The sequence below is a fragment of the Scyliorhinus torazame genome, unplaced genomic scaffold (genome assembly GCF_047496885.1).
Source record: "Scyliorhinus torazame isolate Kashiwa2021f unplaced genomic scaffold, sScyTor2.1 scaffold_1116, whole genome shotgun sequence".
Taxonomy (NCBI): Eukaryota; Metazoa; Chordata; class Chondrichthyes; order Carcharhiniformes; family Scyliorhinidae; genus Scyliorhinus; species Scyliorhinus torazame.
Window position 1 is genome coordinate 1 of NW_027308843.1, and position 66077 is coordinate 66077.

A 66077-nucleotide genomic window follows, 5' to 3' on the forward strand; every position below is an offset into this window, starting at 1 on the left:
CGTCTCCCTCCCTCCCTCCCCGTCTCCCTCCCTCCCTCCCCGTCTCCCTCCCTCCCTCCCCGTCTCCCTCCCTCCCCGTCTCCCTCCCTCCCTCCCCGTCTCCCTCCCTCCCTCCCTCCCCGTCTCCCTCCCTCCCTCCCCGTCTCCCTCCCTCCCTCCCCGTCTCCCTCCCTCCCCGTCTCCCTCCCTCCCCGTCTCTCTCCCTCCCCGTCTCTCTCCCTCCCCGTCTCTCTCCCTCCCCGTCTCTCTCCCTCCCCGTCTCTCTCCCTCCCCGTCTCTCTCCCTCCCCGTCTCTCTCCCTCCCCGTCTCTCTCCCTCCCCGTCTCCCTCCCTCCCTCCCCGTCTCCCTCCCTCCCTCCCCGTCTCCCTCCCTCCCTCCCCGTCTCCCTCCCTCCCTCCCCGTCTCCCTCCCTCCCTCCCCGTCTCCCTCCCTCCCTCCCCGTCTCCCTCCCTCCCCGTCTCCCTCGCTCCCTCCCCGTCTCCCTCCCTCCCTCCCCGTCTCCCTCCCTCCCTCCCTCCCCGTCTCCCTCCCTCCCTCCCCGTCTCCCTCCCTCCCTCCCTCCCCGTCTCCCTCCCTCCCTCCCTCCCCGTCTCCCTCCCTCCCTCCCTCCCCGTCTCCCTCCCTCCCTCCCCGTCTCCCTCCCTCCCTCCCCGTCTCCCTCCCTCCCTCCCCGTCTCCCTCCCTCCCTCCCCGACTCCCTCCCTCCCTCCCCGTCTCCCTCCCTCCCTCCCCGTCTCCCTCCCTCCCTCCCCGTCTCCCTCCCTCCCTCCCCGTCTCCCTCCCTCCCTCCCCGTCTCCCTCCCTCCCTCCCCGTCTCCCTCCCTCCCTCCCCGTCTCCCTCCCTCCCTCCCCGTCTCCCTCCCTCCCTCCCCGTCTCCCTCCCTCCCTCCCCGTCTCCCTCCCTCCCTCCCCGTCTCCCTCCCTCCCTCCCCGTCTCCCTCCCTCCCTCCCCGTCTCCCTCCCTCCCTCCCCGTCTCCCTCCCTCCCTCCCCGTCTCCCTCCCTCCCTCCCCGTCTCCCTCCCTCCCTCCCCGTCTCCCTCCCTCCCTCCCCGTCTCCCTCCCTCCCTCCCCGTCTCCCTCCCTCCCTCCCCGTCTCCCTCCCTCCCTCCCCGTCTCCCTCCCTCCCTCCCCGTCTCCCTCCCTCCCTGTCTCCCTCCCTCCCTCCCCGTCCTCCCTCCCTCCCCGTCTCCCTCCCTCCCTCCCCGTCTCCCTCCCTCCCTCCCCGTCTCCCTCCCTCCCTCCCCGTCTCCCTCCCTCCCTCCCCGTCTCCCTCCCTCCCTCCCCGTCTCCCTCCCTCCCTCCCCGTCTCCCTCCCTCCCTCCCCGTCTCCCTCCCTCCCTCCCCGTCTCCCTCCCGCCCTCCCCGTCTCCCTCCCTCCCCGTCTCCCTCCCTCCCCGTCTCCCTCCCTCCCTCCCTCCCCGTCACCCTCCCTCCCTCCCCGTCATCCTCCCTCCCTCCCTCCCCGTCTCCCTCCCTCCCTCCCCGTCTCCCTCCCTCCCCGTCTCCCTCCCTCCCCGTCTCCCTCCCTCCCCGTCTCCCTCCCTCCCCGTCTCCCTCCCTCCCCGTCTCCCTCCCTCCCCGTCTCCCTCCCTCCCTCCCTCCCCGTCACCCTCCCTCCCTCCCTCCCCGTCATACTCCCTCCCTCCCTCCCCGTCACCCTCCCTCCCTCCCCGTCACCCTCCCTCCCTCCCTCCCCGTCACCCTCCCTCCCTCCCTCCCCGTCACCCTCCCTCCCTCCCTCCCCGTCACCCTCCCTCCCTCCCTCCCCGTCTCCCTCCCTCCCTCCCTCCCCGTCTCTCTCCCTCCCCGTCTCTCTCCCTCCCTCCCTCCCTCCCCGTCTCCCTCCCTCCCTCCCTCCCCGTCTCCCTCCCTCCCCGTCTCCCTCCCTCCCCGTCTCCCTCCCTCCCTCCCTCCCCGTCTCCCTCCCTCCCTCCCTCCCCGTCTCCCTCCCTCCCTCCCTCCCTGTCTCCCTCCCTCCCTCCCTCCCTCCCCGTCTCCCTCCCTCCCTCCCTCCCCGTCTCCCTCCCTCCCTCCCTCCCTCCCCGTCTCCCTCCCTCCCTCCCTCCCCGTCTCCCTCCCTCCCCGTCTCCCTCCCTCCCCGTCTCCCTCCCTCCCTCCCTCCCTCCCCCCCTCCCTCCCCCCCTCCCTCCCTCCCTCCCTCCCTCCCTCCCTCCCTCCCCCCCTCCCTCCCTCCCTCCCCCCCCCCCCTCCCTCCCCCCCTCCCTTCCCCCCTCCCTTCCCCCCTCCCTTCCCCCCTCCCTCCCCCCCTCCCTCCCCCCCTCCCTCCCTCCCCCCCTCCCTCCCCCCCCTCCCCCCCTCCCTCCCCCCCTCCCCCCCTCCCTCCCTCCCCCCCTCGCTCCCCCCCTCCCCCCCTCCCTCCCCCCTCCCCCCCTCCCCCCCTCCCCCCCCTCCCCCCCTCCCCCCCTCCCCCCCTCCCTCCCTCCCTCCCTCCCCCCCCCCTCCCTCCCTCCCTCCCTCCCCCCTCCCCCCCCTCCCTCCCCCCCCCCCCCTCCCCCCCCCTCCCCCCCTCCCTCCCCCCCCTCCCTCCCCCCCCTCCCTCCCCCCCTCCCCCCCTCCCCCCCTCCCCCCCTCCCCCCCCTCCCTCCCTCCCCTCCCTCCCTCCCTCCCTCCCTCCCTCCCTCCCCGTCTCCCTCCCTCCCTCCCCGTCTCCCTCCCTCCCCGTCTCCCTCCCTCCCTCCCCGTCTCCCTCCCTCCCTCCCCGTCTCCCTCCCTCCCCGTCTCCCTCCCTCCCCGTCTCCCTCCCTCCCTCCCCGTCTCCCTCCCTCCCTCCCCGTCTCCCTCCCTCCCTCCCCGTCTCCCTCCCTCCCTCCCCGTCTCCCTCCCTCCCCGTCTCCCTCCCTCCCCGTCTCCCTCCCTCCCCGTCTCCCTCCCTCCCCGTCTCCCTCCCTCCCTCCCCGTCTCCCTCCCTCCCTCCCCGTCTCCCTCCCTCCCCGTCTTCCTCCCTCCCTCCCCGTCTCCCACCCTCCCTCCCCGTCTCCCACCCTCCCTCCCTCCCCGTCTCCCACCCTCCCTCCCTCCCTCCCCATCTCCCACCCTCCCTCCCTCCCTCCCCGTCTCCCACCCTCCCTCCCCGTCTCCCACCCTCCCTCCCTCCCCGTCTCCCACCCTCCCTCCCTCCCCGTCTCCCACCCTCCCTCCCTCCCCGTCTCCCTCCCTCCCTCCCCGTCTCCCTCCCTCCCTCCCCGTCTCCCTCCCTCCCTCCCCGTCTCCCTCCCTCCCTCCCCGTCTCCCTCCCTCCCTCCCTCCCCGTCTCCCTCCCTCCCTCCCTCCCCGTCTCCCTCCCTCCCTCCCTCCCTCCCCGTCTCCCTCCCTCCCTCCCTCCCTCCCCGTCTCCCTCCCTCCCTCCCTCCCTCCCCGTCTCCCTCCCTCCCTCCCTGTCTCCCTCCCTCCCTCCCTCCCCATCTCCCTCCCTCCCTCCCCGTCTCCCTCCCTCCCTCCCCGTCTCCCTCCCTCCCTCCCCGTCTCCCTCCCTCCCTCCCCGTCTCCCTCCCTCCCCGTCTCCCTCCCTCCCTCCCCGTCTCCCTCCCTCCCTCCCCGTCTCCCTCCCTCCCCGTCTCCCTCCCTTCCCGTCTCCCTCCCTCCCTCCCTCCCCGTCTCCCTCCCTCCCTCCCTCCCCGTCTCCCTCCCTCCCTCCCTCCCCGTCTCCCTCCCTCCCCGTCTCCCTCCCTCCCTCCCTCCCCGTCTCCCTCCCTCCCCGTCTCCCTCCCTCCCTCCCTCCCCGTCTCCCTCCCTCCCTCCCTCCCCGTCTCCCTCCCTCCCCGTCTCCCTCCCTCCCTCCCTCCCCCCTCTCCCTCCCTCCCTCCCTCCCCGTCTCCCTCCCTCCCCGTCTCCCTCCCTCCCCGTCTCCCTCCCTCCCTCCCTCCCCGTCTCCCTCCCTCCCTCCCTCCCCGTCTCCCTCCCTCCCTCCCTGTCTCCCTCCCTCCCTCCCTGTCTCCCTCCCTCCCTCCCTGTCTCCCTCCCTCCCTCCCTCCCTGTCTCCCTCCCTCCCTGTCTCCCTCCCTCCCTCCCCGTCTCCCTCCCTCCCTCCCCGTCTCCCTCCCTCCCTCCCCGTCTCCCTCCCTCCCTCCCCGTCTCCCTCCCTCCCTCCCCGTCTCCCTCCCTCCCCGTCTCCCTCCCTCCCTCCCCGTCTCCCTCCCTCCCTCCCCGTCTCCCTCCCTCCCTCCCCGTCTCCCTCCCTCCCTCCCCGTCTCCCTCCCTCCCTCCCCGTCTCCCTCCCTCCCTCCCCGTCTCCCTCCCTCCCCGTCTCCCTCCCTCCCTCCCCGTCTCCCTCCCTCCCTCCCCGTCTCCCTCCCTCCCTCCCCGTCTCCCTCCCTCCCTCCCCGTCTCCCTCCCTCCCTCCCCGTCTCCCTCCCCGTCTCCCTCCCTCCCTCCCCGTCTCCCTCCCTCCCTCCCTCCCCGTCTCCCTCCCTCCCTCCCTCCCCGTCTCCCTCCCTCCCTCCCTCCCCGTCTCCCTCCCTCCCTCCCTCCCCGTCTCCCTCCCTCCCTCCCTCCCCGTCTCCCTCCCTCCCTCCCTCCCCGTCTCCCTCCCTCCCTCCCTCCCCGTCTCCCTCCCTCCCTCCCTCCCCGTCTCCCTCCCTCCCTCCCTCCCCGTCTCCCTCCCTCCCTCCCTCCCCGTCTCCCTCCCTCCCTCCCCGTCTCCCTCCCTCCCTCCCCGTCTCCCTCCCTCCCTCCCCGTCTCCCTCCCTCCCTCCCCGTCTCCCTCCCTCCCTCCCCGTCTCCCTCCCTCCCTCCCTCCCCGTCTCCCTCCCTCCCTCCCTCCCCGTCTCCCTCCCTCCCTCCCCGTCTCCCTCCCTCCCTCCCCGTCTCCCTCCCCGTCTCCCTCCCTCCCTCCCTCCCCGTCTCCCTCCCTCCCTCCCCGTCTCCCTCCCTCCCTCCCTCCCCGTCTCCCTCCCTCCCTCCCCGTCTCCCTCCCTCCCTCCCCGTCTCCCTCCCTCCCTCCCCGTCTCCCTCCCTCCCTCCCCGTCTCCCTCCCTCCCTCCCCGTCTCCCTCCCTCCCTCCCTCCCCGTCTCCCTCCCTCCCTCCCTCCCCGTCTCCCTCCCTCCCTCCCTCCCCGTCTCCCTCCCTCCCTCCCCGTCTCCCTCCCTCCCTCCCCGTCTCCCTCCCTCCCTCCCCGTCTCCCTCCCTCCCTCCCCGTCTCCCTCCCTCCCTCCCCGTCTCCCTCCCTCCCTCCCCGTCTCCCTCCCTCCCTCCCTCCCCCCCCTCCCCCCCCCTCCCCCCCCCCCTCCCCCCCTCCCCCCCCCTCCCCCCCTCCCCCCCCCTCCCCCCCCTCCCCCCCTCCCCCCTCCCTCCCCCCCTCCCTCCCTCCCTCCCTCCCTCCCCCCCTCCCTCCCTCCCTCCCTCCCCCCCTCCCTCCCTCCCTCCCCCCCTCCCTCCCTCCCTCCCCCCCTCCCTCCCTCCCTCCCCCCCTCCCTCCCTCCCTCCCCCCCTCCCTCCCTCCCCCCTCCCTCCCTCCCCCCTCCCTCCCTCCCCCCCTCCCTCCCCCCTCCCTCCCCCCTCCCCCCCTCCCCCCCCTCCCTCCCTCCCTCCCTCCCCCTCCCTCCCTCCCTCCCTCCCCCCCCCCTCCCTCCCTCCCTCCCCCCCTCCCTCCCTCCCCCCTCCCTCCCTCCCCCCTCCCTCCCTCCCTCCCCCCTCCCTCACTCCCTCCCTCCCCCCCCTCCCTCCCTCCCTCCCCCCTCCCTCACTCCCTCCCTCCCCCCCCTCCCTCCCCCCCCTCCCCCCCCCCTCCCTCCCCCCCTCCCTCCCCCCCTCCCTCCCCCCCTCCCCCCCCTCCCCGTCTCCCTCCCTCCCTCCCCGTCTCCCTCCCTCCCCGTCTCCCTCCCTCCCCGTCTCCCTCCCTCCCCGTCTCCCTCCCTCCCTCCCCGTCTCCCTCCCTCCCCGTCTCCCTCCCTCCCCGTCTCCCTCCCTCCCTCCCCGTCTCCCTCCCTCCCTCCCCGTCTCCCACCCTCCCTCCCCGTCTCCCACCCTCCCTCCCTCCCCGTCTCCCACCCTCCCTCCCTCCCTCCCCGTCTCCCACCCTCCCTCCCTCCCTCCCCGTCTCCCACCCTCCCTCCCTCCCCGTCTCCCACCCTCCCTCCCTCCCTCCCCGTCTCCCACCCTCCCTCCCTCCCTCCCCGTCTCCCACCCTCCCTCCCTCCCTCCCCGTCTCCCACCCTCCCTCCCTCCCTCCCCGTCTCCCACCCTCCCTCCCCGTCTCCCACCCTCCCTCCCTCCCTCCCCGTCTCCCACCCTCCCTCCCTCCCTCCCCGTCTCCCACCCTCCCTCCCTCCCTCCCCGTCTCCCACCCTCCCTCCCCGTCTCCCACCCTCCCTCCCTCCCCGTCTCCCACCCTCCCTCCCTCCCCGTCTCCCACCCTCCCTCCCTCCCCGTCTCCCACCCTCCCTCCCCGTCTCCCACCCTCCCTCCCTCCCCGTCTCCCTCCCTCCCTCCCCGTCTCCCTCCCTCCCTCCCTCCCCGTCTCCCTCCCTCCCTCCCTCCCTCCCCGTCTCCCTCCCTCCCTCCCTCCCTCCCCGTCTCCCACCCTCCCTCCCTCCCCGTCTCCCACCCTCCCTCCCTCCCTCCCCGTCTCCCACCCTCCCTCCCTCCCTCCCCGTCTCCCACCCTCCCTCCCTCCCTCCCCGTCTCCCACCCTCCCTCCCCGTCTCCCACCCTCCCTCCCCGTCTCCCACCCTCCCTCCCTCCCTCCCCGTCTCCCACCCTCCCTCCCTCCCTCCCCGTCTCCCACCCTCCCTCCCCGTCTCCCACCCTCCCTCCCTCCCCGTCTCCCACCCTCCCTCCCTCCCCGTCTCCCACCCTCCCTCCCTCCCCGTCTCCCACCCTCCCTCCCTCCCTGTCTCCCTCCCTCCCTCCCCGTCTCCCTCCCTCCCTCCCCGTCTCCCTCCCTCCCTCCCCGTCTCCCTCCCTCCCTCCCCGTCTCCCTCCCTCCCTCCCTCCCTCCCCGTCTCCCTCCCTCCCTCCCTCCCTCCCCGTCTCCCTCCCTCCCTCCCTCCCCGTCTCCCTCCCTCCCTCCCTCCCTCCCCGTCTCCCTCCCTCCCTCCCTCCCTCCCCGTCTCCCTCCCCGTCTCCCTCCCTCCCTCCCTCCCCGTCTCCCTCCCTCCCTCCCTCCCCGTCTCCCTCCCTCCCTCCCTCCCCGTCTCCCTCCCTCCCTCCCCGTCTCCCTCCCTCCCTCCCCGTCTCCCTCCCTCCCTCCCCGTCTCCCTCCCTCCCTCCCCGTCTCCCTCCCTCCCTCCCCGTCTCCCTCCCTCCCTCCCCGTCTCCCTCCCTCCCCGTCTCCCTCCCTCCCTCCCCGTCTCCCTCCCTCCCTCCCCGTCTCCCTCCCTCCCTCCCCGTCTCCCTCCCTCCCTCCCCGTCTCCCTCCCTCCCTCCCCGTCTCCCTCCCTCCCTCCCCGTCTCCCTCCCTCCCCGTCTCCCTCCCTCCCTCCCCGTCTCCCTCCCTCCCTCCCCGTCTCCCTCCCTCCCCGTCTCCCTCCCTCCCCGTCTCCCTCCCTCCCCGTCTCCCTCCCTCCCCGTCTCCCTCCCTCCCCGTCTCCCTCCCTCCCCGTCTCCCTCCCTCCCTCCCCGTCTCCCTCCCTCCCCGTCTCCCTCCCTCCCTCCCCGTCTCCCTCCCTCCCTCCCCGTCTCCCACCCTCCCTCCCTCCCCGTCTCCCACCCTCCCTCCCTCCCCTCCCCGTCTCCCACCCTCCCTCCCCGTCTCCCACCCTCCCTCCCTCCCCGTCTCCCACCCTCCCTCCCTCCCCGTCTCCCACCCTCCCTCCCTCCCCGTCTCCCACCCTCCCTCCCCGTCTCCCACCCTCCCTCCCTCCCCGTCTCCCTCCCTCCCTCCCCGTCTCCCTCCCTCCCTCCCCGTCTCCCTCCCTCCCTCCCCGTCTCCCTCCCTCCCTCCCCGTCTCCCTCCCTCCCTCCCTCCCTCCCCGTCTCCCACCCTCCCTCCCTCCCCGTCTCCCACCCTCCCTCCCCGTCTCCCACCCTCCCTCCCTCCCCGTCTCCCTCCCTCCCTCCCCGTCTCCCTCCCTCCCTCCCCGTCTCCCTCCCTCCCTCCCCGTCTCCCTCCCTCCCTCCCTCCCTCCCCGTCTCCCACCCTCCCTCCCTCCCTCCCCGTCTCCCACCCTCCCTCCCTCCCTCCCCGTCTCCCACCCTCCCTCCCTCCCCGTCTCCCACCCTCCCTCCCTCCCTCCCCGTCTCCCACCCTCCCTCCCCGTCTCCCACCCTCCCTCCCCGTCTCCCACCCTCCCTCCCTCCCCGTCTCCCACCCTCCCTCCCCGTCTCCCACCCTCCCTCCCTCCCCGTCTCCCACCCTCCCTCCCTCCCCGTCTCCCACCCTCCCTCCCTCCCCGTCTCCCACCCTCCCTCCCTCCCCGTCTCCCACCCTCCCTCCCTCCCCGTCTCCCACCCTCCCTCCCTCCCCGTCTCCCTCCCTCCCTCCCCGTCTCCCTCCCTCCCTCCCCGTCTCCCTCCCTCCCTCCCCGTCTCCCTCCCTCCCTCCCTCCCTCCCCGTCTCCCTCCCTCCCCGTCTCCCTCCCTCCCTCCCCGTCTCCCTCCCTCCCTCCCCGTCTCCCTCCCTCCCTCCCCGTCTCCCTCCCTCCCCGTCTCCCTCCCTCCCCGTCTCCCTCCCTCCCTCCCCGTCTCCCTCCCTCCCTCCCCGTCTCCCTCCCTCCCTCCCCGTCTCCCTCCCTCCCTCCCCGTCTCCCTCCCTCCCTCCCCGTCTCCCTCCCTCCCTCCCCGTCTCCCTCCCTCCCTCCCCGTCTCCCACCCTCCCTCCCTCCCTCCCCGTCTCCCACCCTCCCTCCCTCCCTCCCCGTCTCCCACCCTCCCTCCCTCCCTCCCCGTCTCCCACCCTCCCTCCCTCCCTCCCCGTCTCACACCCTCCCTCCCTCCCTCCCCGTCTCCCACCCTCCCTCCCTCCCTCCCCGTCTCCCACCCTCCCTCCCCGTCTCCCACCCTCCCTCCCCGTCTCCCACCCTCCCTCCCTCCCCGTCTCCCACCCTCCCTCCCTCCCCGTCTCCCACCCTCCCTCCCTCCCCGTCTCCCACCCTCCCTCCCTCCCCGTCTCCCACCCTCCCTCCCTCCCCGTCTCCCACCCTCCCTCCCCGTCTCCCACCCTCCCTCCCTCCCCGTCTCCCTCCCTCCCTCCCCGTCTCCCTCCCTCCCTCCCCGTCTCCCTCCCTCCCTCCCTCCCTCCCCGTCTCCCTCCCTCCCTCCCTCCCTCCCTCCCTCCCTCCCTCCCTCCCTCCCTCCCTCCCTCCCCGTCTCCCACCCTCCCTCCCTCCCTCCCCGTCTCCCACCCTCCCTCCCTCCCTCCCCGTCTCCCACCCTCCCTCCCTCCCTCCCCGTCTCCCACCCTCCCTCCCTCCCTCCCCGTCTCCCACCCTCCCTCCCTCCCTCCCCGTCTCCCACCCTCCCTCCCTCCCTCCCCGTCTCCCACCCTCCCTCCCCGTCTCCCACCCTCCCTCCCTCCCCGTCTCCCCACCCTCCCTCCCTCCCCGTCTCCCACCCTCCCTCCCTCCCCGTCTCCCACCCTCCCTCCCTCCCCGTCTCCCACCCTCCCTCCCTCCCCGTCTCCCACCCTCCCTCCCTCCCCGTCTCCCACCCTCCCTCCCTCCCCGTCTCCCTCCCTCCCTCCCCGTCTCCCTCCCTCCCTCCCCGTCTCCCTCCCTCCCTCCCCGTCTCCCTCCCTCCCTCCCTCCCTCCCCGTCTCCCTCCCTCCCCGTCTCCCTCCCTCCCTCCCCGTCTCCCTCCCTCCCTCCCTCCCTCCCCCGTCTCCCTCCCCGTCTCCCTCCCTCCCTCCCTCCCCGTCTCCCTCCCTCCCTCCCTCCCTCCCCGTCTCCCTCCCTCCCTCCCCGTCTCCCTCCCTCCCTCCCCGTCTCCCTCCCTCCCTCCCCGTCTCCCTCCCTCCCTCCCCGTCTCCCTCCCTCCCTCCCCGTCTCCCTCCCTCCCTCCCCGTCTCCCTCCCTCCCTCCCCGTCTCCCTCCCTCCCCGTCTCCCTCCCTCCCTCCCCGTCTCCCTCCCTCCCTCCCCGTCTCCCTCCCTCCCTCCCCGTCTCCCTCCCTCCCTCCCCGTCTCCCTCCCTCCCTCCCCGTCTCCCTCCCTCCCTCCCCGTCTCCCTCCCTCCCCGTCTCCCTCCCTCCCTCCCCGTCTCCCTCCCTCCCCGTCTCCCTCCCTCCCCGTCTCCCTCCCTCCCCGTCTCCCTCCCTCCCCGTCTCCCTCCCTCCCTCCCCGTCTCCCTCCCTCCCTCCCCGTCTCCCTCCCTCCCTCCCCGTCTCCCACCCTCCCTCCCCGTCTCCCACCCTCCCTCCCTCCCTCCCCGTCTCCCACCCTCCCTCTCCGTCTCCCACCCTCCCTCCCTCCCCGTCTCCCACCCTCCCTCCCTCCCCGTCTCCCACCCTCCCTCCCTCCCGGTCTCCCTCCCTCCCTCCCCGTCTCCCTCCCTCCCTCCCCGTCTCCCTCCCTCCCTCCCCGTCTCCCTCCCTCCCTCCCCGTCTCCCTCCCTCCCTCCCCGTCTCCCTCCCTCCCTCCCTCCCTCCCCGTCTCCCACCCTCCCTCCCTCCCCGTCTCCCACCCTCCCTCCCCGTCTCCCACCCTCCCTCCCTCCCTCCCCGTCTCCCACCCTCCCTCTCCGTCTCCCACCCTCCCTCCCTCCCCGTCTCCCACCCTCCCTCCCTCCCCGTCTCCCACCCTCCCTCCCTCCCCGTCTCCCACCCTCCCTCCCTCCCGGTCTCCCTCCCTCCCTCCCCGTCTCCCTCCCTCCCTCCCCGTCTCCCTCCCTCCCTCCCCGTCTCCCTCCCTCCCTCCCCGTCTCCCTCCCTCCCTCCCTCCCTCCCCGTCTCCCACCCTCCCTCCCTCCCCGTCTCCCACCCTCCCTCCCCGTCTCCCACCCTCCCTCCCTCCCCGTCTCCCTCCCTCCCTCCCCGTCTCCCTCCCTCCCTCCCCGTCTCCCTCCCTCCCTCCCCGTCTCCCTCCCTCCCTCCCCGTCTCCCTCCCTCCCTCCCTCCCTCCCCGTCTCCCACCCTCCCTCCCTCCCTCCCCGTCTCCCACCCTCCCTCCCTCCCTCCCCGTCTCCCACCCTCCCTCCCTCCCTCCCCGTCTCCCACCCTCCCTCCCTCCCTCCCCGTCTCCCACCCTCCCTCCCCGTCTCCCACCCTCCCTCCCCGTCTCCCACCCTCCCTCCCTCCCCGTCTCCCACCCTCCCTCCCTCCCCGTCTCCCACCCTCCCTCCCTCCCCGTCTCCCACCCTCCCTCCCTCCCCGTCTCCCTCCCTCCCTCCCCGTCTCCCTCCCTCCCTCCCCGTCTCCCTCCCTCCCTCCCCGTCTCCCTCCCTCCCTCCCTCCCTCCCCGTCTCCCTCCCTCCCTCCCTCCCCGTCTCCCTCCCTGTCTCCCTCCCTGTCTCCCTCCCTCCCTCCCTCCCCGTCTCCCTCCCTCCCTCCCTCCCTCCCCGTCTCCCTCCCTCCCTCCCTCCCCGTCTCCCTCCCTCCCTCCCTCCCCGTCTCCCTCCCTCCCCGTCTCCCTCCCTCCCTCCCCGTCTCCCTCCCTCCCTCCCCGTCTCCCTCCCTCCCTCCCCGTCTCCCTCCCTCCCTCCCCGTCTCCCTCCCTCCCTCCCCGTCTCCCTCCCTCCCTCCCCGTCTCCCTCCCTCCCCGTCTCCCTCCCTCCCCGTCTCCCTCCCTCCCCGTCTCCCTCCCTCCCTCCCTCCCCGTCTCCCTCCCTCCCTCCCTCCCCGTCTCCCTCCCTCCCTCCCCGTCTCCCTCCCTCCCTCCCCGTCTCCCTCCCTCCCTCCCCGTCTCCCTCCCTCCCTCCCCGTCTCCCTCCCTCCCTCCCCGTCTCCCTCCCTCCCTCCCTCCCCGTCTCCCTCCCTCCCTCCCTCCCCGTCTCCCTCCCTCCCTCCCTCCCCGTCTCCCTCCCTCCCTCCCTCCCTCCCTCCCTCCCCGTCTCCCTCCCTCCCTCCCCGTCTCCCTCCCTCCCTCCCTCCCCGTCTCCCTCCCTCCCCGTCTCCCTCCCTCCCTCCCTCCCCGTCTCCCTCCCTCCCTCCCTCCCCGTCTCCCTCCCTCCCTCCCTCCCCGTCTCCCTCCCTCCCCGTCTCCCTCCCTCCCTCCCTCCCCGTCTCCCTCCCTCCCTCCCTCCCCGTCTCCCTCCCTCCCCGTCTCCCTCCCTCCCCGTCTCCCTCCCTCCCTCCCTCCCCGTCTCCCTCCCTCCCTCCCTCCCCGTCTCCCTCCCTCCCTCCCCGTCTCCCTCCCTCCCCGTCTCCCTCCCTCCCTCCCTCCCCGTCTCCCTCCCTCCCTCCCTCCCCGTCTCCCTCCCTCCCTCCCTCCCCGTCTCCCTCCCTCCCTCCCTCCCCGTCTCCCTCCCTCCCTCCCTCCCCGTCTCCCTCCCTCCCTCCCTCCCCGTCTCCCTCCCTCCCTCCCTCCCCGTCTCCCTCCCTCCCTCCCTCCCCGTCTCCCTCCCTCCCTCCCTCCCCGTCTCCCTCCCTCCCTCCCTCCCCGTCTCCCTCCCTCCCTCCCTCCCCGTCTCCCTCCCTCCCTCCCTCCCCGTCTCCCTCCCTCCCCGTCTCCCTCCCTCCCCGTCTCCCTCCCTCCCTCCCTCCCCGTCTCCCTCCCTCCCTCCCTCCCCGTCTCCCTCCCTCCCTCCCTCCCCGTCTCCCTCCCTCCCTCCCTCCCCGTCTCCCTCCCTCCCTCCCCGTCTCCCTCCCTCCCTCCCCGTCTCCCTCCCTCCCTCCCCGTCTACCTCCCTCCCTCCCCGTCTCCCTCCCTCCCTCCCCGTCTCCCTCCCTCCCTCCCCGTCTCCCTCCCTCCCTCCCCGTCTCCCTCCCTCCCTCCCCGTCTCCCTCCCTCCCTCCCCGTCTCCCTCCCTCCCTCCCCGTCTCCCTCCCTCCCTCCCCGTCTCCCTCCCTCCCTCCCCGTCTCCCTCCCTCCCTCCCCGTCTCCCTCCCTCCCTCCCCGTCTCCCTCCCTCCCTCCCCGTCTCCCTCCCTCCCTCCCCGTCTCCCTCCCTCCCTCCCCGTCTCCCTCCCTCCCTGTCTCCCTCCCTCCCTGTCTCCCTCCCTCCCTGTCTCCCTCCCTCCCTGTCTCCCTCCCTCCCCGTCTCCCTCCCTCCCTCCCCGTCTCCCTCCCTCCCTCCCCGTCTCCCTCCCTCCCTCCCCGTCTCCCTCCCTCCCTCCCCGTCTCCCTCCCTCCCTCCCCGTCTCCCTCCCTCCCCGTCTCCCTCCCTCCCCGTCTCCCTCCCCGTCTCCCTCCCTCCCTCCCTCCCTCCCCGTCTCCCTCCCTCCCCGTCTCCCTCCCTCCCTCCCCGTCTCCCTCCCTCCCTCCCCGTCTCCCTCCCTCCCTCCCCGTCTCCCTCCCTCCCTCCCCGTCTCCCTCCCTCCCTCCCCGTCTCCCTCCCTCCCTCCCCGTCTCCCTCCCTCCCTCCCCGTCTCCCTCCCTCCCTCCCCGTCTCCCTCCCTCCCTCCCCGTCTCCCTCCCTCCCTCCCCGTCTCCCTCCCTCCCTCCCTCCCTCCCCGTCTCCCTCCCTCCCTCCCCGTCTCCCTCCCTCCCTCCCCGTCTCCCTCCCTCCCTCCCCGTCTCCCTCCCTCCCTCCCCGTCTCCCTCCCTCCCTCCCCGTCTCCCTCCCTCCCTCCCCGTCTCCCTCCCTCCCTCCCCGTCTCCCTCCCTCCCTCCCCGTCTCCCTCCCTCCCTCCCCGTCTCCCTCCCCTTCTCCCTCCCTCCCCACCTCCCCGTCTCCCTCCCTCCCCCCCTCCCCGTCTCCCTCCCTCCCCCCCTCCCCGTCTCCCTCCCTCCCCCCCTCCCCGTCTCCCTCCCCCCCCCTCCCCGTATCCCTCCCCCCCCCCTCCCCGTCTCCCTCCCCCCCCCCCCTCCCCGTCTCCCTCCCCCCCCCCCCTCCCCGTCTCCCTCCCCCCCCCCTCCCCGTCTCCCTCCCCCCCCCCCCCTCCCCGTCTCCCTCCCCGTCTCCCTCCCCCCCCTCCCCGTCTCCCTCCCCGTCTCCCTCCCCCCCTCCCCCCCCCCTCCCCCCCCTCCCCCCCCTCCCCGTCTCCCTCCCCCCCCCTCCCCGTCTCCCTCCCCCCCCTCCCCGTCTCCCTCCCCCCCCTCCCCGTCTCCCTCCCCCCCCCTCCCCGTCTCCCTCCCCCCCCCTCCCCGTCTCCCTCCCCCCCCTCCCCGTCTCCCTCCCCCCCCTCCCCGTCTCCCTCCCCCCCCCTCCCCGTCTCCCTCCCCCCCCTCCCCGTCTCCCTCCCCCCCCCCTCCCCGTCTCCCTCCCCCCCCTCCCCGTCTCCCTCCCCCCCCCCTCCCCGTCTCCCTCCCCCCCCCTCCCCGTCTCCCTCCCCCCCCCTCCCCGTCTCCCTCCCCCCCCCTCCCCGTCTCCCTCCCCCCCCCCTCCCCGTCTCCCTCCCCCCCCCTCCCCGTCTCCCTCCCCCCCCCTCCCCGTCTCCCTCCCCCCCCTCCCCGTCTCCCTCCCCCCCCTCCCCGTCTCCCTCCCCGTCTCCCTCCCCCCCCCCCCGTCTCCCTCCCCCCCCCGTCTCCCTCCCCCCCCCGTCTCCCTCCCCCCCCCCCCCCGTCTCCCTCCCCGTCTCCCTCCCCCCCCCCCCCGTCTCCCTCCCCCCCCCCCCGTCTCCCTCCCCCCCCCCCCGTCTCCCTCCCCCCCCCCCCCGTCTCCCTCCCCCCCCCTCCCCGTCTCCCTCCCCCCCCCTCCCCGTCTCCCTCCCCCCCCCTCCCCGTCTCCCTCCCCCCCCTCCCCGTCTCCCTCCCCCCCTCCCCGTCTCCCTCCCCCCCCCTCCCCGTCTCCCTCCCCCCCCCTCCCCGTCTCCCTCCCCCCCTCCCCCCCCCCTCCCCGTCTCCCTCCCCCCCCCTCCCCGTCTCCCTCCCCCCCCCTCCCCGTCTCCCTCCCCCCCCCTCCCCGTCTCCCTCCCCCCCCCTCCCCGTCTCCCTCCCCCCCCCCCCTCCCCGTCTCCCTCCCCCCCCCCCCCTCCCCGTCTCCCTCCCCCCCCCCTCCCCGTCTCCCTCCCCCCCCTCCCCGTCTCCCTCCCCCCCCCTCCCCGTCTCCCTCCCCCCCCCTCCCCGTCTCCCTCCCCCCCCCCTCCCCGTCTCCCTCCCCCCCCCTCCCCGTCTCCCTCCCCCCCCTCCCCGTCTCCCTCCCCCCCCCCTCCCCGTCTCCCTCCCCCCCCCCTCCCCGTCTCCCTCCCCCCCCCCTCCCCGTCTCCCTCCCCCCCCCCTCCCCGTCTCCCTCCCCCCCCCCCTCCCCGTCTCCCTCCCCGTCTCCCTCCCCCCCCTCCCCGTCTCCCTCCCCGTCTCCCTCCCCCCCCCCTCCCCGTCTCCCTCCCCCCCCCCCTCCCCGTCTCCCTCCCCCCCCCCCTCCCCGTCTCCCTCCCCCCCCCCCTCCCCGTCTCCCTCCCCCCCCCCCTCCCCGTCTCCCTCCCCCCCCCCCCCGTCTCCCTCCCCGTCTCCCTCCCCCCCCCCCCGTCTCCCTCCCCCCCCCCCCCGTCTCCCTCCCCCCCCCCCCGTCTCCCTCCCCCCCCCCCCCCGTCTCCCTCCCCCCCCCCCCCCCGTCTCCCTCCCCCCCCCCCCCGTCTCCCTCCCCCCCCCCCCCGTCTCCCTCCCCCCCCCCCCCCGTCTCCCTCCCCCCCCCCCCCGTCTCCCTCCCCCCCCCCCCCGTCTCCCTCCCCCCCCCTCCCCGTCTCCCTCCCCCCCCCCTCCCCGTCTCCCTCCCCCCCCTCCCCGTCTCCCTCCCCCCCCTCCCCGTCTCCCTCCCCCCCCTCCCCGTCTCCCTCCCCCCCCTCCCCGTCTCCCTCCCCCCCCTCCCCGTCTCCCTCCCCCCCCTCCCCGTCTCCCTCCCCCCCCCCTCCCCGTCTCCCTCCCCCCCCCTCCCCCCCCCCTCCCCGTCTCCCTCCCCCCCCCTCCCCGTCTCCCTCCCCCCCCCTCCCCGTCTCCCTCCCCCCCCCTCCCCGTCTCCCTCCCCCCCCTCCCCGTCTCCCTCCCCCCCCTCCCCGTCTCCCTCCCCCCCCCCCCGTCTCCCTCCCCCCCCCCTCCCCGTCTCCCTCCCCCCCCCTCCCCGTCTCCCTCCCCCCCCTCCCCGTCTCCCTCCCCCCCCTCCCCGTCTCCCTCCCCCCCCTCCCCGTCTCCCTCCCCCCCCTCCCCGTCTCCCTCCCCCCCCCTCCCCGTCTCCCTCCCCCCCCCCTCCCCGTCTCCCTCCCCCCCCCTCCCCGTCTCCCTCCCCCCCCCTCCCCGTCTCCCTCCCCCCCCCTCCCCGTCTCCCTCCCCCCCCCCCTCCCCGTCTCCCCCCCCCCCCCCCCACCTCCCCGTCTCCCTCCCCCCCCCCTCCCCGTCTCCCTCCCCGTCTCCCTCCCCCCCCCTCCCCGTCTCCCTCCCCCCCCTCCCCGTCTCCCTCCCCCCCCCTCCCCGTCTCCCTCCCCGTCTCCCTCCCCGTCTCCCTCCCCCCCCCCTCCCCGTCTCCCTCCCCCCCCCCTCCCCGTCTCCCTCCCCCCCCCCTCCCCGTCTCCCTCCCCCCCCCCTCCCCGTCTCCCTCCCCCCCCCCCCTCCCCGTCTCCCTCCCCCCCCCCCTCCCCGTCTCCCTCCCCCCCCCCTCCCCGTCTCCCTCCCCCCACCCCCCTCCCCGTCTCCCTCCCCCCCTCCCTCCCTCCCCGTCTCCCTCCCTCCCCGTCTCCCTCCCTCCCCGTCTCCCTCCCTCCCTCCCCGTCTCCCTCCCTCCCTCCCCGTCTCCCTCCCTCCCTCCCCGTCTCCCTCCCTCCCTCCCTCCCCGTCTCCCTCCCTCCCTCCCTCCCCGTCTCCCTCCCTCCCTCCCTCCCTCCCTCCCTCCCCGTCTCCCTCCCTCCCTCCCTCCCCGTCTCCCTCCCTCCCTCCCTCCCTCCCTCCCTCCCTCCCTCCCTCCCCGTCTCCCCCCCTCCCTCCCCGTCTCCCTCCCTCCCTCCCCGTCTCCCTCCCTCCCTCCCCGTCTCCCTCCCTCCCTCCCCGTCTCCCTCCCTCCCTCCCCGTCTCCCTCCCTCCCCGTCTCCCTCCCTCCCTCCCCGTCTCCCTCCCTCCCTCCCCGTCTCCCTCGCCGCCTCCCGCTCGCCGCCTCTCCGTCGCACCGTCCCTAACCCGTCGTACGGATCCCCAGGGCAGATTTTTGTTTTCGGGACAACTGTTGACTCGTCTCTCCCCAGGTGGGTGGTGATGTTCCTGAAACGAATTACCTGTTCATGGGCGACTTTGTGGACCGAGGTTTCTACAGTGTCGAGACGTTCCTACTGCTGCTCGCTCTGAAGGTTAGGAGGTGCTGTCGTGCGGGACGGGCGTAATGTTTGATGGGGACAGTGCAGAGGGAGCTTTACTCTGTATCTAACCCCGTGCTGTACCTGTCCTGGGAGTGTTTAATGGGGACAGTGTAGAGGGAGCTTTACTCTGTATCTAACACCGTGCTGTACCTGTCCTGGGAGTGTTTGATGGGGACAGTGTAGAGGGAGCTTTACTCTGTATCTAACCCCATGCTGTACCTGTCCTGGGAGTGTTTGATGGGGACAGTGTGGAGGGAGCTTTACTCTGTATCTAACCCTGTGCTGTACCTGTCCTGGGAGTGTTTGACGGGGACAGTGCAGAGGGAGCTTTACTCTGTATCTAACCCCGTGCTGTACCTGTCCTGGGAGTGTTTGATGGGGACAGTGTGGAGGGAGCTTTACTCTGTATCTAACCCCGTGCTGTACCTGTCCTGGGAGTGTTTGATGGGGACAGTGCAGAGGGAGCTTTACTCTGTATCTAACCTCGTGCTGTACCTGTCCTGGGAGTGTTTGATGGGGACAGTGTAGAGGGAGCTTTACTCTGTATCTAACCCTGTGCAGTACCTGTCCTGGGAGTGTTTGATGGGGACAGTGTAGAGGGAGCTTTACTCTGTATCTAACCTCGTGCGATATCTGTCCTGGGAGTGTTTGATGGGGACAGTGTAGAGGAAGCTTTACTCTGTATCTAACTCCGTGCTGTACCTGTCCTGGGAGTGTTTGATGGGGACAGTGTAGAGTGAGCTTTACTCTGTATCGAACTCTGTGCTGTACCTGTCGTGGGAGTGTTTGATGAGGACAGTGTAGAGGGAGCTTTACTCTGTATCTAACTCTGTGCTGTACCTGTCGTGGGAGTGTTTGATGGGGAAAGTGTAGAGGGAGCTTTACTCTGCATCTAAACCCGTGCTGTACCTGCCCTGTGAGTGTTTGATGGGACAATGTAGAGGGAGCTTTACTCTGTATCTAACGCCGTACTGTACCTGTCCAGGGAGTGTTTGATGAGGACAGTGTAGAGGGAGCTTTACTCTGTATCTAAACCTGTGCTGTACCTGTCCTGCGAGTGTTTGAAGGGGACAGTGTAGAGGGAGCTTTCCTGTGTATCTAACCCTGTGCTGTACCTGTCCTGGGAGTGTTTGATGGGGACAGTGTAGAGGGAGCTTCACTCTGTATCTATCCCCGTGTTGTACCTGTCCAAGGACTGTTTGATGGGGACAGTGTGGATGTAGCTTTGCTGTGTATCTAACCCCGCGCTGTACCTGTCCTGGGAGTGTTTGATGGGGACAGTGTGGATGGAGCTTTGCTGTGTATCTAACCCCGTGCTGTACCTGTCCTGGAAGTGTTTGACGGGGAAAGTGTAGAGGGAGCTTTACTCTGTATCTAACCCCGTGCTGTACCTGTCGTGGGATTGTTTGATGGGGACAGTGTAGAGGGAGCTTTACTCTGTATCTACACCCGTGCTGTACCTGTTCTGTGAGTGTTTGATGGGGACATTGTGGAGGGAGCTTTACTCTGTATCCAACCCCGTGCTGTGCCTGTCCTGGGAGTGTTTGTTGGGGAGAGTGTAGGGGGAGCTTTACTCTGTATCCAACCCCGTGCTGTGCCTGTCCTGGGAGTGTTTGATGGGGACAGTGAGGAGGGAGCTTTACTCTGTATCTAACCCCGTGCTGTACCTGTCCTGGGAGTGTTTGATGGGGACAGTGTGGATGGAGCTTTGCTGGGTATCTAACCCGGTGTTGTACCTGTCCTGGGAGTGTTTGATGGGGACAGTGTAGAAGGAGCTTTACTCTGTATCTCAGCCCGTGCTGTACCTGTCCTGGGAGTGTTTGATGGGGACAGTGTAGAGGGAGCTTTGCTCTATATCTAACCCCGTGCTGTACCTGTCCTGGGAGTGTTTGATGGGGACAGTATGGATGGAGCTTTGCTGTGTATCTAACCCCGTGCTGTACCTGCCCTGGGAGTGTTTGATGGGGACTGTGTAGCGGGACCTTTACTCTGTATCTAACCCTGTGCTGTACCTGTCCTGCGATTGTTTGATGGGGACAGTGTAGACGGAACTTTACTCTGTATCTAAACCCGTGCACACCCTGCCCTGGGAGTGTTTGATGGGGACAGGGTAGAGGGAGCTTTACTCTGTATCTAACCCCGTGCTCTACCTGTCTTGGGAGTGTTTGATGGGGACAGTGTAGCGGGAGCTTTACTCTGTATCTAACCCCGTGCTGTACCTGTCCAGGGAGTGTTTGATGGGGACAGTGTGGATGGAGCTTTGCTGTGTATCTAACCCCGTGCTGTAACTGTCCTGGGAGTGTTTGATGGGAACAGTGTAGAGAGCGCTTTACTCTGTATCTTCACCCGTGCTGTACCTGTTCTGGGAGTGTTTGATGGGGACAGACTAAAGGGAGCTTTGCTCTGTGTCTAACCCCGTGCTGTGCCTGTCCTGGGAGTGTTTGATGGGGACAGTGTGGAGGGAGCTTTACTCTCTATCTAACCCCGTGCTGTAACTGTCCTGGGAGTGTTTGATGGGGACAGTGTAGAGGGAGCTTTACTCTGTATCTAACCCCGTGCTGTACCTGCCCTGGGAGTGTTTGATGGGGACAGTGTCGAGGGAGCTTTACTCAGTGTCTAACCGTGAGCTGTAACTGTCCTGGGAGTGTTTGATGGGAACAGTGTAGAGGGAGCTTTACTCTGTATCTACACCCGTGCTGTACCTGTCCTGGGAGTGTTTGATGGGGACAGTGTAGAGTGAGCTTTACGCTGTATCTAATCCCATGCTGGACCTGTCCTGCGAGTGTTTGATGGGGACAGTGTAGAGGGAGCTTTACTCTGTATATAAACCCGTGCTGTACCTGTCCTGGGAGTGTTTGATGGGGACAGTGTAGATGGAGCTTTACTCTGTATCTAAACCCGTGCTGTACCTGCCCTGGGAGTGTTTGATGGGGACAGTGCAGAGGGAGCTTTACGCTGTATCTAACCCCGTGCTGTACCTGTCTTGGGAGTGTTTGACGGGGACAGTGTAGCGGGAGCTTTACTCTGTATCTAACCCCATGCTGTACCTGTCCTGGGAGTGTTTGATGGGGACAGTGTGGATGGAGCTTTGCTGTGTATCTAACCCCGTGCTGTACCTGTCCTGGGAGTGTTTGATGGGGAAAGTGTAGAGGGAGCTTTACTCTGTATCTAACCCCGTGCTGTACCTGTCGTGGGATTGTTTGATGGGGACAGTGTAGAGGGAGCTTTACTCTGTGTCTAACCCTGTGCTGTCCCTGTCGTGGGATTGATGGGGACAGTGTAGACGGAGCTTTACTCTGTATCTAACCCCATGCTGTACCTGTCCTGGGAGTCTTTGAAGGGGACAGTGTAGAGCGAGCTTTACTCTGTATCTAACCCCGTGCTGTACCTGTCCTGGGAGTGTTTGATGGGGACAGTGTGGATGGAGCTTTGCTGTGTATCTAAACCCGTGCTATAACTGTCCTGGGAGTGTTTGATGGGAACAGTGTAGAGAGCGCTTGACTCTGTATCCACACCCGTGCTGTACCTGTTCTGGGAGTGTTTGATGGGGACAGCCTAGAGGGAGCTTTACTCTGTGTCTAACCCCGTGCTGTGCCTGTCCTGGGAGTGTTTGATGGGGAAAGTGTGGAGGGCGCTTTACTCTGTATCTAACCCCGTGCTGTCCCTGTCCTGGGAGCGTTTGATGGGGAGAGTGTCAGGGGAGCTTTACTCTGTATCTGACCCCGTGCTGTGCCTGTCCTGGGAGTGTTTGATGGGGACAGTGTAGAGGGAGCTTTACTTTGTATCTAACCCCGTGCTGTACCTGTCCTGGGAGTGTTTGAGGGGGACAGTTTGGATGGAGCTTTGCTGTGTATCTAACCCCGTGCTGTACCTGTCCTGGGAGTGTTTGATGGGGACAGTGTGGACGGAGCTTTACTCTGTATCTAACCCTGTGCTGTACCTGTTCTGGGAGTGTTTGATGGGGACAGTGTAGAGGGAGCTTTACTCTGTATCTAACCCCGTGCTGTACCTGTTCTGGGAGTGTTTGATGGGGACAGTGTAGAGGGAGCTTTACTCTGTATCTAACCCCGTGCTGTACCTGTCCTGGGAGTGTTTGATGGGGTCAGTGTAGAGGGAGCTTTACTCTGTATCTACACCCATGCTGTACCTGTTCTGGGAGTGTTTGATGGGGACAGACTAGAGGGAGCTTTACTCTGTGTCTAACCCCGTGCTGTGCCTGTCCTGGGACTGTTTGATCGGGACAGTGTGGAGGGAGCTTTACTCTGATTCTAACCCTGTGCTGTACCTGTCCTGGGAGTGTTTGATGGGGACAGTGTAGAGTGAGCTTTACTCTGTATCTAACCGCGTGCTGTACCTGTCCTGGGAGTGTTTGATGGGGACAGTGTGGAGGGAGCTTTACTCTGTATCTAACCCTGTGCTGTACCTGTCCTGGGAGTGTTTGATGGGGACAGTGTCGAGGGAGCTTTACTCTGTATCTAACCCCGTGCTGTACCTGCCCTGGGAGTCTTTGAAGGGGACAGTGTAGAGCGAGCTTTACTCTGTATCTAACCCCGTGCTGTACCTGTCCTGGGAGTGTTTGATGGGGACAGTGTGGATGGAGCTTTGCTGTGTATCTAACCCCGTGCTGTAACTGTCCTGGGAGTGTTTGATGGGGACAGTGTGGAGGGAGCTTTACTCTGTATCTAACTCCATGCTGTACCTGTCCTGGGAGTGTCTGATGGGGACAGTGACGAGGGAGCTTTACTCTGTATCTAACCTTGTCCATTCCTGTCCTGGGAGTGTTTGATGGGGACAGTGTAGAGGGAGCTTTACTCAGTGTCTAACCGTGAGCTGTAACTGTCCTGGGAGTGTTTGATGGGAACATTGTAGAGAGCGCTTTACTCTGTATCTACACCCGTGCTGTACCTGTTCTGGGAGTGTTTGATGAGGACAGTGTAGAGGGAGCTTTACTCTGTATCTAACCCTGTACAGTACCTGTCCTGGGATTGTTTCATGGGGACAGTGTGGAGGGAGCTTCACTCTGTATCTAACCCTGTGCTGTACCTGTCCTGGGAGTGTTTGATGGGGACAGTGTGGTGGGAGCTTTACTCTGTATCTAACCCTGTGCTGTACCTGTCCTGGGAGTGTTTGATGGGGACAGTGTAGAGGGAGCTTTACTCTGTATCTAACCCCGTGCTGTACCTGTCGTGGGATTGTTTGATGGGGACAGTGTAGAGTGAGCTTTACTCTGTATCTAACCCCGTGCTGTACCTGTCCTGGGAGTGATTGATGGGGACAGTGTGGATGGAGCTTTGCTGTGTATCTAACCCCGTGCTGTAACTGTCCTGGGAGTGTTTGATGGGGACAGTGTAGAGGGAGCTTTACTCTGTATCTAACCCCGTGCTGTACCTGTCCTGGAGTGTTTGATGGGGACAGTGTAGAAGGAACTTTACTCAGTGTCTAACCGTGAGCTGTAACTGTCCCGGGAGTGTTTGATGGGAACAGTGTAGAGAGAGCTTTACTCTGTATCTACACCCGTGCTGTACCTGTGCTGGGAGAGTTTGACGGGGACAGTGTAGAGGGAGCTTTACTCTGTGTCTAACCCTGTGCTGTGCCTGTCCTGAGAGTGTTTGATGGGGACAGTGTGGAGGGAGCTTTACTCTGTATCTAACCCTGTGCTGTACCTGTCCTGGGAGTGTTTGATGGGGACAGTGTAGAGGGAGCTTTACTCTGTATCTAACCCTGTGCTGTACCTGTTCTGGGAGTGTTTGATGGGGACAGTGTAGAGGGAGCTTTACTCTGTATCTAACTCCGTGCTGTACCTGACCTGGGAGTGTTTGATGGGGACAGTGTAGAGAGCGCTTTACTCTGTATCTACACCCGTGCTGTACCTGTTCTGGGAGTGTTTGATGGGGACAGTGTGGAGGGAGCTTCACTCTGTATCTCACGCCGTGCTGTACCTGCCCTGGGAGTGTTTGATGGGGACAGTGCAGAGGGAGCTTTACGCTGTATCTAACCCCGTGCTGTACCTGTCTTGGGAGTGTTTGACGGGGACAGTGTAGAGGGAGCTTTACTCTGTATCTAACCCCATGCTGTACCTGTCCAGGGAGTGTTTGATGGGGACAGTGTGGATGGAGCTTTGCTGTGTATCTAACCCCGTGCTGTACCTGTCCTGGGAGTGTTTGATGGGGAAAGTGTAGAGGGAGCTTTACTCTGTATCTAACCCCATGCTGTACCTGTCCAGGGAGTGTTTGATGGGGACAGTGTGGATGGAGCTTTGCTGTGTATCTAACCCCGTGCTGTACCTGTCCTGGGAGTGTTTGATGAGGACAGTGTAGAGGGAGCTTTACTCTGTATCTAACCCCGTGCTGTACCTGTCGTGGGATTGTTTGATGGGGACAGTGTAGAGGGAGCTTTACTCTGTGTCTAACCCTGTGCTGTCCCTGTCCTGGGAGTCTTTGAAGGGGACAGTGTAGAGCGAGCTTTACTCTGTATCTAACCCCGTGCTGTACCTCTCCTGGGAGTGTTTGATGGGGACAGTGTGGATGGAGCTTTGCTGTGTATCTAACCCCGTGCTGTGCCTGTCCTGGGAGTGTTTGATGGGGAAAGTGTGGAGGGCGCTTTACTCTGTATCTAACCCTGTGCTTTTCCTGTCCTGGGAGCGTTTGATGGGGAGAGTGTCGGGGGAGCTTTACTCTGTATCTGACCCCGTGCTGTGCCTGTCCTGGGAGTGTTTGATGGGGACAGTGTAGAGGGAGCTTTACTCTGTATCGAACCCCGTGCTGTACCTGTCCTGGGAGTGTTTGATGGGGACAGTGTGGACGGAGCTTTACTCTGTATCTAACCCTGTGCTGTACCTGTCCTGGGAGTGTTTGATGGGGATAGTGTAGAGGGAGCTTTACTCTGTATCTAACCCCGTGCTGTACCTGTTCTGAGAGTGTTTGATGGGGACAGTGTAGAGAGCGCTTTACTCTGTATCTACACCCATGCTGTACCTGTTCTGGGAGTGTTTGATGGGGACAGTCTAGAGGGAGCTTTACTCTGTGTCTAACCCCGTGCTGTGCCAGTCCTGGGACTGTTTGATGGGGACATTGTAGATGGAGCTTTACTCTGTATCTAATCCCGTGCTGTACCTGCCCTGTGAGTGTTTGATGGGGACAGTGTAGAGGGAGCTTTACGCTGTATCTAACCCCGTGCTGTACCTGTCTTGGGAGTGTTTGATGGGGACAGTGCAGAGGGAGCTTCACTCTGTATCTAACCCCGTGCTGTACCTGCCCTGGGAGTGTTTGGTGGGGACTGTGTAGAGGGAGCTTTACTCTGTATCTAACCCTGTGCTGTACCTGTCCAGGGAGTGTTTGATGGGGACAGACTATAGGGAGCTTTACTCTGTGTCTAACCCCGTGCTGTGCCTGTCCTGGGAGTGTTTGATGGGGACAGTGTGGAGGGAGCTTTACTCAGTATCTAACCCCGTGCTGTACCTGTCCTGGGAGTGTTTAATGGGGACTGTGTGGATGGAGCTTTGCTGTGTATCTAACCCCGTGCTCTACCTGTCCTGGGAGTGTTTGATGGGGACAGTGTGGAGGGAGCTTTACTCTGTATCTCACCCTGTGCTCTACCTGTCCTGGGAGTGTTTGATGGGGACAGTGTAGAGGGAGCTTTACTCTGTGTCTAACCCCGTGCTGTGCCTGTCCTGGGAGTGTTTGATGGGGACAGTGTGGAGGGAGCTTTACTCAGTATCTAACCCCGTGCTGTACCTGTCCTGGGAGTGTTTAATGGGGACTGTGTGGATGGAGCTTTGCTGTGTATCTAACCCCGTGCTCTACCTGTCCTGGGAGTGTTTGATGGGGACAGTGTGGAGGGAGCTTTACTCTGTATCTAACCCTGTGCTGTACCTGTCCTGCGAGTGTTTGATGGGGACAGTGTAGAGGGAGCTTTACTCTGTATCTAAACCCGTGCTGTACCTGTCCTGGGAGTGTTTGATGGGGACATTGTAGATGGAGCTTTACTCTGTATCTGAACCCGTGCTGTACCTGTCCAGGGAGTGTTTGATGGGGACAGTGTGGATGGAGCTTTGCTGTGTATCTAACCCCGTGCTGTACCTGTCCTGGGATTGTTTGATGGGGAAAGTCTGGAGGGAGCTTTACTCTGTATCTAAACCCGTGCTGAACCTGCCCTGGGAGTGTTTGGTGGGGACTGTGTAGAGGGAGCTTTACTCTGTATCTAACCCTGTGCAGTACCTGTCCTGGGAGTGTTTGATGGGGACAGTGTGGAGGGAGCTTCACTCTGTATCTCACGCCGTGCTGTACCTGTCCTGGGAGTGTTTGGTGGGGACAGTGTAGAGAGAGCTTTATTCTGTATCTAACCCCGTGCTGTCCCTGCCCTGGGAGTGTTTGATGGGGACAGTGCAGAGGGAGCTTTACGCTGTATCTAACCCCGTGCTGTACCTGTCTTGGGAGTGTTTGACGGGGACAGTGTAGAGGGAGCTTTACTCTGTATCTAACCCCATGCTGTACCTGTCCAGGGAGTATTTGATGGGGACAGTGTGGATGGAGCTTTGCTGTGTATATAACCCCGTGCTGTACCTGTCCTGGGAGTGTTTGATGGGGAAAGTGTAGAGGGAGCTTTACTCTGTATCTAACCCCGTGCTGTACCTGTCGTGGGATTGTTTGATGGGGACAGTGTAGAGCGAGCTTTACTCTGTATCTAACCCCATGCTGTACCTGTCCTGGGAGTCTTTGAAGGGGACAGTGTAGAGCGAGCTTTACTCTGTATCTAACCCCATGCTGTACCTGTCCTGGGAGTGTTTGATGGGGACAGTGTGGATGGAGCTTTGCTGTGTATCTAACCCCGTGCTATAACTGTCCTGGGAGTGTTTGATGGAGACAGTGTAGAGGGAGCTTTACTCTGTATCTAACCCCGTGCTGTACCTGTCCTGGGAGTATTTGTTGGGGACTGTGTAGAGGGATCTTTACTCAGTGTCTAACCGTGAGCTGTAACTGTCCTGGGAGTGTTTGATGGGAACAGTGTAGAGAGTGCTTTACTCTGTATCCACACCCGTGCTGTACCTGTTGTGGGAGTGTTTGATGGGGACAGTGTAGATGGAGCTTTTCTCTGTATCTAAACCCGTGCTGTACCTGACCTGTGAGTGTTTGGTGGGGACTGTGTAGAGGGAGCTTTACTCTGTATCTAAACCCGTGCTATACCTGTCCTGGGAGTGTTTGATGGGGACAGTGTAGAGGGAGCTTTACTCTCTATCTAAACCCGTGCTGAACCTGCCCTGGGAGTGTTTGGTGGGGACTGTGTAGAGGGAGCTTTACTCTGTATCTAACCCTGTGCAGTACCTGTCCTCGGAGTGTTTGATGGGGACAGTTTGGAGGGAGCTTCACTCTCTATCTCACCCCGTGCTGTACCTGTCCTGGGAGTGTTTGATGGGGACAGTGTGGAGGGAGCTTTACTCTGTATCTAACCCTGTGCTGTACCTGTCCTGGGAGTGTTTGATGGGGACAGTGTAGAGTGAGCTTTACGCTGTATCTCCCCCCATGCTGGACCTGTCCTGCGAGTGTTTGATGGGAACAGTGTGGAGGGAGCTTTACTCTGTATCTAAACCCGTGCTGTACCTGCCCTGTGAGTGTTTGATGGGGACAGTGTAGAGGGAGCTTTACGCTGTATCTAACCCCGTGCTGTACCTGTCCTGTGAGTGTTTGATGGGGACATTGTAGATGGAGCTTTACTCTGTATCTAACCCCGTGCTGTACCTGTCCTGTGAGTGTTTGATGGGGACATTGTAGATGGAGCTTTACTCTGTATCTAACCCCGTGCTGTACCTGTCCTGGGAGTGATTGATGGGGACAGTGTAGAGGGAGCTTTACTCTGTATCTAAACGCGTGCTGTACCTGTCCTGGGAGTGTTTGATGGGGACATTGTAGATGGAGCTTTACTCTGTATCTAAACGCGTGCTGTACCTGCCCTGTGAGTGTTTGATGGGGACAGTGTAGAGGGAGCTTTACGCTGTATCTAACCCCATGCTGGACCTGTCCTGCGAGTGTTTGATGGGGACAGTGTAGAGGGAGCTTTACTCTGTATCTCACGCTGTGCTGTACCTGGCCTGGGAGTGTTTGATGGGGACTGTGTGGATGGAGCTTTGCTGTTTACCTAACCCCGTGCTATACCTGTCCTGGGAGTGTTTGATCGGGACAGTGTGGAGGGAGCTTTACTCTGTATCTAACCCTGTGCTGTACCTGTCCTGGGAGTGTTTGATGGGGACAGTGTAGAGTGAGCTTTACGCTGTATCTAACCCCATGCTGGACCTGTCCTGCGAGTGTTTGATGGGGACAGTGTAGAGGGAGCTTTACTCTGTATCTAAACCCGTGCTGTACCTGTCCTGGGAGTGTTTGATGGGGACAGTGTAGATGGAGCTTTACTCTGTATCTAAACCCGTGCTGTACCTGCCCTGTGAGTGTTTGATGGGGACAGTGTAGAGGGAGCTTTACTCTGTATCTAAACCCGTGCTGAACCTGCCTGGGAGTGTTTGGTGGGCACTGTGTAGAGGGAGCTTTACTCTGTATCTAACCCTGTGCAGTACCTGTCCTGGGAGTGTTTGATGGGGACAGTGTGGAGGGAGCTTCACTCTGTATCTCACCCCGTGCTGTACCTGTCGTGGGAGTGTTTGATGGGGACTGTGTGGATGGAGCTTTGCTGTGTATCTAACCCCGTGCTGTACCTGTCCTGGGAGTGTTTGATGGGGACAGTGTGGAGGGAGCTTTACTCTGTATCTAACCCTGTGCTGTACCTGTCCTGGGAGTGTTTGATGGGGACAGTGTAGAGTGAGCTTTACGCTGTATCTAACCCCATGCTGGACCTGTCCTGCGAGTGTTTGATGGGGACAGTGTAGAGGGAGCTTTACTCTGTGTCTAACCCCGTGCTGTACCTGTCCAGGGAGTGTTTGATGGGGACAGTGTGGATGGAGCTTTGCTGTGTATCTAACCCCGAGCTGTACCTGTCCTGGGAGTGTTTGATGGGGACAGTGTAGAAGGAGCTTTACTCTGTATCTAACCCCGTGCTGTGCCTGTCCTGGGAGTGTTTGATGGGGACAGTGTGGAGGGAGCTTTACTCTGAATCTAACCCTGTGCTGTACCTGTCCTGGGAGCGTTTGATGGGGAGAGTGTAGGGGGAGCTTTACCCTGTATCGAACCCCGTGCTGTACCTGTCCTGGGAGTGTTTGATGGGGACAGTGTAGAGGGAGCTTTACTCTGTATCTATCCCCGTGCTGTACCTGTCCTGGGAGTGTTTGATGGGGAGAGTGGAGGGGGAGCTTTACTCTGTATCTGACGCCGTGCTGTGCCTGTCCTGGGAGTGTTGGTGGGGATAGTGTAGAGGGAGCTTTACTCTGTATCTAACCCCGTGCTGTACCTGTCCTGGGAGTGTTTGATGGGGACAGTGTGGAGGGAGCTTTACTCTGTATCTAACCACGTGCTGTACGTATCCTGGGAGTGTTTGATGGGGACAGTGTAGAGGGAGCTTTACTCTGTATCTACACCCGTGCTGTACCTGTCCTGGGAGTGTTTGATGGGGACAGTGTGGAGGGAGCTTTACTCTGTATCTAACCCCATGCTGTACCTGTCCTGGGAGTGTTTGATGGGGACAGTGTTGAGGGAGCTTTACTCTGTATCTAACCCCGTGCTGTACCTGTCCTGGGAGTGTTTGATGGGGACAGTGTGGAGGGAGCTTTACTCTGTATCTAACCCCGTGCTGTACGTATCCTGCGAGTGTTTGATGGGGACAGTGTAGAGGGAGCTTTACTCTGTATCGAACCCCGTGCTGTACCTGTCCTGGGAGTGTTTGATGGGGACAGTGTGGAGGGAGCTTTACTCTGTATCTAACCCCGTGCTGTACCTGTCCTGGGAGTGTTTGATGGGGACAGTGTGGAGGGAGCTTTACTCTGTATCTAAACCCGTGCTGTCCGTATCCTGGGAGTGTTTGATGGGGACAGTGTAGAGGGAGCTTTACTCTGTATCTACACCCGTGCTGTACCTGTCCTGGGAGTGTTTGATGGGGACAGTGTGGAGGGAGCTTTACTCTGTATCTAACCCCATGCTGTACCTGTCCTGGGAGTGTTTGATGGGGACAGTGTGGAGGGAGCTTTACTCTGTATCTAACCCCGTGCTGTACGTATCCTGGGAGTGTTTGATGGGGACAGTGTAGAGAGAGCTTTACTCTGTATCTAACCCCGTGCTGTACGTATCCTGGGAGTGTTTGATGGGGACAGTGTAGAGGGAGCTTTACTCTGTATCTAACCCCGTGCTGTACCTGTCCTGGGAGTGTTTGATGGGGATAGTGCAGAGGGAGCTTTACTCTGTATCTAACCCCGTGCTGTACCTGCCCTGGGAGTCTTTGAAGGGGACAGTGTGGTGCGAGCTTTACTCTGTATCTAACCCCGTGCTGTACCTGTCCTGGGAGTGTTTGATGGGGACAGTGTGGATGGAGCTTTGCTGTGTATCTAACCCCGTGCTGTAACTGTCCTGGGAGTGTTTGATGGGGACAGTGTGGAGGGAGCTTTACTCTGTATCTAACTCCGTGCTGTACCTGTCCTGGGAGTGTTTGATGGGGACAGTGACGAGGGAGCTTTACTCTGTATCTAACCCCGTCCATTCCTGTCCTGGGAGTGTTTGATGGGGACAGTGTAGAGGGAGCTTTACTCTGTATCGAACCCCGTGCTGTACCTGTCCTGGGAGTGTTTGATGGGGACAGTGTAGAGGGAGCTTTACTCTGTATCTAACCCCGTGCTTTACGTATCCTGGGAGTGTTTGATGGGGACAGTGTCGAGGGAGCTTTACTCTGTATCGAACCCCGTGCTGTACCTGTCCTGGGAGTGTTTGATGGGGACAGTGTAGAGGGAGCTTTACTCTGTATCTAACCCCGTGCTATACCTGTCCTGGGAGTGTTTGATGGGAACAGTGTAGAGGGAGCTTTACTCTGCATCGAACCCTGTGCTGTACCTGTCCTGGGAGTGTTTGATGGGGACAGTGTCGAGGGAGGTTTACTCTGTATCTAACCTCGTGCTGTACCTGTCCTGGGAGTGTTTGATGGGAACAGTGTAGAGGGAGCTTTACTCTGTATCTAACCCCGTGCTGTACCTGTCCTGGGAGTGTTTAATAGGGACAGTGTAGAGGGAGCTTTACTCTGTATCTAACCCCATGCTGTATCTGTCCTGGGAGTGTTTGATGGGGACAGTGTAGAGGGAGCTTTACTCTGTATCTAACCCCGTGCTGTACCTGTCCTGGGAGTGTTTGATGGGGACAGTGTAGAGGGAGGTTTACTCTATATCTAACCCCGTGCTGTACCTGTCGTGGGAGTGTTTGATGGGAACAGTGTAGAGGGAGCTTTACTCTGTATCTAACCCCGTGCTGTACCTGTCCTGGGAGTGTTTAATAGGGACAGTGTAGAGGGAGCTTTACTCTGTATCTAACCCCGTGCTGTACCTGTCCTGGGAGTGTTTGATGGGGACAGTGTAGAGGGAGCTTTTCTCTGTATCTAACCCCGTGCTGTACCTGTCCTGGGAGTGTTTGATGGGGACAGTGTAGAGGGAGGTTTACTCTATATCTAACCCCGTGCTGTGCCTGTCCTGGGAGTGTTTGATGGGGACAGTGTTGTGGGAGCTTTACTCTGAATCTAACCCTGTGCTGTACCTGTACTGGGAGCGTTTGATGGGGAGAGTGTAGGGGGAGCTTTACCCTGTATCGAACCCCGTGCTGTACCTGTCCTGGGAGTGTTTGATGGGGACAGTGTAGAGGGAGCTTTACTCTGTATCTATCCCCGTGCTGTACCTGTCCTGGGAGTGTTTGATGGGGAGAGTGGAGGGGGAGCTTTACTCTGTATCTAACCCCGTGCTGTTCCTGTCCTGGGAGTGTTGGTGGGGATAGTGTAGAGGGAGCTTTACTCTGTATCTAACCCTGTGCTGTACCTGTCCTGGGAGTGTTTGATGGGGACAGTGTGGAGGGAGCTTTACTCTGTATCTAACCACGTGCTGTACGTATCCTGGGAGTGTTTGATGGGGACAGTGTAGAGGGAGCTTTACTCTGTATCTACACCCGTGCTGTACCTGTCCTGGGAGTGTTTGATGGGGACAGTGTGGAGGGAGCTTTACTCTGTATCTAATCCCATGCTGTACCTGTCCTGGGAGTGTTTGATGGGGACAGTGTTGAGGGAGCTTTACTCTGTATCTCACCCGGTGCTGTACCTGTCCTGGGAGTGTTTGATGGGGACAGTGTGGAGGGAGCTTTACTCTGTATCTAACCCCGTGCTGTACGTATCCTGTGAGTGTTTGATGGGGACAGTGTAGAGGGAGCTTTACTCTGTATCGAACCCCGTGCTGTACCTGTCCTGGGAGTGTTTGATGGGGACAGTGTGGAGGGAGCTTTACTCTGTATCTAACCCCGTGCTGTACCTGTCCTGGGAGTGTTTGATGGGGACAGTGTGGAGGGAGCTTTACTCTGTATCTAACCCCGTGCAGTACCTGTCCTGGGAGTGTTTGATGGGGACAGTGTAGAGGGAGCTTTACTCTGTATCTAACCCCGTGCTGTACCTGTCCTGGGAGTGTTTGATGGGGACAGTGTAGAGGGAGCTTTACTCTGTATCTATCCCCGTGCTGTACCTGTCCTGGGAGTGTTTGATGGGGAGAGTGGAGGGGGAGCTTTACTCTGTATCTGACGCCGTGCTGTGCCTGTCCTGGGAGTGTTGGTGGGGATAGTGTAGAGGGAGCTTTACTCTGTATCTAACCCCGTGCTGTACCAGTCCTGGGAGTGTTTGATGGGGACAGTGTGGAGGGAGCTTTACTCTGTATCTAACCCCGTGCTGTACGTATCCTGGGAGTGTTTGATGAGGACAGTGTAGAGGGAGCTTTACTCTGTATCTACACCCGTGCTGTACCTGTCCTGGGAGTGTTTGATGGGGACAGTGTGGAGGGAGCTTTACTCTGTATCTAACCACGTGCTGTACGTATCCTGGGAGTGTTTGATGGGGACAGTGTAGAGGGAGCTTTACTCTGTATCTAACCCCGTGCTGTACGTACCCTGGGAGTGTTTGATGGGGACAGTGTAGAGGGAGCTTTACTCTGTATCTAACCCCGTGCTGTACCTGTCCTGGGAGTGTTTGATGGGGATAGTGCAGAGGGAGCTTTACTCTGTATCTAACCCCGTGCTGTACCTGTCCTGGGAGTGTTTGATGGGGACAGTGTAGAGGGAGCTTTACTCTGTATCTACACCCGTGCTGTACCTGTCCTGGGAGTGTTTGATGGGGACAGTGTGGAGGGAGCTTTACTCTGTATCTAACCCCATGCTGTACCTGTCCTGGGAGTGTTTGATGGGGACAGTGTGGAGGGAGCTTTACTCTGTATCTAACACCGTGCTGTACCTGTCCCTGGAGTGTTTGATGGGGACAGTGTTGAGGGAGCTTTACTCTGTATCTAAGCCCGTGCTGTACCTGTCCTGGGAGTGTTTGATGGGGACAGTGTGGAGGGAGCTTTACTCTGTATCTAACCCCGTGCTGTACCTGTCCTGGGAGTGTTTGATGGGGAGAGTGGAGGGGGAGCTTTACTCTGTATCGACACCCGTGCTGTACCTGTCCTGGGAGTGTTTGATGGGGACAGTGTGGAGGGAGCTTTACTCTGTATCTAACCCCATGCTGTACCTGTCCTGGGAGTCTTTGATGGGGGCAGTGTTGAGGGAGCTTTACTCTGTATCTAACCCCGTGCTGTACCTGTCCTGGGAGTGTTTGATGGGGACAGTGTAGAGGGAGCTTTACTCTGTATCGAACCCCGTGCTGTACCTGTCCTGGGAGTGTTTGATGGGGACAGTGTGGAGGGAGCTTTACTCTGTATCTAACCCCGTGCTGTACCTGTCCTGGGAGTGTTTGATGGGGACAGTGTGGAGGGAGCTTTACTCTGTATCTAACCCCGTGCAGTACCTGTCCTGGGAGTGTTTGATGGGGACAGTGTAGAGGGAACTTTACTCTGTATCTAACCCCGTGCTGTACCTGTCCTGGGAGTGTTTGATGGGGACAGTGTAGAGGGAGCTTTACTCTGTATCTATCCCCGTGCTGTACCTGTCCTGGGAGTGTTTGATGGGGAGAGTGGAGGGGGAGCTTTACTCTGTATCTGACGCCGTGCTGTGCCTGTCCTGGGAGTGTTGGTGGGGATAGTGTAGAGGGAGCTTTACTCTGTATCTAACCCCGTGCTGTACCTGTCCTGGGAGTGTTTGATGGGGACAGTGTGGAGGGAGCTTTACTCTGTATCTAACCCCGTGCTGTACGTATCCTGGGAGTGTTTGATGAGGACAGTGTAGAGGGAGCTTTACTCTGTATCTACACCCGTGCTGTACCTGTCCTGGGAGTGTTTGATGGGGACAGTGTGGAGGGAGCTTTACTCTGTATCTAACCCCATGCTGTACCTGTCCTGGGAGTGTTTGATGGGGACAGTGTTGAGGGAGCTTTACTCTGTATCTAACCCCGTGCTGTACCTGTCCTGGGAGTGTTTGATGGGGACAGTGTGGAGGGAGCTTTACTCTGTATCTAACCCCGTGCTGTACGTATCCTGGGAGTGTTTGATGGGGACAGTGTAGAGGGAGCTTTACTCTGTATCGAACCCCGTGCTGTACCTGTCCTGGGAGTGTTTGATGGGGACAGTGTGGAGGGAGCTTTACTCTGTATCTAACCCCGTGCTGTACCTGTCCTGGGAGTGTTTGATGGGGACAGTGTGGAGGGAGCTTTACTCTGTATCCAACCCCGTGCAGTACCTGTCCTGGGAGTGTTTGATGGGGACAGTGTAGAGGGAGCTTTACTCTGTATCTAACCCCGTGCTGTACCTGTCCTGGGAGTGTTTGATGGGGACAGTGTAGAGGGAGCTTTACTCTGTATCTATCCCCGTGCTGTACCTGTCCTGGGAGTGTTTGATGGGGAGAGTGGAGGGGGAGCTTTACTCTGTATCTGACGCCGTGCTGTGCCTGTCCTGGGAGTGTTGGTGGGGATAGTGTAGAGGGAGCTTTACTCTGTATCTAACCCCGTGCTGTACCTGTCCTGGGAGTGTTTGATGGGGACAGTGCGGAGGGAGCTTTACTCTGTATCTAACCCCGTGCTGTACGTATCCTGGGAGTGTTTGATGAGGACAGTGTAGAGGGAGCTTTACTCTGTATCTACACCCGTGCTGTACCTGTCCTGGGAGTGTTTGATGGGGACAGTGTGGAGGGAGCTTTACTCTGTATCTAACCCCATGCTGTACCTGTCCTGGGAGTGTTTGATGGGGACAGTGTGGAGGGAGCTTTACTCTGTATCTAACACCGTGCTGTACCTGTCCTGGGAGTGTTTGATGGGGACAGTGTTGAGGGAGCTTTACTCTGTATCTAACCCCGTGCTGTACCTGTCCTGGGAGTGTTTGATGGGGACAGTGTGGAGGGAGCTTTACTCTGTATCTAACCCCGTGCTGTACCTGTCCTGGGAGTGTTTGATGGGGACAGTGTGGAGGGAGCTTTACTCTGTATCTAACCCCGTGCTGTACGTATCCTGGGAGTGTTTGATGGGGACAGTGTAGAGGGAGCTTTACTCTGTATCTAACCCCGTGCTGTACGTATCCTGGGAGTGTTTGATGGGGACAGTGTAGAGGGAGCTTTACTCTGTATCTAACCCCGTGCTGTACCTGTCCTGGGAGTGTTTGATGGGGATAGTGCAGAGGGAGCTTTACTCTGTATCTAACCCCGTGCTGTACCTGTCCTGGGAGTGTTTGATGGGGACAGTGTAGAGGGAGCTTTACTCTGTATCTACACCCGTGCTGTACCTGTCCTGGGAGTGTTTGATGGGGACAGTGTGGAGGGAGCTTTACTCTGTATCTAACCCCATGCTGTACCTGTCCTGGGAGTGTTTGATGGGGACAGTGTGGAGGGAGCTTTACTCTGTATCTAACACCGTGCTGTACCTGTCCTGGGAGTGTTTGATGGGGACAGTGTTGAGGGAGCTTTACTCTGTATCTAACCCCGTGCTGTTCCTGTCCTGGGAGTGTTTGATGGGGACAGTGTGGAGGGAGCTTTACTCTGTATCGAACCCCGTGCTGTACCTGTCCTGGGAGTGTTTGATGGGGAGAGTGGAGGGGGAGCTTTACTCTGTATCTGACGCCGTGCTGTGCCTGTCCTGGGAGTGTTGGTGGGGATAGTGTAGAGGGAGCTTTACTCTGTATCTAAGCCCGTGCTGTACCTGTCCTGGGAGTGTTTGATGGGGACAGTGTGGAGGGAGCTTTGCTCTGTATCTAACCACGTGCTGTACGTATCCTGGGAGTGTTTGATGGGGACAGTGTAGAGGGAGCTTTACTCTGTATCTACACCCGTGCTGTACCTGTCCTGGGAGTGTTTGATGGGGACAGTGTGGAGGGAGCTTTACTCTGTATCTAACCCCATGCTGTACCTGTCCTGGGAGTGTTTGATGGGGGCAGTGTTGAGGGAGCTTTACTCTGTATCTAACCCCGTGCTGTACCTGTCCTGGGAGTGTTTGATGGGGACAGTGTAGAGGGAGCTTTACTCTGTATCGAACCCCGTGCTGTACCTGTCCTGGGAGTGTTTGATGGGGACAGTGTGGAGGGAGCTTTACTCTGTATCTAACCCCGTGCTGTACCTGTCCTGGGAGTGTTTGATGGGGACAGTGTGGAGGGAGCTTTACTCTGTATCTAACCCCGTGCAGTACCTGTCCTGGGAGTGTTTGATGGGGACAGTGTAGAGGGAACTTTACTCTGTATCTAACCCCGTGCTGTACCTGTCCTGGGAGTGTTTGATGGGGACAGTGTAGAGGGAGCTTTACTCTGTATCTATCCCCGTGCTGTACCTGTCCTGGGAGTGTTTGATGGGGAGAGTGGAGGGGGAGCTTTACTCTGTATCTGACGCCGTGCTGTGCCTGTCCTGGGAGTGTTGGTGGGGATAGTGTAGAGGGAGTTTACTCTGTATCTAACCCCGTGCTGTACCTGTCCTGGGAGTGTTTGATGGGGACAGTGTGGAGGGAGCTTTACTCTGTATCTAACCCCGTGCTGTACATATCCTGGGAGTGTTTGATGAGGACAGTGTTGAGGGAGCTTTACTCTGTATCTACACCCGTGCTGTACCTGTCCTGGGAGTGTTTGATGGGGACAGTGTGGAGGGAGCTTTACTCTGTATCTAACCCCATGCTGTACCTGTCCTGGGAGTGTTTGATGGGGACAGTGTGGAGGGAGCTTTACTCTGTATCTAACCCCGTGCTGTACGTATCCTGGGAGTGTTTGATGGGGACAGTGTAGAGAGAGCTTTACTCTGTATCTAACCCCGTGCTGTACGTATCCTGGGAGTGTTTGATGGGGACAGTGTAGAGGGAGCTTTACTCTGTATCTAACCCCGTGCTGTACCTGTCCTGGGAGTGTTTGATGGGGATAGTGCAGAGGGAGCTTTACTCTGTATCTAACCCCGTGCTGTACCTGCCCTGGGAGTCTTTGAAGGGGACAGTGTGGTGCGAGCTTTACTCTGTATCTAACCCCGTGCTGTACCTGTCCTGGGAGTGTTTGATGGGGACAGTGTGGATGGAGCTTTGCTGTGTATCTAACCCCGTGCTGTAACTGTCCTGGGAGTGTTTGATGGGGACAGTGTGGAGGGAGCTTTACTCTGTATCTAACTCCGTGCTGTACCTGTCCTGGGAGTGTTTGATGGGGACAGTGACGAGGGAGCTTTACTCTGTATCTAACCCCGTCCATTCCTGTCCTGGGAGTGTTTGATGGGGACAGTGTAGAGGGAGCTTTACTCTGTATCGAACCCCGTGCTGTACCTGTCCTGGGAGTGTTTGATGGGGACAGTGTAGAGGGAGCTTTACTCTGTATCTAACCCCGTGCTTTACGTATCCTGGGAGTGTTTGATGGGGACAGTGTCGAGGGAGCTTTACTCTGTATCGAACCCCGTGCTGTACCTGTCCTGGGAGTGTTTGATGGGGACAGTGTAGAGGGAGCTTTACTCTGTATCTAACCCCGTGCTATACCTGTCCTGGGAGTGTTTGATGGGAACAGTGTAGAGGGAGCTTTACTCTGCATCGAACCCTGTGCTGTACCTGTCCTGGGAGTGTTTGATGGGGACAGTGTCGAGGGAGGTTTACTCTGTATCTAACCTCGTGCTGTACCTGTCCTGGGAGTGTTTGATGGGAACAGTGTAGAGGGAGCTTTACTCTGTATCTAACCCCGTGCTGTACCTGTCCTGGGAGTGTTTAATAGGGACAGTGTAGAGGGAGCTTTACTCTGTATCTAACCCCATGCTGTATCTGTCCTGGGAGTGTTTGATGGGGACAGTGTAGAGGGAGCTTTACTCTGTATCTAACCCCGTGCTGTACCTGTCCTGGGAGTGTTTGATGGGGACAGTGTAGAGGGAGGTTTACTCTATATCTAACCCCGTGCTGTACCTGTCGTGGGAGTGTTTGATGGGAACAGTGTAGAGGGAGCTTTACTCTGTATCTAACCCCGTGCTGTACCTGTCCTGGGAGTGTTTAATAGGGACAGTGTAGAGGGAGCTTTACTCTGTATCTAACCCCGTGCTGTACCTGTCCTGGGAGTGTTTGATGGGGACAGTGTAGAGGGAGCTTTTCTCTGTATCTAACCCCGTGCTGTACCTGTCCTGGGAGTGTTTGATGGGGACAGTGTAGAGGGAGGTTTACTCTATATCTAACCCCGTGCTGTGCCTGTCCTGGGAGTGTTTGATGGGGACAGTGTTGTGGGAGCTTTACTCTGAATCTAACCCTGTGCTGTACCTGTACTGGGAGCGTTTGATGGGGAGAGTGTAGGGGGAGCTTTACCCTGTATCGAACCCCGTGCTGTACCTGTCCTGGGAGTGTTTGATGGGGACAGTGTAGAGGGAGCTTTACTCTGTATCTATCCCCGTGCTGTACCTGTCCTGGGAGTGTTTGATGGGGAGAGTGGAGGGGGAGCTTTACTCTGTATCTAACCCCGTGCTGTTCCTGTCCTGGGAGTGTTGGTGGGGATAGTGTAGAGGGAGCTTTACTCTGTATCTAACCCTGTGCTGTACCTGTCCTGGGAGTGTTTGATGGGGACAGTGTGGAGGGAGCTTTACTCTGTATCTAACCACGTGCTGTACGTATCCTGGGAGTGTTTGATGGGGACAGTGTAGAGGGAGCTTTACTCTGTATCTACACCCGTGCTGTACCTGTCCTGGGAGTGTTTGATGGGGACAGTGTGGAGGGAGCTTTACTCTGTATCTAATCCCATGCTGTACCTGTCCTGGGAGTGTTTGATGGGGACAGTGTTGAGGGAGCTTTACTCTGTATCTCACCCGGTGCTGTACCTGTCCTGGGAGTGTTTGATGGGGACAGTGTGGAGGGAGCTTTACTCTGTATCTAACCCCGTGCTGTACGTATCCTGTGAGTGTTTGATGGGGACAGTGTAGAGGGAGCTTTACTCTGTATCGAACCCCGTGCTGTACCTGTCCTGGGAGTGTTTGATGGGGACAGTGTGGAGGGAGCTTTACTCTGTATCTAACCCCGTGCTGTACCTGTCCTGGGAGTGTTTGATGGGGACAGTGTGGAGGGAGCTTTACTCTGTATCTAACCCCGTGCAGTACCTGTCCTGGGAGTGTTTGATGGGGACAGTGTAGAGGGAGCTTTACTCTGTATCTAACCCCGTGCTGTACCTGTCCTGGGAGTGTTTGATGGGGACAGTGTAGAGGGAGCTTTACTCTGTATCTATCCCCGTGCTGTACCTGTCCTGGGAGTGTTTGATGGGGAGAGTGGAGGGGGAGCTTTACTCTGTATCTGACGCCGTGCTGTGCCTGTCCTGGGAGTGTTGGTGGGGATAGTGTAGAGGGAGCTTTACTCTGTATCTAACCCCGTGCTGTACCAGTCCTGGGAGTGTTTGATGGGGACAGTGTGGAGGGAGCTTTACTCTGTATCTAACCCCGTGCTGTACGTATCCTGGGAGTGTTTGATGAGGACAGTGTAGAGGGAGCTTTACTCTGTATCTACACCCGTGCTGTACCTGTCCTGGGAGTGTTTGATGGGGACAGTGTGGAGGGAGCTTTACTCTGTATCTAACCACGTGCTGTACGTATCCTGGGAGTGTTTGATGGGGACAGTGTAGAGGGAGCTTTACTCTGTATCTAACCCCGTGCTGTACGTACCCTGGGAGTGTTTGATGGGGACAGTGTAGAGGGAGCTTTACTCTGTATCTAACCCCGTGCTGTACCTGTCCTGGGAGTGTTTGATGGGGATAGTGCAGAGGGAGCTTTACTCTGTATCTAACCCCGTGCTGTACCTGTCCTGGGAGTGTTTGATGGGGACAGTGTAGAGGGAGCTTTACTCTGTATCTACACCCGTGCTGTACCTGTCCTGGGAGTGTTTGATGGGGACAGTGTGGAGGGAGCTTTACTCTGTATCTAACCCCATGCTGTACCTGTCCTGGGAGTGTTTGATGGGGACAGTGTGGAGGGAGCTTTACTCTGTATCTAACACCGTGCTGTACCTGTCCCTGGAGTGTTTGATGGGGACAGTGTTGAGGGAGCTTTACTCTGTATCTAAGCCCGTGCTGTACCTGTCCTGGGAGTGTTTGATGGGGACAGTGTGGAGGGAGCTTTACTCTGTATCTAACCCCGTGCTGTACCTGTCCTGGGAGTGTTTGATGGGGAGAGTGGAGGGGGAGCTTTACTCTGTATCGACACCCGTGCTGTACCTGTCCTGGGAGTGTTTGATGGGGACAGTGTGGAGGGAGCTTTACTCTGTATCTAACCCCATGCTGTACCTGTCCTGGGAGTCTTTGATGGGGGCAGTGTTGAGGGAGCTTTACTCTGTATCTAACCCCGTGCTGTACCTGTCCTGGGAGTGTTTGATGGGGACAGTGTAGAGGGAGCTTTACTCTGTATCGAACCCCGTGCTGTACCTGTCCTGGGAGTGTTTGATGGGGACAGTGTGGAGGGAGCTTTACTCTGTATCTAACCCCGTGCTGTACCTGTCCTGGGAGTGTTTGATGGGGACAGTGTGGAGGGAGCTTTACTCTGTATCTAACCCCGTGCTGTACCTGTCCTGGGAGTGTTTGATGGGGACAGTGTAGAGGGAGCTTTACTCTGTATCTATCCCCGTGCTGTACCTGTCCTGGGAGTGTTTGATGGGGAGAGTGGAGGGGGAGCTTTACTCTGTATCTGACGCCGTGCTGTGCCTGTCCTGGGAGTGTTGGTGGGGATAGTGTAGAGGGAGCTTTACTCTGTATCTAACCCCGTGCTGTACCTGTCCTGGGAGTGTTTGATGGGGACAGTGTGGAGGGAGCTTTACTCTGTATCTAACCCCGTGCTGTACGTATCCTGGGAGTGTTTGATGAGGACAGTGTAGAGGGAGCTTTACTCTGTATCTACACCCGTGCTGTACCTGTCCTGGGAGTGTTTGATGGGGACAGTGTGGAGGGAGCTTTACTCTGTATCTAACCCCATGCTGTACCTGTCCTGGGAGTGTTTGATGGGGACAGTGTTGAGGGAGCTTTACTCTGTATCTAACCCCGTGCTGTACCTGTCCTGGGAGTGTTTGATGGGGACAGTGTGGAGGGAGCTTTACTCTGTATCTAACCCCGTGCTGTACGTATCCTGGGAGTGTTTGATGGGGACAGTGTAGAGGGAGCTTTACTCTGTATCGAACCCCGTGCTGTACCTGTCCTGGGAGTGTTTGATGGGGACAGTGTGGAGGGAGCTTTACTCTGTATCTAACCCCGTGCTGTACCTGTCCTGGGAGTGTTTGATGGGGACAGTGTGGAGGGAGCTTTACTCTGTATCCAACCCCGTGCAGTACCTGTCCTGGGAGTGTTTGATGGGGACAGTGTAGAGGGAGCTTTACTCTGTATCTAACCCCGTGCTGTACCTGTCCTGGGAGTGTTTGATGGGGACAGTGTAGAGGGAGCTTTACTCTGTATCTATCCCCGTGCTGTACCTGTCCTGGGAGTGTTTGATGGGGAGAGTGGAGGGGGAGCTTTACTCTGTATCTGACGCCGTGCTGTGCCTGTCCTGGGAGTGTTGGTGGGGATAGTGTAGAGGGAGCTTTACTCTGTATCTAACCCCGTGCTGTACCTGTCCTGGGAGTGTTTGATGGGGACAGTGCGGAGGGAGCTTTACTCTGTATCTAACCCCGTGCTGTACGTATCCTGGGAGTGTTTGATGAGGACAGTGTAGAGGGAGCTTTACTCTGTATCTACACCCGTGCTGTACCTGTCCTGGGAGTGTTTGATGGGGACAGTGTGGAGGGAGCTTTACTCTGTATCTAACCCCATGCTGTACCTGTCCTGGGAGTGTTTGATGGGGACAGTGTGGAGGGAGCTTTACTCTGTATCTAACACCGTGCTGTACCTGTCCTGGGAGTGTTTGATGGGGACAGTGTTGAGGGAGCTTTACTCTGTATCTAACCCCGTGCTGTACCTGTCCTGGGAGTGTTTGATGGGGACAGTGTGGAGGGAGCTTTACTCTGTATCTAACCCCGTGCTGTACCTGTCCTGGGAGTGTTTGATGGGGACAGTGTGGAGGGAGCTTTACTCTGTATCTAACCCCGTGCTGTACGTATCCTGGGAGTGTTTGATGGGGACAGTGTAGAGGGAGCTTTACTCTGTATCTAACCCCGTGCTGTACGTATCCTGGGAGTGTTTGATGGGGACAGTGTAGAGGGAGCTTTACTCTGTATCTAACCCCGTGCTGTACCTGTCCTGGGAGTGTTTGATGGGGATAGTGCAGAGGGAGCTTTACTCTGTATCTAACCCCGTGCTGTACCTGTCCTGGGAGTGTTTGATGGGGACAGTGTAGAGGGAGCTTTACTCTGTATCTACACCCGTGCTGTACCTGTCCTGGGAGTGTTTGATGGGGACAGTGTGGAGGGAGCTTTACTCTGTATCTAACCCCATGCTGTACCTGTCCTGGGAGTGTTTGATGGGGACAGTGTGGAGGGAGCTTTACTCTGTATCTAACACCGTGCTGTACCTGTCCTGGGAGTGTTTGATGGGGACAGTGTTGAGGGAGCTTTACTCTGTATCTAACCCCGTGCTGTTCCTGTCCTGGGAGTGTTTGATGGGGACAGTGTGGAGGGAGCTTTACTCTGTATCGAACCCCGTGCTGTACCTGTCCTGGGAGTGTTTGATGGGGAGAGTGGAGGGGGAGCTTTACTCTGTATCTGACGCCGTGCTGTGCCTGTCCTGGGAGTGTTGGTGGGGATAGTGTAGAGGGAGCTTTACTCTGTATCTAAGCCCGTGCTGTACCTGTCCTGGGAGTGTTTGATGGGGACAGTGTGGAGGGAGCTTTGCTCTGTATCTAACCACGTGCTGTACGTATCCTGGGAGTGTTTGATGGGGACAGTGTAGAGGGAGCTTTACTCTGTATCTACACCCGTGCTGTACCTGTCCTGGGAGTGTTTGATGGGGACAGTGTGGAGGGAGCTTTACTCTGTATCTAACCCCATGCTGTACCTGTCCTGGGAGTGTTTGATGGGGGCAGTGTTGAGGGAGCTTTACTCTGTATCTAACCCCGTGCTGTACCTGTCCTGGGAGTGTTTGATGGGGACAGTGTAGAGGGAGCTTTACTCTGTATCGAACCCCGTGCTGTACCTGTCCTGGGAGTGTTTGATGGGGACAGTGTGGAGGGAGCTTTACTCTGTATCTAACCCCGTGCTGTACCTGTCCTGGGAGTGTTTGATGGGGACAGTGTGGAGGGAGCTTTACTCTGTATCTAACCCCGTGCAGTACCTGTCCTGGGAGTGTTTGATGGGGACAGTGTAGAGGGAACTTTACTCTGTATCTAACCCCGTGCTGTACCTGTCCTGGGAGTGTTTGATGGGGACAGTGTAGAGGGAGCTTTACTCTGTATCTATCCCCGTGCTGTACCTGTCCTGGGAGTGTTTGATGGGGAGAGTGGAGGGGGAGCTTTACTCTGTATCTGACGCCGTGCTGTGCCTGTCCTGGGAGTGTTGGTGGGGATAGTGTAGAGGGAGTTTACTCTGTATCTAACCCCGTGCTGTACCTGTCCTGGGAGTGTTTGATGGGGACAGTGTGGAGGGAGCTTTACTCTGTATCTAACCCCGTGCTGTACATATCCTGGGAGTGTTTGATGAGGACAGTGTTGAGGGAGCTTTACTCTGTATCTACACCCGTGCTGTACCTGTCCTGGGAGTGTTTGATGGGGACAGTGTGGAGGGAGCTTTACTCTGTATATAACACCGTGCTGTACCTGTCCTGGGAGTGTTTGATGTGGACAGTGTTGAGGGAGCTTTACTCTGTATCTAACCCCGTGCTGTACCTGTCCTGGGAGTGTTTGATGGGGACAGTGTGGAGGGAGCTTTACTCTGTATCTAACCCCGTGCTGTACCTGTCCTGGGAGTGTTTGATGGGGACAGTGTGGAGGGAGCTTTACTCTGTATCTAACCCCGTGCTGTACGTATCCTGGGAGTGTTTGATGGGGACAGTGTAGAGGGAGCTTTACTCTGTATCTAACCCCGTGCTGTACGTATCCTGGGAGTGTTTGATGGGGACAGTGTAGAGGGAGCTTTACTCTGTATCTAACCCCGTGCTGTACCTGTCCTGGGAGTGTTTGATGGGGATAGTGCAGAGGGAGCTTTACTCTGTATCTAACCCCGTGCTGTACCTGTCCTGGGAGTGTTTGATGGGGACAGTGTAGAGGGAGCTTTACTCTGTATCTAACCCCGTGCTGTACCTGTCCTGGGAGTGTTTGATGGGGACAGTGTAGAGGGAGCTTTACTCTGTATCTAACCCCATGCTGTACCTGTCCTGGGAGTGTTTGATGGGGACAGTGTAGAGGGAGCTTTACTCTGTATCTAACCTCGTGCTGTACCTGTCCTGGGAATGTTTGATGGGGACAGTGTAGAGGGAGCTTTACTCTGTATCTAACCCCGTGCTGTACGTATCCTGGGAGTGTTTGATGGGGACAGTGTCGAGGGAGCTTTACTCTGTATCGAACCCCGTGCTGTACCTGTCCTGGGAGTGTTTGATGGGGACAGTGTAGAGGGAGCTTTACTCTGTATCTAACCCCGTGCTGTACCTGTCCTGGGAGTGTTTGATGGGAACAGTGTAGAGGGAGCTTTACTCTGTATCGAACACCATGCTGTACCTGTCCTGGGAGTGTTTGATGGGGACAGTGTCGAGGGAGGTTTACTCTGTATCTAACCTCGTGCTGTACCTGTCCTGGGAGTGTTTGATGGGAACAGTGTAGAGGGAGCTTTACTCTGTATCTAACCCCGTGCTGTACCTGTCCTGGGAGTGTTTAATAGGGACAGTGTAGAGGGAGCTTTACTCTGTATCTAACCCCGTGCTGTACCTGTCCTGGGAGTGTTTGATGGGGACAGTGTAGAGGGAGCTTTACTCTGTATCTAACCCCGTGCTGTACCTGTCCTGGGAGTGTTTGATGGGGACAGTGTACAGGGAGGTTTACTCTATATCTAACCCCGTGCTGTACCTGTCCTGGGAGTGTTTGATGGGAACAGTGTAGAGGGAGCTTTACTCTGTATCTAACCCCGTGCTGTACCTGTCCTGGGAGTGTTTAATAGGGACAGTGTAGGGGGAGCTTTACTCTGTATCTAACCCCGTGCTGTACCTGTCCTGGGAGTTTTTGATGGGGACAGTGTAGAGGGAGCTTTACTCTGTATCTAACCCCGTGCTGTACCTGTCCTGGGAGTGTTTGATGGGGACAGTGTAGAGGGAGGTTTACTCTATATCTAACCCCGTGCTGTACCTGTCCTGGGAGTGTTTGATGGGAACAGTGTAGAGGGAGCATTACTCTGTATCTAACCCCGGGCTGTACCTGTCCTGGGAGTGTTTGATGGGGACAGTGTAGAGGGAGCTTTACTCTGTATCTAACCCCGTGCTGTACCTGTCCTGGGAGTGTTTGATGGGGACAGTGTAGAGGGAGGTTTACTCTATATCTAACCCCGTGCTGTACCTGTCCTGGGCGTGTTTGATGGGGACAGTGTAGAGGGAGGTTTACTCTATATCTAACCCCGTGCTGTACCTGTCCTGGGAGTGTTTGATGGGAACAGTGTAGAGGGAGCTTTACTCTGTATCTAACCCCGTGCTGTACCTGTCCTGGGAGTGTTTAATAGGGACAGTGTAGAGGGAGCTTTACTCTGTATCTAACCCCGTGCTGTACCTGTCCTGGGAGTGTTTGATGGGGACAGTGTAGACGGAGCTTTACTCTGTATCTAACCCCGTGCTGTACCTGTCCTGGGAGTGTTTGATGGGGACAGTGTAGAGGGAGCTTTACTCTGTATCTAACCCCGTGCTGTACCTGTCCTGGGAGTGTTTGATGGGGACAGTGTAGAGGGAGCTTTACTCTGTATCTAACCCCGTGCTGTACCTGTCCTGGGAGTGTTTGATGGGAATAGTGTAGAACATAGAACATAGAACAATACAGCGCAGTCCAGGCCCTTCGGCCCACGATGTTGCACCGAAACAAAAGCCATCCAACCTACACTATGCCATTGTCATCCATATGTTTATCCAATAAACTTTTAAATGCCCTCAATGTTGGCGAGTTCACCACTGTAGCAGGTAGGGCATTCCACGGCCTCACTACTCTTTGCGTAAAGAACCTACCTCTGACCTCTGTCCTATATCTATTACCCCTCAGTTTAAAGTTATGTCCCCTCGTGCCAGCCATATCCATCCGCGGGAGAAGGCTCTCACTGTCCACCCTATCCAACCCCCTGATCATTTTGTATGCCTCTATTAAGTCTCCTCTTAACCTTCTTCTCTCCAACGAAAACAACCTCAAGTCCATCAGCCTTTCCTCATAAGATTTTCCCTCCATACCAGGCAACATCCTGGTAAATCTCCTCTGCACCCGCTCCAAAGCCTCCACGTCCTTCCTATAATGCGGTGACCAGAACTGTACGCAATACTCCAAATGCGGCCGTACCAGAGTTCTGTACAGCTGCAACATGACCTCCCGACTCCGGAACTCAATCCCTCTACCAATAAAGGCCAACACTCCATAGGCCTTCTTCACAACCCTATCAACCTGGGTGGCAACTTTCAGGGATCTATGTACATGGACACCTAGATCCCTCTGCTCATCCACACTTTCAAGAACTTTACCATTAGCCAAATATTCCGCATTCCTGTTATTCCTTCCAAAGTGAATCACCTCACACTTCTCTACATTAAACTCCATTTGCCACCTCTCGGCCCAGCTCTGCAGCTTATCTATATCCCTCTGTAATCTGCTACATCCTTCCACACTATCGACAACACCACCGACTTTAGTATCGTCTGCAAATTTACTCACCCACCCTTCTGCGCCTTCCTCTAGGTCATTGATAAAAATGACAAACAGCAACGGCCCCAGAACAGATCCTTGTGGTACTCCACTTGTGACTGTACTCCATTCTGAACATTTCCCATCAACCACCACCCTCTGTCTTCTTTCAGCTAGCCAATTTCTGATCCACATCTCTAAATCACCCTCAATCCCCAGCCTCCGTATTTTTTGCAATAGCCTACCGTGGGGAACCTTATCAAACGCTTTGCTGAAATCCATATACACCACATCAACTGCTCTACCCTCGTCTACCTGTTCAGTCACCTTCTCAAAGAACTCAATAAGGTTTGTGAGGCATGACCTACCCTTCACAAAGCCATGCTGACTATCCCTGATCATATTATTCCTATCTAGATGATTATAAATCTTGTCTCTTATAATCCCCTCCAAGACTTTACCCACTACAGACGTGAGGCTCACCGGCCTATAGTTGCCGGGGTTCTCTCTGCTCCCCTTTTTGAACAAAGGGACCACATTTGCTGTCCTCCAGTCCTCTGGCACTATTCCTGTATCCAATGATGACATAAAAATCAAAGCCAATGGTCCAGCAATCTCTTCCCTGGCCTCCCATAGAATCCTAGGATAAATCCCATCAGGTCCCGGGGACTTATCTATTTTCAGCCTGTCCAGAATTGCCAACACCTCTTCCCTACGTACCTCAATGCCATCTATTCTAATAGCCTGGGTCTCAGCATTCTCCTCCACAACATTATCTTTTTCCTGAGTGAATACTGACGAAAAATATTCATTTAGTATCTCGCCTATCTCTTCAGACTCCACACACAATTTCCCATCCCTGTCCTTGACTGGTCCTACTCTTTCCCTAGTCATTCGCTTATTCCTGACATACCTATAGAAAGCTTTTGGGTTTTCCTTGATCCTTCCTGCCAAATACTTCTCATGTCCCCTCCTTGCTCGTCTTAGCTCTCTCTTTAGATCCTTCCTCGCTACCTTGTAACTATCCATCGCCCCAACCGAAACTTCACACATCATCTTCACATAGGCCTCCTTCTTCCTCTTAACAAGAGATTCCACTTCCTTGGTAAACCACGGTTCCCTCGCTCGACGCCTTCCTCCCTGTCTGACCGGTACATACTTATCAAGAACACGCAGTAGCTGATCCTTGAACAAGCCCCACTTATCCAGTGTGCCCAACACTTGCAGCCTACTCCTCCACCTTATCCCGCCCAAGTCACGTCTAATGGCATCATAATTGCCCTTCCCCCAGCTATAACTCTTGCCCTGCGGTGTATACTTATCCCTTTCCATCATTAACGTAAACGTCACCGAATTGTGGTCACTGTCCCCAAAGTGCTCTCCTACCTCCAAATCCAACACCTGGCCTGGTTCATTACCCAAAACCAAATCCAACGTGGCCTCGCCTCTTGTTGGCCTGTCAACATATTGTTTCAGGAAACCCTCCTGCACACACTGTACAAAAAACGACCCATCTATTGTACTCGAACTATATCTTTTCCAGTCAATATTTGGAAAGTTAAAATCTCCCATAATAACTACCCTGTTACTTTCGCTCATATCCAGAATCATCTTCGCCATCCTTTCCTCTACATCCCTAGAACTATTAGGAGGCCTATAAAAAACTCCCAACAGGGTGACCTCTCCTTTCCTGTTTCTAACTTCAGCCCATACTACCTCGGAAGAAGAGTCCCCATCTAGCATCCTCTCCGCCACCGTAATACTGCTCTTGACTAGCAGCGCCACACCTCCCCCTCTTTTGCCTCCTTCTCTGAGCTTACTAAAACACCTAAACCCCGGAACCTGCAACATCCATTCCTGTCCCTGCTCTATCCATGTCTCCGAAATGGCCACAACATCGAAGTCCCAGGTACCAACCCACGCTGCCAGTTCCCCTACCTTGTTTCGTATACTCCTGGCATTGAAGTAGACACACTTCAAACCACCTACCTGAACACTGGCCCCCTCCTGCGATGTCAAATCTGTGCTCCTGACCTCTATACTCTCATTCTCCCTTACCCTAAAACTACAATCCAGGTTCCCATGCCCCTGCTGCATTAGTTTAAACCCCCCCAAAGAGCACTAACAAATCTCCCCCCCAGGATATTTGTGCCCCGCAGGTTCAGATGTAGACCATCCTGTCTGTAGAGGTCCCACCTTCCCCAGAAAGAGCCCCAGTTATCCAGAAATCTGAAACCCTCCCGCCTGCACCATCCCTGTAGCCACGTGTTTAAATGCTCTCTCTCCCTATTCCTCATCTCACTATCACGTGGCACGGGCAACAACCCAGAGATAACAACTCTGTTTGTTCTAGTTCTGAGCTTCCATCCTAGCTCCCTGAAAGCCTGCCTGACATCCTTGTCCCCTTTCCTACCTATGTCGTTGGTGCCAATGTGGACCACGACTTGGGGCTGCTCCCCCTCCCCCCTAAGGACCCGGAAAACACGATCCGAGACATCACGTACCCTTGCACCTGGGAGGCAACATACCAAACGTGAGTCCCTCACGCTCCCACAAAATCTCCTATCTGTGCCCCTGACTATAGAGTCCCCAATTACTAATGCTCTGCTCCTCTCCCCCCTTCCCTTCTGAGCAACAGGGACAGACTCCGTGCCAGAGGCCCGTACCCCATGGCTTACCCCTGGTAAGTCGTCCCCCCCACAAGTATCCAAAGCGGTATACTTGTTTCTCAGGGGAACGACCACAGGGGATCCCTGCACTGACTGCTTTTTCCCAGTCCCTCTTACAGTTACCCACCTATCTCCAATCTTTGGTGTAACTAATTCCCTGAAGCTGCTATCTATGACCCCTTCTGCCTCCCGAATGATCCGAAGTTCTTCCAACTCCAGCTCCAGTTCCCTAACTCGGTCTTGGAGGAGCTGGAGATGGCAGCACTTCCTGCAGGTAAAATCAGCAGGGACACTAACTGCATCCCTCACCTCAAACATCCTGCAGGAGGAACATTGCACTCCCTTCCCTGCCATTCCTCTAACTTTCTACCAAGATCTGGCTAACAACTAAATTAAATTTTTATAAAAAATAATAATAATATAATAAAAATATGGTACTTACCTCAGACCAAGGTAGAGGGAGCATTACTCTGTATCTAACCCCGTGCTGTACCTGTCCTGGGAGTGTTTGATGGGGACAGTGTAGTGGGAGTTTTACCCTGTATCTAACCCCGTGCTGTACCTGTCCTGGGAGTGTTTGATGGGGACAGTGTAGAGGGAGCTTTACTCTGTATCTAACCCCGTGCTGTACCTGTCCTGGGAGTGTTTTACAGGGACAGTGTAGAGGGAGCTTTACTCTGTATCTAACCCCGTGCTGTACCTGTCCTGGGAGTGTTTGATGGGGACAGTGTGGAGGGAGCTTTACTCTGTATCTAACCCCGTGCTGTACCTGTCCTGGGAGTGTTTGATGGGGACAGTGTAGAGGGAGCTTTACTCTGTATCTAACCCCGTGCTGTACCTGTCCTGGGAGTGTTTGATGGGGACAGTGTGGAGGGAGCTTTACTCTGTATCTAACCCCGTGCTGTACGTATCCTGGGAGTGTTTGATGGGGACAGTGTAGAGGGAGCTTTACTCTGTATCTAACCCCGTGCTGTACGTATCCTGGGAGTGTTTGATGGGGACAGTGTAGAGGGAGCTTTACTCTGTATCTAACCCCGTGCTGTACCTGTCCTGGGAGTGTTTGATGGGGACAGTGTAGTGGGAGTTTTACCCTGTATCTAACCCCGTGCTGTACCTGTCCTGGGAGTGTTTGATGGGGACAGTGTAGAGGGAGCTTTACTCTGTATCTAACCCCGTGCTGTACCTGTCCTGGGAGTGTTTTACAGGGACAGTGTAGAGGGAGCTTTACTCTGTATCTAACCCCGTGCTGTACCTGTCCTGGGAGTGTTTGATGGGGACAGTGTGGAGGGAGCTTTACTCTGTATCTAACCCCGTGCTGTACCTGTCCTGGGAGTGTTTGATGGGGACAGTGTAGAGGGAGCTTTACTCTGTATCTAACCCCGTGCTGTACCTGTCCTGGGAGTGTTTGATGGGGACAGTGTGGAGGGAGCTTTACTCTGTATCTAACCCCGTGCTGTACGTATCCTGGGAGTGTTTGATGGGGACAGTGTAGAGGGAGCTTTACTCTGTATCTAACCCCGTGCTGTACGTATCCTGGGAGTGTTTGATGGGGACAGTGTAGAGGGAGCTTTACTCTGTATCTAACCCCGTGCTGTACCTGTCCTGGGAGTGTTTGATGGGGATAGTGCAGAGGGAGCTTTACTCTGTATCTAACCCCGTGCTGTACCTGTCCTGGGAGTGTTTGATGGGGACAGTGTAGAGGGAGCTTTACTCTGTATCTAACCCCGTGCTGTACCTGTCCTGGGAGTGTTTGATGGGGACAGTGTAGAGGGAGCTGTACTCTGTATCTAACCCCGTGCTGTACCTGTCCTGGGAGTGTTTGATGGGGACAGTGTAGAGGGAGCTGTACTCTGTATCTAACCCCGTGCTGTACCTGTCCTGGGAGTGTTTGATGGGGACCGTGTAGAGGGAACTTTACTCTGTATCTAACCCCGTGCTGTACCTGTCCTGGGAGTGTTTGATGGGGACAGTGTAGAGAGAGCTTTACTCTGTATCTAACCCCGTGCTGTACCTGTCCTGGGAGTGTTTGATGGGGACAGTGTAGAGGGAGCTTTACTCTGTATCTAACCCCGTGCTGTAGGTATCCTGGGAGTGTTTGATGAGGACAGTGTAGAGGGAGCTTTACTCTGTATCTACACCCGTGCTGTACCTGTCCTGGGAGTGTTTGATGGGGACAGTGTGGAGGGAGCTTTACTCTGTATCTAACCCCATGCTGTACCTGTCCTGGGAGTGTTTGATGGCGACAGTGTGGAGGGAGCTTTACTCTGTATCTAACACCGTGCTGTACCTGTCCTGGGAGTGTTTGATGGGGACAGTGTTGAGGGAGCTTTACTCTGTATCTAACCCCGTGCTGTACCTGTCCTGGGAGTGTTTGATGGGGACAGTGTGGAGGGAGCTTTACTCTGTATCTAACCCCGTGCTGTACCTGTCCTGGGAGTGTTTGATGGGGACAGTGTGGAGGGAGCTTTACTCTGTATCTAACCCCGTGCTGTACGTATCCTGGGAGTGTTTGATGGGGACAGTGTAGAGGGAGCTTTACTCTGTATCTAACCCCGTGCTGTACGTATCCTGGGAGTGTTTGATGGGGACAGTGTAGAGGGAGCTTTACTCTGTATCTAACCCCGTGCTGTACCTGTCCTGGGAGTGTTTGATGGGGATAGTGCAGAGGGAGCTTTACTCTGTATCTAACCCCGTGCTGTACCTGTCCTGGGAGTGTTTGATGGGGACAGTGTAGAGGGAGCTTTACTCTGTATCTAACCCCGTGCTGTACCTGTCCTGGGAGTGTTTGATGGGGACAGTGTAGAGGGAGCTTTACTCTGTATCTAACCCCATGCTGTACCTGTCCTGGGAGTGTTTGATGGGGACAGTGTAGAGGGAGCTTTACTCTGTATCTAACCTCGTGCTGTACCTGTCCTGGGAATGTTTGATGGGGACAGTGTAGAGGGAGCTTTACTCTGTATCTAACCCCGTGCTGTACGTATCCTGGGAGTGTTTGATGGGGACAGTGTCGAGGGAGCTTTACTCTGTATCGAACCCCGTGCTGTACCTGTCCTGGGAGTGTTTGATGGGGACAGTGTAGAGGGAGCTTTACTCTGTATCTAACCCCGTGCTGTACCTGTCCTGGGAGTGTTTGATGGGAACAGTGTAGAGGGAGCTTTACTCTGTATCTAACCCCGTGCTGTACCTGTCCTGGGAGTGTTTAATAGGGACAGTGTAGGGGGAGCTTTACTCTGTATCTAACCCCGTGCTGTACCTGTCCTGGGAGTGTTTGATGGGGACAGTGTAGAGGGAGCTTTACTCTGTATCTAACCCCGTGCTGTACCTGTCCTGGGAGTGTTTGATGGGGACAGTGTAGAGGGAGGTTTACTCTATATCTAACCCCGTGCTGTACCTGTCCTGGGAGTGTTTGATGGGAACAGTGTAGAGGGAGCATTACTCTGTATCTAACCCCGGGCTGTACCTGTCCTGGGAGTGTTTGATGGGGACAGTGTCGAGGGAGCTTTACTCTGTATCTAACCCCGTGCTGTACCTGTCCTGGGAGTGTTTGATGGGGACAGTGTAGAGGGAGGTTTACTCTATATCTAACCCCGTGCTGTACCTGTCCTGGGAGTGTTTGATGGGGACAGTGTAGAGGGAGGTTTACTCTATATCTAACCCCGTGCTGTACCTGTCCTGGGAGTGTTTGATGGGAACAGTGTAGAGGGAGCATTACTCTGTATCTAACCCCGGGCTGTACCTGTCCTGGGAGTGTTTGATGGGGACAGTGTAGAGGGAGCTTTACTCTGTATCTAACCCCGTGCTGTACCTGTCCTGGGAGTGTTTGATGGGGACAGTGTAGAGGGAGGTTTACTCTATATCTAACCCCGTGCTGTACCTGTCCTGGGAGTGTTTGATGGGGACAGTGTAGAGGGAGCTTTACTCTGTATCTAACCCCGAGCTGTACCTGTCCTGGGAGTGTTTGATGGGGACAGTGCAGAGGGAGCTTTACTCTGTATCTAACCCCGTGCTGTACCTGTCCTGGGAGTGTTTGATGGGGACAGTGTACAGGGAGGTTTACTCTATATCTAACCCCGTGCTGTACCTGTCCTGGGAGTGTTTGATGGGGACAGTGTTGAGGGGTTGGCTGGAGGGCTATGATGTGTTGCAGGATTATGACTCTGCCCTGGACACCCCCCCCCCCCCCCCCCCCCCCCCCCCCCCCCCCCCCCAGGTGCGTTACCCTGACAGAATCACCTTGATCCGGGGGAACCACGAGAGTCGGCAGATCACGCAGGTTTATGGATTCTATGACGAGTGCCTGAGGAAGTATGGGTCAGTGACAGTGTGGCGCTACTGCACCGAAATCTTCGACTACCTCAGTCTGTCCGCCATCATCGACGGCAAGGTAGGGAGCACAGGATGCTGGGAAGCAGCGGAACGAGGGGAACAGTGTGTCTCCGAGGGACCGAGGGGCGCGGGGACCGAGGGGCAGGGGGACCGAGGGGCGCGGGGATCGAGGGGCGCGGGGATCGAGGGGCGCGGGGATCGAGGGGCGCGGGGACCGAGGGGCGCGGGGATCGAGGGGCGCGGGGATCGAGGGGCGCGGGGATCGAGGGGCGCGGGGACCGAGGGGCGCGGGGGACCGAGGGGCGCGGGGACCGAGGGGCGCGGGGACCGAGGGGCGCGGGGACCGAGGGGCAGGGGGACTCGAGGGACGGGGGGCTCGAGGGACGCGGGGATCGAGGGGCGCGGGGATCGAGGGGCGCGGGGACCGAGGGGCGCGGGGATCGAGGGACGCGGGGACCGAGGGACGCGGGGACCGAGGGACGGGGGGCTCGAGGGACGCGGGGACCGAGGGACGGGGGGCTCGAGGGACGGGGGGCTCGAGGGACGCGGGGACCGAGGGACGGGGGGCTCGAGGGGCGCGGGGACCGAGGGACGGGGGGCTCGAGGGGCGCGGGGACCGAGGGGCGCGGGGATCGAGGGGCGCGGGGATCGAGGGGCGCGGGGACCGAGGGACGGGGGGCTCGAGGGACGGGGGGCTCGAGGGACGGGGGGCTCGAGGGACGGGGGGCTCGAGGGACGCGGGGACCGAGGGACGGGGGGCTCGAGGGGCGCGGGGACGGGGGGCTCGAGGGGCGCGGGGACGGGGGGCTCGAGGGGCGCGGGGACCGAGGGGCGCGGGGACCGAGGGGCGCGGGGACCGAGGGGCGCGGGGATCGAGGGGCGGGGGGACGGAGGGGCGCGGGGACCGAGGGGCAGGGGGACCGAGGGGCGCGGGGACCGAGGGGCAGGGGGGCGGAGGGGCAGGGGGGCGGAGGGGCAGGGGGACCGAGGGGCGGGGGGACCGAGGGGCGGGGGGACCGAGGGGCGCGGGGACCGAGGGGCGGGGGGACCGAGGGGCGGGGGGACCGAGGGGCGGGGGGACCGAGGGGCGGGGGGACCGAGGGGCGGGGGGACCGAGGGGCGGGGGGACCGAGGGGCGCGGGGACGGAGGGGCAGGGGGACCGAGGGGCAGGGGGACGGAGGGGCGCGGGGACGGAGGGGCGCGGGGACGGAGGGGCGCGGGGACGGAGGGGCGCGGGGACCGAGGGGCAGGGGGACGGAGGGGCAGGGGACGGAGGGGCGCGGGGACCGAGGGGCAGGGGGACGGAGGGGCAGGGGGAGCTGGGACCGAGGGGCGCTGGGACCGAGGGGCGCGGGGACCGAGGGGCAGGGGGACGGAGGGGCGCGGGGACCGAGGGGCGCGGGGACCGAGGGGCAGGGGGACCGAGGGGCGCGGGGACCGAGGGGCAGGGGGACGGAGGGGCAGGGGACGGAGGGGCGCGGGGACCGAGGGGCAGGGGGACGGAGGGGCAGGGGGAGCTGGGACCGAGGGGCGCGGGGACCGAGGGGCAGGGGGACGGAGGGGCGCGGGGACCGAGGGGCGCGGGGGACCGAGGGGCAGGGGGACCGAGGGGCGCGGGGACCGAGGGGCGCGGGGACCGAGGGGCGCGGGGACGGAGGGGCAGGGGGACGGAGGGGCAGGGGGACCGAGGGGCAGGGGGACGGAGGGGCGCGGGGACCGAGAGGCAGGGGGACGGAGGGGCGCGGGGACCGAGGGGCAGGGGGACGGAGGGGCGCGGGGACCGAGGGGCAGGGGGACGGAGGGGCGCGGGGGACCGAGGGGCAGGGGGACGGAGGGGCGGGGGGACCGAGGGGCAGGGGGACGGAGGGGCGCGGGGTCTGAGGGGCGGGGGGAGCTGGGACGGAGGGGCGGGGGGACCGAGGGGCGCTGGGACCGAGGGGCGCCGGGACCGAGGGGCGCGGGGACCGAGGGGCGGGGGGACGGAGGGGCGGGGGGACGGAGGGGCGGGGGGACCGAGGGGCGCGGGGACCGAGGGGCGGGGGGACCGAGGGGCGGGGGGACCGAGGGGCGGGGGGACCGAGGGGCAGGGGGACCGAGGGGCGCGGGGACCGAGGGGCAGGGGGACGGAGGGGCGCGGGGACGGAGGGGCGCGGGGGCAGGGGGACGGAGGGGCGCGGGGACCGAGGGGCGCGGGGACGGAGGGGCGCGGGGACGGAGGGGCAGGGGGACGGAGGGGCGCGGGGACGGAGGGGCGCGGGGACGGAGGGGCAGGGGGACGGAGGGGCGCGGGGACCGAGGGGCAGGGGGACGGAGGGGCAGGGGGACGGAGGGGCAGGGGAACGGAGGGGCGCGGGGACCGAGGGGCGCGGGGACCGAGGGGCGCGGGGACCGAGGGGCGCGGGGACCGAGGGGCGCGGGGACCGAGGGGCGCGGGGACCGAGGGGCAGGGGGACGGAGGGGCAGGGGGAGCTGGGACCGAGGGGCAGGGGGACCGAGGGGCGCGGGGACCGAGGGGCGCGGGGACCGAGGGGGCGCGGGGACCGAGGGGCAGGGGGACGGAGGGGCGCGGGGTCTGAGGGGCGCGGGGACCGAGGGGCGCGGGGTCTGAGGGGCGCGGGGACCGAGGGGCGGGGGGACCGAGGGGCAGGGGGACGGAGGGGGCGCGGGGACCGAGGGGCAGGGGGACCGAGGGGCGCGGGGTCTGAGGGGCGGGGGGAGCTGGGACGGAGGGGCGGGGGGACCGAGGGGCGCTGGGACCGAGGGGCGCCGGGACCGAGGGGCGCGGGGATGGAGGGGCGCGGGGACTGAGGGGCGGGGGGAGCTGGGACGGAGGGGCGCGGGGACCGAGGGGGCGCGGGGACTGAGGGGCGGGGGGAAGCGGGGACCGAGGGGCGCGGGGACAGAGGGGCGGGGGGAAGCAGGGGCGCGGGGACCAAGGGGAAGCGGGGAGGATGGGACGCGGGGATTGTTAGTGCTATTCAGTGTTGCGTTTATTAATGCCCTCTCATTCTGTCTAGCCGGTGACTCTGTCTAACTCTCTCTCGCTCTGTAGATATTCTGTGTACACGGCGGCCTTTCACCCTCCATTCAGACCCTGGACCAGATTCGAACGATAGATCGTAAACAGGAGGTCCCTCATGATGGGCCCATGTGTGATCTCCTGTGGTCTGATCCTGAAGGTAAATCCAGAAGTTCTGAGTGAGTGACAGGAATGGCCGGGTTCATCTCCCCCACGGACAGCGACTCTCCCCCCACGGGCAGCGTCTCTCCCCCCACGGGCAGCGACTCTCCCCCCACGGGCAGCGACTCTCCCCCCACGGGCAGCGACTCTCCCCCCACGGGCAGCGACTCTCCCCCCACGGGCAGCGACTCTCCCCCCCACGGGCAGCGACTCTCCCCCCACGGGCAGCGACTCTCCCCCCACGGGCAGCGACTCTCCCCCCACGGGCAGCGACTCTCCCCCCACGGGCAGCGACTCTCCCCCCACGGGCAGCGACTCTCCCCCCACGGGCAGCGACTCTCCCCCCACGGGCAGCGACTCTCCCCCCACGGGCAGCGACTCTCCCCCCACGGGCAGCAACTCTCCCCCACGGGCAGCGACTCTCCCCGGGTTCATCTCCCCCACGGGCAGCGACTCTCCCCGGGTTCATCTCCCCCACGGGCAGCGACTCTCCCCCCACGGGCAGCGACTCTCCCCCCACGGGCAGCGACTCTCCCCGGGTTCATCTCCCCCACGGACAGCGACTCTCCCCCCACGGGCAGCGACTCTTCCCCCCACGGGCAGCGACTCTCCCCGGGTTCATCTCCCCCACGGGCAGCGACTCTCCCCCCACGGGCAGCGACTCTCCCCGGGTTCATTTCCCCCACGGGCAGCGACTCTCCCCCACGGACAGCGACTCTCCCCCACGGACAGCGACTCTCCCCCACGGACAGCGACTCTCCCCCACGGGCAGCGACTCTCCCCCACGGACAGCGACTCTCCCCCACGGGCAGCGACTCTCCCCCACGGACAGCGACTCTCCCCCACGGACAGCGACTCTCCCCCACGGACAGCGACTCTCCCCCACGGACAGCGACTCTCCCCCACGGGCAGCGACTCTCCCCCACGGACAGCGACTCTCCCCCACGGACAGCGACTCTCCCCGGGTTTATCTTCCCCCAGCACCGACTCTCCTCGGGTACATCACCCCCGGACAATGAGTCTCCCCAGCATACAGGTCCCCCCCCCACCCATGGGTCACTCTCCCTGGGGTACTGGTCCACCCCCCCCCCACAGGCACCGACTCTTACTATACCTAACGTTATCCGTCTTGCTGTTTCAGACACCACAGGGTGGGGTGTGAGCCCCCGGGGGGCAGGATACCTGTTTGGCAGCGATGTCGTTACTCAGTTCAACGCTGCCAATGACATCGACATGATCTGCCGGGCACACCAGCTGGTGATGGAGGGCTACAAGTGGCACTTTAACGAGACAGTGCTCACCGTGTGGTCAGCACCTAACTACTGCTACAGGTACGTGCAGGTACCGCGCACTGGGCTATCTTCATCTTCATTTCCCTCTATAAGCTCCAAGGAGCGCTGTGTACATTTCTAGTCTGGTTAGACCACACTGGGAGCGCTTTGTACAGTTCTGGTCTGGTTAGACCACACTGGGAGCACTGTGTACAGTTCTGGTCTGGTTAGACCACACTGGGAGCACTGTGTACAGTTCTGGTCCGGTTAGACCACACTGGGAGCACTGTGTACAGTTCTGGTCTGGTTAGACCACACTGGGAGCGCTGTGTACAGTTCTGGTCTGGTTAGACCACACTGGGAACGCTGTGTATAGTTCTGGTCTGGTTAGACCACACTGGGAGCACTGTGTACAGTTCTGGTCCGGTTAGACCACACTGAGAGCACTGTGTACAGTTCTGGTCTGGTTAGACCACACTGGGAGCACTGTGTACAGTTCTGGTCTGGTTAGACCACACTGGGAGCACTGTGTACAGTTCTGGTCCGGTTAGACCACACTGGGAGCACTGTGTACAGTTCTGATCTGGTTAGACCACACTGGGAGCTCTGTGTACAGTTCTGGTCTGGTTAGACCACACTGGGAACGCTGTGTATAGTTCCGGTATGGTTAGACCACACTGGGAACACTGTGTACAGTTCTGGTCCGGTTAGACCATACTGAGAGCGCTGTGTACAGTTCTGGTCCGGTTAGACCACACTGGGAGCACTGTGTACAGTTCAGGTCCGGTTAGACCACACTGGGAGCACGGTGTCCAGTTCTGGTCTGGTTAGACCACACTGGGAGCACTGTGTACAATTCTGGTCTGGTTAGACCACACTGGGAGCACTGTGTACAGTTCTGGTCTGGTAAGGCCACACTGGGAGCACTGTGTACAGTTCTGGTCTGGTTAGACCACACTGGGAGCACTGTGTACAGTTCTGGTCTGGTTAGACCACACTGGGAGCACTGTGTACAGTTCTGGTCTGGTTAGACCACACTGGGAGCACGGTGTACAGTTCTGGTCTGGTTAGACCACACTGGGAGCACTGTGTACAGTTCTGGTCTGGTTAGACCACACTGGGAGCACTGTGTACAGTTCTGGTCCGGTTAGACCACACTGGGAGCACTGTGTACAGTTCTGGTCTGGTTAGACCACACTGGGAGCGCTGTGTACAGTTCTGGTCTGGTTAGACCACACTGGGAACGCTGTGTATAGTTCTGGTCTGGTTAGACCACACTGGGAGCACTGTGTACAGTTCTGGTCCGGTTAGACCACACTGAGAGCACTGTGTACAGTTCTGGTCTGGTTAGACCACACTGGGAGCACTGTGTACAGTTCTGGTCTGGTTAGACCACACTGGGAGCACTGTGTACAGTTCTGGTCCGGTTAGACCACACTGGGAGCACTGTGTACAGTTCTGGTCTGGTTAGACCACACTGGGAGCTCTGTGTACAGTTCTGGTCTGGTTAGACCACACTGGGAACGCTGTGTATAGTTCCGGTCTGGTTAGACCACACTGGGAACACTGTGTACAGTTCTGGTCCGGTTAGACCATACTGAGAGCGCTGTGTACAGTTCTGGTCCGGTTAGACCACACTGGGAGCACTGTGTACAGTTCAGGTCCGGTTAGACCACACTGGGAGCACGGTGTCCAGTTCTGGTCTGGTTAGACCACACTGGGAGCACTGTGTACAATTCGGGTCTGGTTAGACCACACTGGGAGCACTGTGTACAGTTCTGGTCTGGTAAGGCCACACTGGGAGCACTGTGTACAGTTCTGGTCTGGTTAGACCACACTGGGAGCACTGTGTACAGTTCTGGTCTGGTTAGACCACACTGGGAGCACTGTGTACAGTTCTGGTCTGGTTAGACCACACTGGGAGCACGGTGTACAGTTCTGGTCTGGTTAGACCACACTGGGAGCACTGTGTACAGTTCTGGTCTGGTTAGACCACACTGGGAGCAGTGTACAGTTCTGGTCTGGTTAGACCACACTGGGAGCACTGTGTACAGTTCTGGTCTGGTTAGACCACACTGGGAGCACTGTGTACAGTTCTGGTCTGGTTAGACCACACTGGGAGCACTGTGTACAGTTCTGGTCTGGTTAGACCACACTGGGAGCACTATGTACAGTTCTGGTCTGGTTAGACCACACTGGGAGCACTGTGTACAGTTCTGGTCTGGTTAGACCACACTGGGAGCAGTGTACAGTTCTGGTCTGGTTAGACCACACTGGGAGCACTGTGTACAGTTCTGGTCTGGTTAGACCACACTGGGAGCACTGTGTACAGTTCTGGTCTGGTTAGACCACACTGGGAGCACTGTGTACAGTTCTGGTATGGTTAAACCACACTGGGAGCACTGTGTACAGTTCTGGTCCGGTTAGACCACACTGGGAGCACTGTGTGCAGTTCTGGTCTGGTTAGACCACACTGGGAGCACTGTGTACAGTTCTGGTCTGGTTAGACCACATTGGGAGCACTGTGTACAGTTCTGGTCTGGTTAGACCACACTGGGAGCACTGTGTACAGTTCTAGTCTGGTTAGACCACACTGGGAGCACTGTGTACAGTTCTGGTCTGGTTAGACCACACTGGGAGCACTGTGTACAGTTCTGGTCTGGTTAGACCACACTGGGAGCACTGTGTACAGTTCTGGTCCGGTTAGACCACACTGGGAGCACTGTGTACAGTTCAGGTCTGGTTAGACCACACTGGGAGCACTGTGTACAGTTCTGGTCTGGTTAGACCACACTGGGAGCTCTGTGTACAGTTCTGGTCTGGTTAGACCACACTGGGAGCACTGTGTACAGTTCTGGTCTGGTTAGACCACACTGGGAGCACTGTGTACAGTTCTGGTCTGGTTAGACCACACTGAGAGCTCTCTGTATAGTTCTGGTCTGGTTAGACCACACTGGGAGCGCTGTGTACAGTTCTGGTCTGGTGAGACCACACTGGGAGCACTGTGTACAGTTCTGGTCTGGTTAGACCACACTGGGAGCACTGTGTACAGTTCTGGTCTGGTTAGACCACACTGGGAGCACTGTGTACAGTTCTGGTCTGGTTAGACCACACTGGGAGCACTGTGTACAGTTCTGGTCTGGTTAGACCACACTGGGAGCACGGTGTACAGTTCTGGTCTGGTTAGACCACACTGGGAGCACTGTGTACAGTGCTGGTCTGGTTAGACCACACTGGGAGCAGTGTACAGTTCTGGTCCGGTTAGACCACACTGGGAGCACTGTGTACAGTTCTGGTCTGGTTAGACCACACTGGGAGCACTGTGTACAGTTCTGGTCTGGTTAGACCACACTGGGAGCACTGTGTACAGTTCTGGTCTGGTTAGACCACACTGGGAGCACTGTGTACAGTTCTGGTCTGGTTAGACCACACTGGGAGCAGTGTACAGTTCTGGTCTGGTTAGACCACACTGGGAGCACTGTGTACAGTTCTGGTCTGGTTAGACCACACTGGGAGCACTGTGTACAGTTCTGGTCTGGTTAGACCACACTGGGAGCACTGTGTACAGTTCTGGTCTGGTTAGACCACACTGGGAGCACTGTGTACAGTTCTGGTATGGTTAAACCACACTGGGAGCACTGTGTACAGTTCTGGTCCGGTTAGACCACACTGGGAGCACTGTGTACAGTTCTGGTCTGGTTAGACCACACTGGGAGCAGTGTACAGTTCTGGTCTGGTTAGACCACACTGGGAGCACTGTGTACAGTTCTGGTCTGGTTAGACCACACTGGGAGCACTGTGTACAGTTCTGGTATGGTTAAACCACACTGGGAGCACTGTGTACAGTTCTGGTCCGGTTAGACCACACTGGGAGCACTGTGTGCAGTTCTGGTCTGGTTAGACCACACTGGGAGCACTGTGTACAGTTCTGGTCTGGTTAGACCACACTGGGAGCACTGTGTACAGTTCTGGTCTGGTTAGACCACACTGGGAGCACTGTGTACAGTTCTAGTCTGGTTAGACCACACTGGGAGCACTGTGTACAGTTCTGGTCTGGTTAGACCACACTGGGAGCACTGTGTACAGTTCTGGTCCGGTTAGACCACACTGGGAGCACTGTGTACAGTTCAGGTCTGGTTAGACCACACTGGGAGCACTGTGTACAGTTCTGGTCTGGTTAGACCACACTGGGAGCACTGTGTACAGTTCTGGTCCGGTTAGACCACACTGGGAGCGCTGTGTACAGTTCTGGTCTGGTTAGACCACACTGAGAGCACTGTGTCCAGTTCTCGTCTGGTTAGACCACACTGGGAGCACTGTGTACAGTTCCGGTCCGGTTAGACCACACTGGGAGCTCTGTGTACAGTTCTGGTCCGGTTAGACCACACTGGGAGCACTGTGTGCAGTTCTGGTCTGGTTAGACCACACTGGGAGCACTGTGTACAGTTCTGGTCTGGTTAGACCACACTGAGAGCTCTCTGTATAGTTCTGGTCTGGTTAGACCACACTGGGAGCGCTGTGTACAGTTCTGGTCTGGTGAGACCACACTGGGAGCACTGTGTACAGTTCTGGTCTGGTTAGACCACACTGAGAGCTCTCTGTATAGTTCTGGTCTGGTTAGACCACACTGGGAGCGCTGTGTACAGTTCTGGTCTGGTGAGACCACACTGGGAGCACTGTGTACAGTTCTGGTCTGGTTAGACCACACTGGGAGCACTGTGTACAGTTCTGGTCTGGTTAGACCACACTGGGAGCACTGTGTACAGTTCTGGTCTGGTTAGACCACACTGGGAGCACTGTGTACAGTTCTGGTCTGGTTAGACCACACTGGGAGCACGGTGTACAGTTCTGGTCTGGTTAGACCACACTGGGAGCACTGTGTACAGTGCTGGTCTGGTTAGACCACACTGGGAGCAGTGTACAGTTCTGGTCCGGTTAGACCACACTGGGAGCACTGTGTACAGTTCTGGTCTGGTTAGACCACACTGGGAGCACTGTGTACAGTTCTGGTCTGGTTAGACCACACTGGGAGCACTGTGTACAGTTCTGGTCTGGTTAGACCACACTGGGAGCACTGTGTACAGTTCTGGTCTGGTTAGACCACACTGGGAGCAGTGTACAGTTCTGGTCTGGTTAGACCACACTGGGAGCACTGTGTACAGTTCTGGTCTGGTTAGACCACACTGGGAGCACTGTGTACAGTTCTGGTCTGGTTAGACCACACTGGGAGCACTGTGTACAGTTCTGGTCTGGTTAGACCACACTGGGAGCAGTGTACAGTTCTGGTCTGGTTAGACCACACTGGGAGCACTGTGTACAGTTCTGGTCTGGTTAGACCACACTGGGAGCACTGTGTACAGTTCTGGTCTGGTTAGACCACACTGGGAGCACTGTGTACAGTTCTGGTCTGGTTAGACCACACTGGGAGCAGTGTACAGTTCTGGTCTGGTTAGACCACACTGGGAGCACTGTGTACAGTTCTGGTCTGGTTAGACCACACTGGGAGCAGTGTACAGTTCTGGTCTGGTTAGACCACACTGGGAGCACTGTGTACAGTTCTGGTCTGGTTAGACCACACTGGGAGCACTGTGTACAGTTCTGGTCTGGTTAGACCACACTGGGAGCAGTGTACAGTTCTGGTCTGGTTAGACCACACTGGGAGCACTGTGTACAGTTCTGGTCTGGTTAGACCACACTGGGAGCACTGTGTACAGTTCTGGTATGGTTAAACCACACTGGGAGCACTGTGTACAGTTCTGGTCCGGTTAGACCACACTGGGAGCACTGTGTGCAGTTCTGGTCTGGTTAGACCACACTGGGAGCACTGTGTACAGTTCTGGTCTGGTTAGACCACACTGGGAGCACTGTGTACAGTTCTGGTCTGGTTAGACCACACTGGGAGCACTATGTACAGTTCTAGTCTGGTTAGACCACACTGGGAGCACTGTGTACAGTTCTGGTCTGGTTAGACCACACTGGGAGCACTGTGTACAGTTCTGGTCCGGTTAGACCACACTGGGAGCACTGTGTACAGTTCAGGTCTGGTTAGACCACACTGGGAGCACTGTGTACAGTTCTGGTCTGGTTAGACCATGCTGGGAGCACTGTGTACAGTTCTGGTCCGGTTAGACCACACTGGGAGCGCTGTGTACAGTTCTGGTCTGGTTAGACCACACTGAGAGCACTGTGTCCAGTTCTCGTCTGGTTAGACCACACTGGGAGCACTGTGTACAGTTCCGGTCCGTTTAGACCACACTGGGAGCTCTGTGTACAGTTCTGGTCCGGTTAGACCACACTGGGAGCACAGTGTACAGTTCTGGTCTGGTTAGACCACACTGGGAGCACTGTGTACAGTTCTGGTCCGGTTAGACCACACTGGGAGCACTGTGTACAGTTCTGGTCTGGTTAGACCACACTGGGAGCGCTGTGTACAGTTCTGGTCCGGTTAGACCACACTGGGAGCACTGTGTACAGTTCTGGTCTGGTTAGACCACACTGGGAGCACTGTGTACAGTTCTGGTCTGGTTAGACCACACTGGGAGCACTGTGTACGGTTCTGGTCCGGTTAGACCACACTGGGAGCGCTGTGTACAGTTCTGGTCTGGTTAGATCACACTGGGAGCACTGTGTACAGCTCTGGTCTGGTTAGACCACATTGGGAGCACTGTGTACAGTTCTGGTCTGGTTAGACCACACTGGGAGCACTGTGTAAAGTTCTGGTCTGGTTAGACCACACTGGGAGCACTGTGTACAGTTCTGGTCTTGTTAGACCACACTGGGGGCACTGTGTACAGTTCTGGTCTGGTTAGACCACACTGGGAGCACTGTGTCCAGTTCTGGTCTGGTTAGACCACACTGGGAGCGCTTTGTACAGTTCTGGTCCGGTTAGACCACACTGGGAGCACTGTGTACAGTTCTGGTCTGGTTAGACCACACTGGGAGCACTGCGTACTGTTCTAGTCTGGTTAGACCACACTGGGAGCGCTGTGTACAGTTCCGCTCTGGTTAGACCACACTGGGAGCACTGTGTACAGTTCTGGTCTGGTTAGACCACACTGGGAGCACTGTGTACAGTTCTGGTCTGGTTAGACCACACTGGGAGCACTGTGTACAGTTCTGGTATGGTTAAACCACACTGGGAGCACTGTGTACAGTTCTGGTCCGGTTAGACCACACTGGGAGCACTGTGTACAGTTCTGGTCTGGTTAGACCACACTGGGAGCAGTGTACAGTTCTGGTCTGGTTAGACCACACTGGGAGCACTGTGTACAGTTCTGGTCTGGTTAGACCACACTGGGAGCACTGTGTACAGTTCTGGTATGGTTAAACCACACTGGGAGCACTGTGTACAGTTCTGGTCCGGTTAGACCACACTGGGAGCACTGTGTGCAGTTCTGGTCTGGTTAGACCACACTGGGAGCACTGTGTACAGTTCTGGTCTGGTTAGACCACACTGGGAGCACTGTGTACAGTTCTGGTCTGGTTAGACCACACTGGGAGCACTGTGTACAGTTCTAGTCTGGTTAGACCACACTGGGAGCACTGTGTACAGTTCTGGTCTGGTTAGACCACACTGGGAGCACTGTGTACAGTTCTGGTCCGGTTAGACCACACTGGGAGCACTGTGTACAGTTCAGGTCTGGTTAGACCACACTGGGAGCACTGTGTACAGTTCTGGTCTGGTTAGACCACACTGGGAGCACTGTGTACAGTTCTGGTCCGGTTAGACCACACTGGGAGCGCTGTGTACAGTTCTGGTCTGGTTAGACCACACTGAGAGCACTGTGTCCAGTTCTCGTCTGGTTAGACCACACTGGGAGCACTGTGTACAGTTCCGGTCCGGTTAGACCACACTGGGAGCTCTGTGTACAGTTCTGGTCCGGTTAGACCACACTGGGAGCACAGTGTACAGTTCTGGTCTGGTTAGACCACACTGGGAGCACTGTGTACAGTTCTGGTCCGGTTAGACCACACTGGGAGCACTGTGTACAGTTCTGGTCTGGTTAGACCACACTGGGAGCGCTGTGTACAGTTCTGGTCCGGTTAGACCACACTGGGAGCACTGTGTACAGTTCTGGTCTGGTTAGACCACACTGGGAGCACTGTGTACAGTTCTG

General features: G+C 60.1%; 1 protein-coding gene across 1 annotated transcript; it reads left to right on the plus strand.

Annotated features, from left to right (window-relative positions):
* Positions 1–17146: 17146 nt before the first annotated feature.
* Positions 17147–58117, plus strand: LOC140407029 (serine/threonine-protein phosphatase 4 catalytic subunit-like). The gene is made up of 4 exons (XM_072494811.1): positions 17147–17257; positions 53392–53565; positions 56561–56687; positions 57831–58117. Exons 1-4 carry the CDS (start codon positions 17192–17194, stop codon positions 58100–58102), a joined length of 639 nt encoding a protein of 212 aa, XP_072350912.1. The 5' UTR covers positions 17147–17191; the 3' UTR covers positions 58103–58117.
* The last annotated feature ends 7960 nt before the right edge of the window (positions 58118–66077 follow it).

Coding starts and splice junctions, on each gene's coding strand:
- LOC140407029 (XM_072494811.1), top strand. CDS start 17,192: ATGGGCGACTTTGTGGACCGAGGTTTCTACAGTGTCGAGACGTTCCTA. Junction 17,258..53,391: donor TACTGCTGCTCGCTCTGAAG/GTTAGGAGGTGC, acceptor CCCCCCCCCCAG/GTGCGTTACCCTGACAGAAT. Junction 53,566..56,560: donor CCGCCATCATCGACGGCAAG/GTAGGGAGCACA, acceptor CTCGCTCTGTAG/ATATTCTGTGTACACGGCGG.